Raw genomic sequence first — 71127 nt, forward strand, 5'->3', positions numbered from 1 at the left:
GGATCTTCTTCCAAGCCCACGAACAACAAGTCAGCTTTTTGGCCACCCAGAAATTCGACCTTTTTAAGAAAGTCGAGTGAATCCATTTGCACCATAAAGATTCCTTATCAGCAAACGGGATCCATATATGTTTTAACATGGCGGCCTTTTTATACTCCTGAAACCTATGGATGTCGAGGCCCCCCTCTTCTTTTGGGCAACACACATCCTCCTAGGAGACCTTTGCACCCCCTCTTCCCAACTCCGAGCCTTTCCATAAGAATTATCTAAGAATTTTTTCAACTTAATCCAAGATCGTTGCAGGTAAAATAAATACACTAGCCCAATATGCTTGGATGGCATGAGGGACTGACATGATCAACTGTAGCTTACCAGAGAAGGATAGGAAGCGATGAGTCCAAGATTGTACCCTCGCTATGATGTGGTTGACTAACACGCATCGATCCACCTTACTGATCCTAGAAGTGATGATGGGAACCCCGAGATAGCGAGCTGGTAGACTTCCTTCATGGAAACCAAGGATAAGGAGGATTTGGTTCCTTAAGGAAGGTGATCCTCCTGCAAGGAAGACATCACTTTTATTTGTGTTTGGAACTAAGCCAGACCAATCCGAAAAGATTTGAAGGCCTTCCTTGAAGAGCTTCACCGAAGGCAAGTCGGCTTCACAGAACAGGAAGACGTCATCTGCAAAGAACAAGTGTGATAGGATGGTCGCTTTGCATCTCCAGAAATATTTGAACTCCGGCAATGAAGAGTGAGTAGTGAGAATACCAGAAAGTACCTCCATAACCAATGTAAACAGGTAGGGAGAAAGGGGGTCCCCCTGATGAAGCCCACAACCACTGTCAAAGAATCTATGCAACTCCCCGTTCAAAGCTATGGAAAATTTAGGGGTCCTCACACAAGTCATGATAAGCCGAGTGAAGTGATTGGGGAATCCGAATGCCTGAAGGACAACCTCAAGGAAGTTCCAATTGACTATGTCGTAAGCTTTCCTGAAGTCCACCTTGATTGTACACTTGAGTGAGTAGGGGTGGATGTGAAAACTAGAAAAGAGTTCCTACACCAGAAGGATATTATCCCTGATTCGCCGGCCTTTAACAAACGCACTTTGGGAAGGCCCAATGACATCCTGTAGCACTACAACAACCCAATTGGCCATAACTTTAGTAATACACTTGTATATGGTATTACAACAGGCGATTGGCTGCAGCAGCCCTCATAGATTACAGACCTCTGCCATTTTTAGAGACAATTACATGAAAATTTCTGCACAAATTTAGTGGACTTGAGTCTCTTCATTGCAGCCCAAACACTAGATATTCTATAGGATTTTTCTATACTTTTCTAGCAAACTCTAGAAATTGGATCAATAATTTAACATAAGGCAGTGAGCAAGTACTTAACTTTGCCACTTATGTAAAAGTCATCGGCCATTATCACAAGCAAAGAACCAAAGCTTTTGAGCACACAATCGAAAAAGGAAGAGAAAAAAGATTACGCGCAAGCATGAAGACATTTAATATAACACTCAGAACCACGAACTGCAAAAGACTTCTTTTGTTTGGGGCATAGACCTCATTTCTTATTTGTGGTGGGAAACTAAAAAGGTAGAGTTTTTGCAAATTTATTTGGATCATGCACTAATTGATTTTGCCCATTGTCATTCCATGAGGAAACAACCATAATGGTCTTGCCATAGCACGAGATGGAAAGTTGCAAGAAAGTTCATGACATGCTTTTCCTCCACAGAGCTTAGATTCAAGCCTAGGCCTAATAATTTTAAATATAAAATTCGAGGTATTGTCTAATAGTTACTCAATTATATGTTTTAATTCAAATATCCAATTGTAGCTTAGGCAATTCCAAAATTCACGCTTATCCTTTTCCATGAGGGCTGTTGTAGCCTCAAAATAATCCAAATAAAATCAGGTGCAATCCCTATATCAAATGTGTTCAAGTGATAGATTATGAATAGGTACTTTGCTTCAAATGTAGTGAAAGCAACTCGGTTGGTATTAGAGCTAAGGGAGATATATTGATTATCTTCTTTCTTTTTTTTTGGTAACCAAGGACTCCACCACAAACCCCCCGTACTTGAATGGTTCCTGAGGGCCAGGCCCCTATACCTCGAAGGAGACTAGCTCAGCAACCCACCGCTAAGGCCCCCCATTTAAATCGCTAATAATTGCGAGTTTCGAACTTTCGACCAATGCAATGAGGGAGGGACTCTCAACCAACACAGCTACCCACGAATGGGTATATATTGATTATCTTAATATTTTCTTTTTAATAGGTTTGTCGAGTTTGGCTCGAACCTTCTTAATTGAAGTGTGTTTAACCAGTGGTGGTCCAGACAGTAAAAACCTGTAGGGTAATAAGTTCGTTGGTTAACTCTGGCTGGTAGCCTAGGAGTATGAAAGCAAGCTTATTAAAATGAATCAGGTATCCAATTTCAAATGAAAAAAAAGTTTATTAAACCGACTCCATAATTCAAAAATATTTTCATAATTTAATATGAAGTTAGGATTTTGGCAAATCCAAATAAATGAAGTAGATAAATATAAAACAACATTCACCGTACAATTTGGACAATATTAATGGAACGTGATGCCTTTTGGCTTAAAAAACGCTCATTTTGAATTTCAAAAAATTATGAATGATATTTTTAATTCTTATTTTGGATATATTCTAATATACATAGATGATGTTATGATATTTCCTACTAATATATATCAACATTTTAAACATATATTCATTTGTATAAGCATTATCAAGAAAAAAAATGGCTTAGTAGTCTCTACTATTAAAACATCACTTTTCCAAACAAAAATTAGATTTTGGAGACATTACATTTCACAAGGAACTATAATTCCAACAAAAAGATGATTTTTTTTTTTTTTTTTGGGCAGAAAAACTCCTTGATGAAATTAAAGACAAAACCCAATTATAAAGATTTTAAGGAAGCCTCAATTACATTATATACTTCTTTCCAAACATTAACATGTTATGCAAACCTTTATGTCAGATATTACAAAAAAACCCCCACCATCGACATTAGTTCACACTAATATTGTTAAACAAAGCAAAATTCATGTTAAAGAAATACCTTGTGTTATGTTCACGAGGTTCCTGTGACAAAAGGACACTGCATGTTCGAGGAAGACCTATGAGGATCACCTAGGGTTTCTCGCAAGAGTTTCCATAACGTTCTAGGGACGAGCGAGACGGTAATTTTGCCGAGGATCTAGAACTCTCTCAGGATAAATGATGGTAGTTGGTAGGTTAGGCGGTGTGATCTTATCCGCCGGATGAAATCATAATTATTGGTTATAATTTAAGAGCCTCAAGTCTAAGAAGGGGCGCATTCTCCCACATTTGTATCCATCCAACCATTTAGTAATCAAAGTTTCATTCTCTCTTCAGAGCTTCTCTCTCTAGAAACTTTCTCTCTCTATGATTCGGGTTAGCGAGTGAGTGAGCAATCAATCCAAGGAAGGCTTAGCTTAGGCGTCTCGACAATCCCAAGCGATCCAAGAGAAGCCTGAGTTGCCGCACGATCTCGATCCCGAGTGATCAGCCCAGACAAGTGGTATCAGAGCAAAAGAGAGATCTGTTTCAAGAGATTAAGGAGCATTAGTTGTTCGAGAGAATGTCAAGCTAAGAAGCTATCATGGATGGAGAAGCCATTCAAGTCAAGGAGACCCGTGGCTGAACCAAGAGAAGAGAAGCCTTAATGGATGCCATGGCCGCGCTTGATAAGAAGCTCATGAAGGTATGGAGCACCATGGCCAAGTTCATGGAAGGACTTGACGAAGTAAAAGACAGAATCATGGAAGTTGAGGTCTCGCTCTATGAGGACTTCACAAACGGCATCAACCAAGCCACAGCCCCATAGCATGATAAGAATGAAGCCCTTGAAGTGTCGATCGACTTTCTAAGGGAAAGAGTCCAAGGGACAAGGTCGAAGCCATGAAGGCGGAGATCCAATAGCTCAAGACCGAGCTCACCCTATGCAAGATGAGCATCGCAAATGGGACGATGTCAATACAAGCGGTACCCAAGCTAGAGTTGTCAAAGCCAAAAGAATTCAAGGGTAACCGGTTTGCTAAGGAGGTGGACAACTTCGTGTGGAGCATGGAGCAATACTTTGGCACCGTCAACATCCAAGATGAAGCGATCAAGCTAAGAATCGCTTCAATGCTCCTCACCAATACCGCGATGCTTTTGTGGCGTAATAGGTGTGACGAGACCAAGTGCGGCGCCAATCCAGTGAACACATGGGATGACTTTGTGAAGGAGTTTTGGGACTACTTCTTCTCCAAGTTTGCTCAACAAGAAGCTCGTGGCAAGCTCCATTGCCTCAAACAAAGAGAGACGATCCGAGAGTACGTAAAGGAATTCACTGAGCTCAAACTCCAAATTCATAATCTTTGAGAGGGGGAGGCTCTCAGAGCCTTCATGGATGGACTCAAGCCACGGGTGTAACTTGAGCTCAAACGCCGGGATGTGAAGAGTCTCACTAGGGTGTAAAGCGTGGCCGAGTCCCTTGTCGACCTCATCAAAGCTGACCCATCAAAGAACTGAGAAAGAGATTGGAGGTCGAATTGATCCTCTGAGAATGAAGGTGGAGACACTCCTCGAGGCTTGAAAAACGAAGCATCCGAGTCAAGTCATGGGAATAAGGAGCCTCCAAGCCGTCCTTCCAAAAGGGTCGACCCCAAGCGGACTTCATCACGAGTAAGTTTGACCTACCTCTGCCATCTCTTTGCTTCATTTGCAAAGGCTTGCATTAGACACAAAAGTGTCCAAAGAAGGGCAAGATCAACGCTCTCCTTGCCATAGAAGAGGAAGAGGAGGAGCCCAAATAAGAGAAGAGACAAATCTAGTTTGGAACCATGAAGTATCTCAATGATGTCCAAACTTGATTGCCGCCCGAAAAGAAGGAAGCCACCTCGAACACGGACATGTTCTTCATGGAGATCGAGGTATGTGGTCAAGCTCTATATGCCTTGATTGACACGGGTGCTTCGACATGTTCATGTCCATCGAGGTAGCTAACCTTGGGACTTTGCGTGGAGCCAAATAGGAATTCATTCAGGACCGTCAACTTAGATAGCCTTGCAGGTGTAAGATCAACTCTGAATGTGGATGTTCGAATAGAAGGATGGAAAGGCAAGCTCTCATTTAAGGTAATTCCCCTTGATGGCTACGATCTCATTTTGGGCATGCAATTCTTCCATAGTGTGAGGTCCATGATCGACATGAGGACCAAGACCATCATGATCCTTGATCCATAATGCCCAGTAATGATTCCCATGATGAAAGGAGCAATCAACACCAAGACCATTGCCACAATCTGATGCATCGACAAAAGTCTAAAGGCCAAGAAGCGCATGACTGAGTCACGACTGAAGCTGCCATCCTTAGAGAAGCCGAACGTAGGGTTGGACCCTCCTGCATCAACTCGCGATAGTCGATCCAAGTGCTCTTCCCCAAGACCGAGTACTTGCCATGTGCCATGCCTAAGCCGAAGATGGAGCCATTTGGTTCGCCATTCAAGAGGCTCAGAACCAAGCAGATCAAAACAAGAGAGCTCAAGCTCTTGCCAAGAAGACCACTCTCTGAGTCGAGAGTGCTGAGGGCGTCCCTCGAATGAGTGGGGGAGAATGTCACGATCATGAGGTTTTCATGACCAAATGACCATGCATGTTCGAGGAAAACCTCCAAGGATCACCCAGGGTTTCTCATAAGAGCTTCCGGAATGTTCTAGGGATGAGCGAGACGGTAATTTTGCCGAGGATCTAGAACTCTCTTGGCATAAATGACGATGGTTAGTAGGTTGGGCGATACAATCTCGTCCGCTGGATGAAATCTTGATCAATGGTTGTAATCTAATAGTCTTAAGTATAAAAAAGGGTGCTCTCCCCTCATTTGTATCTATCCAACTATTCAATAATCAAAGTTATATTCTCTCTTTAAAGCTTCTCTCTTTTGAAGCTTTCTCTTTCTACAATTTGGGTTAGCGAGCGAGTGAGCGAGTGATCAATCCAAGGAAGGCTTGGCTTAGGTGTCTTGATGATCCCAAGCGATCCAAGAGAAGCCTAATCCTAAACGATCAGCCCCAATCCCAAACGATTGGCCCGTGACACTTGCCTTTTTCTAGGTGATCCATTTGTTTTCAAAATTGTAGAAATAGATGCTTCGGAAATAAGTTATAGAAGTATTCTCAAACAGGTCAAAAATAATAAAGAACAAATTGTGCAATTTGTTTCTAAACATTGGAACCAAAACCCAACAAAATTACTTTACTATCAAAAAGGAGATATTAGCTATTGTCTTAGCAATATCTAAATTTCAAAGAAGATCTTTTAAATCAAAAATTTTTGTTACGTATTGATTACAAATCAGCAAAAGAAGTATTAGAAAGAGATGTATCAAATATAGATTCAAAACAACTTTTAGGTATATTATTTGTCTTTAATTTTGACATTGAATTTTATTAATGAAACATTAAATTTTTTGCCTGATTTTCTAACGAGAGAATTTTTGCAAGGAAAACAATGTTTCCAAAATCCAAAAAAGACAAAGGTAAAGCTGTTGCCAAGACCTCAAAATCACAATTACCAATAAAAGACTAGCTACAAGCCTGGTTAGACCTAATGAAAGCCCAACAATCACCATCACCATTACCATCACCTCAATTACCTCAATAATTGAAAATACGTGTAGACATTCTTGAAGCCCAACAAACACCGTTACCACAATTAATATCACCCGATCTCACCCCATATTTATCTCTGTTACTTCCACAAGCAAAATAAGAAACCACCTCATCACAATTACATAAACCCCAACCTAAAAATCATTATCACTTTCTGCTCCCACCAAAGCTTGGGCATATATTGCTCAAGAAAATCCATCAAAGCAAATAGAAATCACTCTAAACCTATCACCATTAGCCTCTCACAACCCAAAAGAATCCCGATCGCTAAAAAAAAATCACAAGTGAAATAGTTATAAAACCACCCTCTTACTCTGTCGCAAAACCAACCATCTCCATGATAACATCATAGTCCTTGGCAAAATCACAATTCATCACTAAAAGCCAATTCCAAGACGACATGGAAATTGAAAAAGGATTTTATCACAAAAACCCAAAAGTTTATGCAAAAAATGTTTTCTTAGAAAATTGGTATTATAGATCACTTGATTTGTCAAAACTCTAAGCTTATTATGAAGAAATTTTTGTTGAAACCAAGTCAGTCACCTTCAAACATTTTGTATCACTTAAAACTCAAATAACATTACCCATTTTACAGTTATGATTCTTTAAGTTATACTGTCAGAAATGTGGAAACCAATCCATCATACCCAATTAAAATTCAAAGCCAGATTAACTACAAAATTATCATATCTTCTTACCTTCACCTATTGTGATTACCAAGAATCTTGGTAGAATACTTTTTTCCTCCAAAATGAAGATGACCATCACACTTGGCTCTTCTATTTTAAAAGTGATTTCAACACCGAACAATTATCTTTATGGTTTCAAAAATGGTGAAGTCATTTTGGCCCTATCATTGAAATCTTACCTCAATGATTTAAAAATAGCTTAAAAATTTTCCACACCCATTGATCATAGAGTTTCATTTCTCCAGCAAAAATCATTGGCCCAAGCTCATTTGACGGCCATTTAAATTACTTGAAGAATTTTGCAATGCATTGCAAAAACTCATCTCAAAAATAAAATCTTCATATTCCTCTAAATTCATCACAGTGGCAACGCCAATTAAGACTATTTCTACGGCATCGACCTGTCAAACGAAGATGAGGATGAATAGAAGAAACTACCTCACCAAAATTACAAATCACCAATCACCAAAAGATAACAAATATCAAAGAAAACAAATCATGAATATCATCATGCTGTTTTTTGAGGACGGGACTAGTTAGTATTCGGTATGGACCAAAGCAAAAGCCAAAAAAAAAAAAAAAAACTATTCACTTCGTCCAAATCTGCTCGAGCTCACCTATAAAAGGATGAGAGGAAGAAGAAGGAGGCAATCCCTTTAGATTTAGCACTCAAGCTCTTTGGCTCACTTGCTCTCTTACGTCTAAGGCTCCCTTTGATCGCATCCCTATTTCACTTTCATCCGAAATCACTTTGTAATCACTTATATTATCTTGTAATCACTCCCCAATCACTACCAATCATCCCCCATCACTTGTAATCACTTCTTCAAAATATCTTCAATCACTTGTACTCATTTCCGATTACGTGTACCATCAAACTTCAATAAGTATTTTCTATCACTTAATAGTATAATCAACCAAGTTTTGGTTGGTTTTATTACCTCATATTCTTAACTTTCCCTTTCTTTTACGCTTCAGTGGGATCTCTACTTGAGCACAAACTATCACCCTTGTAGAAGGTCACATTTTCTTTTCCTTTCTTATGCATATCATTGGAATCTCTGCTCAAGTACAGAGTATCACCCCCACATAAGATCAAATTGTTAATTACTTTCAATCACCTTTCACAATACCCCACTTGTGTACAAACTACTGCCCTTGTGGAAGGTCATTATTTATAGTCCTCGATTGTTTACATTATTTGCTTAATATTGTTCATATCCTATCTATATTTATTGTTCATCTACATTAATCACTAACCACTATTCCATTTTCTATATATATACTTGAAATCGTTCTAAGTTATTTTCTTATCTTTATATAGAACCCTAGATCTTGAGGGCTATCTAGTATCAAAGCCAAGGGGGATATATTGATTATCTTAATATTTTCTTTTTAATAGGTTTTTGAGTTTGGCCCAAACCTTCCTTAGATGAGGTGTGTTTAACTAGTAATAGTGCAGGCAGTAAAACACTGTAAGGTAATAAGTCCGTTGGTCAACTCTGGTTGGTAGCCTAGGAAGTGTGAAAACAAACTTATTAAAATGGATCAGTTATTCAATTCCAAACAAAAAAGATTTATTAAACTCTATAATTTAAAAATATTTCAAAATTTAATATGAAGTTAGGATTTTGACAAATCCAAATAAATGAAGCAAAAAAAATATAAAACATCAATCATTGTATCATTTGGACAATATGAACGGAACGTGATGACTTTACACTCAAAAAATGCTCATTCTGAATTTCAAAGAATTATGAATGATATTTTTAATCTTTATTTTGAATATATTCTAGTATACATAGATGAAGTTCTGACTTTTTTTACTAATATGGATCAACATTTTAAACATATATTCATTTTTATAAGCATTATCAAGAAAAATGGCTTAGTAGTCTCTCCTACTAAAATATCACTTTTCCAAGCAAAAATTAGATTTTTGGGACATAACATTTCATAATGAACTATCATTCCAATACGAAGAACAATTCTATTTATAGGAAAACCCTCCAGTACAGACATTAGTTCACACTGATATTGTTAAATAAATCAAAACTCATGTTAAAGGAATACCTTGCCTCCATTTAGTTCATCCATCTTAGTGTTTTATTCAAATGTTTATAATTGATAACCAACCTCGGTACCCCCTTTCTAGTTCAGCATTTTTATTGGCATAGAAAACAGAGAAACTCTAGGGTGATTGGCCTTTCCTAATTAGGCTTTTATCTAATAAATCTTGAATTTCTTTCTAGGAAAATTGCAAAACTTCTTGATCATTTGAGTTGGGCGAGCTCTTGTAGAAATTTGTTCTTCTGAGAAATCTGGTTCATAGGGTAAACTAACAATGTGTTTCTTTCTTTCCAAAATGCATTGATTAAGGTAGAACATATATTTGTTCGTTGTGTTTCTGAAGAGAAGCAATTTTGTCTTTTATTTTTTGTTCAAGTAATGTTTGCTCTATTCTTTAAGTTCTAAATAATCTTTCAAATATTGGAGCTGTTCCTCTTTATTTTTTATGAGAAAATTAATTTCAGTATTTGAGTATTCTTGTAATATGTTTAAATTTTTTGCTTGAGGTTTGGTAATGAATTTGAAAGTAATCTTTTTGTTCAAAACTTGTGTTTCAATTCCTTCACTAGCGACGGTAAAAGGTTGGATCAACTATATAAAAGGTGTAGCTAAGATTACATTTTGCCTTATATTTTTTATTAAAAAGAAAGATGTCTTATAAGACATTTTGATTTTCACTACCGAGACTTCAAGTAATTCATAATTTATTTTAAGTTTATCTCCTGAGGCTGACTTTAATGATTCCATAGTTTTGTGAAAATATTTTGTTGGTATTAACCCTTTTCTTGTACAATTAAGGTCTGCCCCGGTATTAAAAAGGGTCATCGTGTTAATGGTGAATTCATCATTGATTTTTGTTGATATCTATTGTCCATTTTTTTATATTATTTCCGATAAAGTCATTAAGAAGTTAAGATCAAAATTATTTGGTGAATTTTCATCTTCTTTTTCTTTCCCTTTTTCTATTTTAGATTTTATTGCCAAAATTTCCTTTTGCATTTGGGCTCGGGTAGCTTGAAGAGCTTGTATTTCTTTTTCTTTTTTAATGATTAATTTTATTATTAAGGTCATTAAGATTAATAGGTCTAGATTGAATTTTCCTATTAAGAATATTTTTAAGATTATAAGTCGTATTAGAATTAGCAGGAATTTTCATAGAGGATTGGAGTTTATCTAAATATTATTTTTTAGCTTCTAGACCTGAAATTGTATCAATAGTTTCTAATAAAAATACTTCTTCTTTTGTTCAAACACTGAGTTAATGTGATGGTTCATCGGGAGAAAAATAATTATCGTCTGATTTTGATGAGGTTTCTATTTCATTGATTTGAAGACCCTCTTCTTCAAGGAAGTCTTTTGAAGACATATCATCATCTGTGTATCTCCACAATGTCATTGAGTTGATAGAGAGTTTCTTCATCTATTGAGAGCTCATTTAGTCATTTATTTACTTGACAATATTTTGAAATATGTCCCTTTTTCTCACAAGTGTAGCATTTAATATCCTTGTTAACTTTGCTTTTAGGTTTTTGTTTGTGTTTATTTTGTTTATCAACCTATGATTTGTTTTTATAATGGTTTTTGGATATATATATTATATATATATATATAGGAGGACAATGTCCTTTACACTTTGGTTTTGAGGGGTCGGTGTAGGAAGGATCATATAGAGCATAGAAATCCCCTAAATCCCTATTGGTTAGTGATTGTTCATTTTTGAGTTGTTTTTGTAATTTGATTGAATTACACATCTATGCTCCTTGTTTATAAACAAATGAAATTAACTTTCCATAAGATAAAAGATCATAAGATATTTGATCATTGTATTCCTCTATTATTTTATTGCGAACCCGATCGCTTATTAAACGGAGTAATCCTGAAGAAAAATAAACAAATAAAAAAGAAGAAAAGGGGTAATCCTACTAAAAAAATTTCTTTCCAAAAGGTTTGGTTACAATCTGGCTTGACCTAAGGATTTGTATTTCATATTTGAAGGAAGGTACCGGTTTATATCTTTATATGGGTTGGGTCTCCTATAAAGTGTTGAGACATAGAATAGATAAGAGTACAAATAGCATCTTGGATGGCTTGCCCGTTTGCATCTTTGGCACACCGTTCATATTCATCTATTTTATATGCATCTAAGATTTGAGTTTTTTGTTCATCGGTAAGGTAATTATCCCCTTTGTAGGAAAACATCTTCGTATTCTCTAAATCTACCTAAGGATTTGCATTTCATATTTGAAGGAAGGTACCGGTTTATATCTTTATATGGGTTGGGTCTCCTATAAAGTGTTGAGACATAGAATAGATAAGAGTACAAATAGCATCTTGGATGGCTTGTCCGTTTGCATCTTTGGCACACCGTTCGTATTCATCTATTTTATATGCATCTAAGATTTGAGTTTTTTGTTCATCCATAAGGTAATTATCCCATCATCATTTTAATTGCCCTATAAAATCGAATACTAAAAGATTAGCAACGGCATGATTGGAAACGTCTTTTTGAGTTTTATACGCATTTGCCGCCATAACCATTTGATTTAGAATATTAATAATGTTATTTTTAGAGACACTATTTATATTCCATTCATAAATGGCATCATGAGAATAGTTATTTCGAATCCTATGGGATGATTCTTCCAGGGCAATGTTAGGAGGTGTAGCTCTTTGGTAATAAAGCTTTTGAGGGTGTTTTCATGAGAGTCTATTTCAGGAGCTAATTCATTTTCATATTCTTTGTTGGATTTTTCAAGGACATTTATTTGGTCTGGAGTATCATTGATGATAAGTCCTCTTATCCTAGAGGTTTCCTTAGTTGGAGGTCCTTTGACACTGGGAATGTCAAGAATTGGCATTCTTCCTAAAGACCTCCTTCTCTTTCTATAGCTTTACCAAATTCTGGAATATAGATTTTAGGAAATTCAAAGGGTTTAAAGATTAGCTTCCACTAATCCTTGGCTCACTTTGCCTTTGGTGCCTTATGTTATCTCATTTGGAAAGTGAGGAATAACATTATCTTTCGCAATCAAAGATTATTCCTCCTGGCTTTAAAGGACCACCTTCGTAAAGCCGTCAATGATAGGGCTTAACCTTCCCTAAGGTCTCGGACAACCCCCGTAATAGAAGACTCCAATTTAGCTGGGGCATCCACCCCTCCATCTTTGATTGATTATGCTGACTGTTGGCTGCTTGCCGCCTTTGATGTTCCTGCCCAGGGGTTTCACACTTGCTTATTCCCTAGGGATTATTTGAAGTCGCCCCTTCTTTTTTTTCTTTGGAGGGTCTCTGTGCCGCCCCCCCACCCCACCCCTTTGTTCCTCGGCCTGATGGTTGGTGAAGCTATTGCGTCATCCTGCTCCTCGTCTCCTTTGCTACATTGCTGCCCATCTCGCTGTTGCTAGGTGATGCTACTAATGGAACTCTCCTGGGTCTTCGTTGATGGTGTGGCTTGTGTTTCCAGCTTGGTGTCCCTCCTATTTTGTTCCTCTTTGTGTCTTTTCCTTGTGCGGGCCACAATGTTGTGTGCTCTTCCCCTCGTCTCCTTTGTTGGCCGTTGTTTTGGCCTTCTTTTGTTGCTGCTTTTATTTGCATTGTATCTCTCTTGTAGCTCTTCCCTCCCCTTTTCTCCCGGCCCCCTTCCACTCGTTTGGACTTCCTGTCTTTCGAGTGTAAGCTGGTGTCGGGGTCCCCTTGCTATACAGCTGTATAGCTTTTTGTGCAAAAGTCTATATACTTCTTACCTTTTACCCAAAAAAAAGGGGTTTAAAGATTGGTATTTTAAGGATTTCAAGTTTTGCCAATTGTGAAGAGTATAATAAAATAGAAGATTCTATCCTATTTAATTAATTACCAATAGTGTGGAGATTTTGATTAGTATGATTATTTTGTTGTATTATTTTTATATTTTGAGGATCATCTATTTCAGTTGTGATACAAAATGGTGCGGCAATAATTTCATTATCTCTATGCTGAATTTTAATTTTTTTCAAAGGAGGATGGTTAGAATCTATGGTTTGACCATTATTTAATTGCCATTTATAAGTGTGACCTAGAACATAAATTTCTTTTGGTCTAAGGAGATATTCTTCAAACCAATCAAGAATTTCTAAACTAGGAATTTAATTCGGAAGAAAACAAAGAAATTACACAATTGTTTTTTAATATCTTCCACAATCAAGCAAAAGAAATTAAAGAAAAATATTAAAATTTGCTTTATGAACATGAAACTTCACCTTCAAGTATGATTACTCGACTGAAGCTATGTTTGTAGAATAATTCATCCAATGCCCATTTGCAATGCCCCGTAATGAACACACATGAGATTGGAAAGAAAATACCAAAGAAATAGCAGAAGAAATTGATCTTAGGTGCAATTTTTTATAGCATGCAATCAAACTTCCCGGGCCTTTCAGTTTGCACCGGCTTAAAATCCAAATGCCGCATTGAACACCAGTTATTTTCTAGAAATACAGGCATGTACTAAAATCTCTGCAAAAGAAACTAATTCAGGATTACGACTTTCATCCAGAAATAGTCAAACAACAAAAAGCTCTCTCTTCTCAGTTTCTTGATTTTCAGATAATAAAGAAACAATTGAGTGAAACTTGTTCTGTGAAAGACCTCAGCAGCTCACCTGCATGTATGTTGACTGATAATGACTCAACGCCTTCTTTCTAACTTGTGGATCAGACCTATGGAAACAATTTTGTGGTCAAATACAAATACCTCAAAATAATAATAATAATAATAATAATAATAATAATAATAATAATAATAATAAATAAATAAACAATCGTGGGGGGAAGCTAGCACGGCTATAAAGGAATGCTAGATTTGTTTTGCTAGAACAGAAACTGAGGTTATACTACTTGGAATACAAAAAGTGGGTACATTTATACAATAATAGGAGAACTAATCTATGCAAAGCGCCTTGAGCTCTGATAAACAAAAAAGACTTTACAGAACAGATCTACTATACTTCAAGATAGACATAATGGTCCTCTAAAGATAATCAGTTCGGCTGCATGCCATGATCACCACTGCTGCCACTTGGGTCGATATATCCAACAAAAAGATATCAGTAATTAAGACTGACAAAATTGGACTTGTAAATTAGGGAAGATAAATAACATATTATTGTCAGAAGAAAAACCCGTATATTGTCCATCCGTCTTTAAAGGCCTTTAACTGCAAGATTAGCAAAACAGAAACATTAGTAGCACTCAAGACATTCCACCAGAAAAATTGGTATTTCTGGGTTTCGCCCCTCTTTCTGGTGTTTTTCTTGCTATTTGATTATGCCCCTGAAAGAGTTAGTGGTCAGTATTTTGTAACCCTTCGAGATTGCGTTTCTCGCCTTTGCAAGTTGTGGTTCTTCATCTTACATGCTCATCGGAAGAGGCGGACTATATCGCCTATGAACAACCTTGAGGTGAATGAACCTGTCATTCTCCAGTGCGAGTCCACCCAGTCAAGAGTTTGTCCCTCGGAGTGAAGAGAAACAGAAGTCAATATGCACATCTCAAGGAAATCGAGCAACTTCAGAATGGTTCTTGGGATATATCATACCATCATATTAAGATAACGACGAAACATTGGCAGTGATCATAGGACTGATGTGAACAATGCTGGATTGGGGAACAAGAAGATCCAAGTGAAAGCAAAGCAAAAAGTCTTTTCGAGAGGTTTAGTTCTATCTATAGGACTGATGTGCGCAATGCCGCTGCTGAAGGTGGACAAAAGAACACTACTTTCGGTGCCTCAAGTTGGCAAAAATGTTGGTTTGGGGATGATGGCGCTGTTTGTCTATCGTTGTTGCTTTTAGATAGTCCTAGTGGGAGGGAGATGCTTGGGAAGACCATTGTTATGAACGCGAAAATAGTGAAACAGCGTTCAACTGCATTGGCAATTCCAAGAGTAATTGTGTTCAATTGTCTTAATAAATCCAAATTCTAGCTGCGTTCAATTATTTGCAATGATAGATGTCTTGTCCCAAACACTGCATACCTATTTTAAATTTCTTGTACTAACATTGTCGGCTCCTCTAATGTCCATGTTTCGATCTACTATCATCATGTCACGCAAGCCGAAAAGATAAAGGATACAGGTTCTTAAAGCTTTCGATTACTCTTGTGGTCCTGATTGGAAGCGAGGGATTAGACCGGAGATGAAGAAAAAAAGAAACAGAACAACCATCACCGGTTATATGCTTTAAATGAAATCTAGAAAACCTCTCTTCATTAGAAAGTGGATAATTACAATTAAAAGAACCAACTGGACGTTAGCAATCAAGTAGGTATACAGTTTACAAAAGAGGTTAAATCAACTTATGATTTCAACAGACCTGGTGATGTAGGATATTATACTACTAAGTCTCTTCTTCCCACGAAAATATCCAGCTAGTTCTCTGTTCATGCATGAACTAGAAAAAGAGTTGCGGTTGAACTTGGATCGCAACTAAAAGAAACATGCGGCAGCTTCCTATATCTAAACGATTTCAATGGAATCCACATCTATGGTAGCAGAAGATCTCCAGATGATATTATCAGCAACGTCAGAATCAGGATGGATACTCCCTACAACAAAATCGGCCTTTGGACCGTCTTCTGATCAGCTACACTTGCAATCCCAGAAAGGCCAACGGTAGGTGCTATTCTGTAAGAAAACAGCAACCCGATGAGCTTATCAGCCTTATTCCACCGATAGATTTCTCTAAAATAACCTAAGCAAGGTAAGTGAATGTTCCTGCATAAGCCTGGTCAGAACAACATTAAATTCTCCTAGAAATCAACCGACATTTAACAACAGAAATGCAGGTATAATTCCTATTAGGCTAGTTTTAAGCACATTTGATTTCATGCATTTAATGACAAATCTAGAACTAGCCTGAAAAGGCCTTAGAACACAATCGATAGTTTATCCACCAAGCATTCATCCTTGCAACAACATTTTCCAAATTGCACAACACATCTCTACTTCTTACCAAACCAAGCGCGATGTACCCAATGACACAACATCATGTGATCAGCACATAGTACAATCATCGCACGTTAGAAGCCACAGGTTAGCAGATCCAGTCTTAAAGAATCTCTGTTAGTGGTCATTGCAGTACCGTCTTCAACCCCTCAAAAGCCAAAACCCAAACCCTCAAAAGCCACTGCAGCACCTTCTCCTCCAAGCCCTCTCTGTCACCTCCGCCCACACCCATCAAACTCTTACACAGCGCAATTCAACTTGAATGGGGCGTCTGAAAAAAGAAAAGAAACAGGAGAAGACAGAAGAATGATTCCTTACCATTGGAATTCGATGGCGACGGAATCCGCGAACGGCTTAGCGATTAGAACGAACGCCTCCTCGGACAGGACCAACGTGGCGCCGGTCACGGACTGCTTGTGCGCCGCCGCCGAGGAATTGGCCGAGAGGGCGTTGTCGATGATCTTGACCTGGATTAGGCCATCGCTCCCGCAGCTGGAAGGGACGGACGGCGACGCGGCGACGCACCGCACCGCGTACACCCGGCCGCAGGCCGCCCCGTTATTCCACAGATCGCCGCCCGCCGCCGCGAACAGGTTGCCCGGAGGAAGCTGGGACGGGTCATCTCTATAGCATTCCGTCGCTAAACCAACAGCAAGAAAAAAAGAAAAAAAGAAAAAAAAAGGGATTTAGCGAGCTCCTCTCTCTTTTCTAATCCTCCCTTCTGTTTTTTTTTTTTTTGGGGGGTTGGTTTCAAGAACTTACGCGTGTACGGAGAGCTGTAATAAGCAGCCGTGCCGACGTCGGCGTCGGCCCCAGAGATGATCGCCAACACCACGAAGAGGAGGAGGAAGCTGAGGAAGAGCTGCTGCTGCTGCTGCTGTTGCTGATGCAAAGAAGACATCTCTTTAATGTCCTTTTTTTTCCCTTTTTTTCGATAAAGAAGAATACCTTTTTATAGCGCAATACAGAAAGTTCTAGTATATCCCCTACGTGATTACGTCGCCTCAAAAAATTACTCGACGAGGACGCCATCGCGCCCTGGAGGGCATCGGATTCCACACAGGCGAAGCGGGCGGGGCCGCGACGGACGGGTAAGTGGGGGGGCACGGGGTGGGGCCGAGAGGAGGGTCCAATATTTTGACCCGACGAAAAAAGAATGAATGACGGCCGATCTACGTCTAGAAGGAATGACGGTCGCTCGTGCAGTTCCCGCCGATTCAATGACACGACTTCTGCCGCAGTGTGACGTGGAAAGTGGCAGTAAAGTTCACAATGTGCTTTTTCATCTGCAGAACTCACCCACAGTTCGAGCCTAAGCCCAATTTTTTCCTTTTTTTTTTTTTTAAAATTCGAGGCATTCTCTAGCACTTACTTATCATATGTTTTAATTCAAATATCCGATTATAGTTTAGGCATTTCCAGAATCCATACTTAATCCATTTCCGTGAAAGCAGCTGCTGCAGCCTCGAAATAGTTGGAAAAAATCCGGCGCAATCTCCGTATCACTTGCGTTCATGCGAAGAAGATTGTGAATAGGCACTTTGCTTTTAGATGTAGTGAAAGCAACCCAGCAAATAAAGATATATATATTTTCACCTTCAAGTGAATGATTGCTCGAGTGAAGTTTATATATGTAATGCCCCGGCATGAACGCACATGAGATTGGCAAAAGCCTATCGAAGCAAATGGCAGAAGAAATCGATCTTACGTGCGATTTTTTACAGTATGCAATCAACTCCCGAGGCCTTTCAGTTTGCACCGGCTTAGAATCCAAATGTTGCACTGTACACCTGTACTTTTCTAGATATACAGGTACGTACTAAAATCCCTGCAAAAGAACCTAGGTCAGGAATACGACTTTCATCCAGACATAGTCGAATGACAGAAAGCTCTCTCTTCTCAGTTTCATGATTTTCAGATAATAAAGAAACAACCTAGCAAGACTTGTTCCGTGAAAGACCTCAGCGGCTTACCTGCATGTAGGTTAACTGATCATATATCAAGGCCTTCTTTCTAACTTGTGGATCAGACCTATCCTACTGAAACAATTTTTTGGTGAAATACAAATACCTCAGAACAAAAACAATAAAGGAGAGAAAAAGAAGAGAGGGGAGGGGGGGGATTTGTTTTGCTAGAACAGGAACTGAGGGTATACTACATGGAACACAAAAAGGTGGGTACCTTCAAGCAACAGCATTCTGATGTCTGGAAAATGAGGAGAATCCAATAATGGAAGAACCGATATGAGCAAAGTGCCTTGAGCTCTCATAAACCAAAAAGACTTCACACTGTACTTCAAGATAGACATAATGGTCCTCTCAAGATAATCAGCGTGGTTACATGCCGTGATCACCACTGCTGCCGCATGGGTCTGATATATCAAACGAAAAGTTATCATCAAGTAAGACTGACAAAACTGGACTTGTAAATTAGAGAAGATAAATGACATATTATTGTCAGGAGAAAACCTGTATTTTGTCCATCCGTCCTTGAAGGCCTTTAACTGCAACATTAGCAAAACAGGAACTTTAGAAGCACTTAGAACGTTCCACCAGCAAAACCAGTATTCCATATGTGCATAGTTTTAACATAAGAGTGGGATACGCAATGAAACAGACTGATAGATCCTCAAGCAATTAACACAATAAAAACCCACTAAGATTCCTTGAGGAGATTGATTCAAAATTAATGGAGTCACTCCATTTCATTTTTTCAACAGGAGGATATATACCTAAGATGGCTCAGTAAGCTTTTTTCGTTTCTACTTTTCATTGTTTAGAGCGAAACATTGTACATTTCCACCTACTGTGATCCTTTATGCTTTGTTTGGGACATGGATTGAATGAAGATAGGCCAAGAAAATTGGGAATTTTTTCAAATGTGACGAAATTAACAATAACTTTTACATAAATCAATAAGTGTATTGGTTAACAATCTTCCCCAGTCAGAATAAGAAATGTTTTGTATTGCAAACATTTCATAATTCTTAAAAGGCCATCAAAATATGACTAAATTGGTAAGATAGACTAATAGTCAAAGGACCTTCATAACATTTACAGTTTAAAATCACCCACTGGATCACAACTAGAATGAGCATGTCGAAATGTGAGAAACAAGTATTAACAAATGGAGTAGAAATACTAGCTAACACACATTCAAGATCTTGAACAAGAGCCTTCATCATATTCTTCATCTTGTCATTTCTTAACCTCTGAGTTGAAGGCACCAAGTGGGTGAAGCAAATAGATCAAGGCACATTCAAAAACAAATAAATTGCAGATTGAGCAGGATGAATGGTAAACAGGATTCTTCCAACATCAAAGAGAGGTCAAGGACTAGACTTCACAGCAGAGAATGAATTCATCTCCTTCAGTTTTAGTCGCTCAGTAAAATTTTCAATTTCTACAAGTAAAGCATTGGATCACAACAATTGCGATCAAACCCCAAACTGACAGATTCCGAATATGCAGAATGCGATTTTCCCGATGCACGAGCCAGGCAAATACTAAAAGATTCATATGCTGCAGGCTTGCATACAATCCATATAGTTCCAGTCCTCTACAGAAACATCATGATGGAAACACATGCTTACAAGCAAATTATCACACCTTCTAGGCGCATAATACGGCTTTGTTGCATGCTTATCTGATCAATTAGTTCCACATTTGACTTGTACAATGAGTCTCGGCTTCAACCTATAAAATGAAAGATGTATCTAAGAAATCTATGATGATTTCTAGTAGATGTGGGATAGAAAAGGGAGGACACGCACAATAGATTTCTGGTGTCTCTCTCTCCTCCCCCACCCTCCTCCCCTTTTCTCTTTCTCTTGTTAGCATTGACTATAGCATCATAAAAGGCCTCTAAGTCATTACTCACAAGCTACTTTTTCCAAAAGGACAGAAGCAAACCAACCAAAAAATGAAACAGTTCCACCAATAGAATTTCTTGACTCAATTATTAAACACGGCACATGAGAATTTCTAGCATCATCTAAGTGCAAATCCTCTCAGAAGCTACTCCTCCCAAAGGACAGCAGCACGGTTAGACCATCCAAAGATCAAACCAACCAAATAATGTAATAGGTCCACCATTAATACTTCTTGAATAACCAGAGAAACACAATACATGAGAATTACTATGCTCTTTTAATGAGGTATCCTATTCTCACTCACACAGATTGACCCTTCCCAATCGATATTTCTAACAAGATAGTAAATTTAGCACTTAGCATTGTCAAATATATGCGATATGACAAATTCAGAAAGGTTCCTCCCACATGGCAAGGAAAAGGTTCCACCACGCATGTAGTTGCAGATCTAAAGTTACCTAAGCTTATATTTACTAAACTTGAAAGTCTAGGTGCTGGCTGCACACCATAACAACAAATTTACTGAGTACATATCTTAATAACTGAATGTGTATCCCTTTGGAACAAAGCTAGAGACTCAAATGGCCATTGATCCAGAAGGAGAGACCAGCATGAGGTATTAGGATGGACTTACAGCAGCAGCAAGTCGATCAGCATATTCTGATTGTGTCGTGAAAAGACGCATCTTAGGGAGAGAAAAAAAGGGAAAACAACAAGATAAAAGTCAAACGAGGAAACAGATAATATTGGTGGATAAACAGATGAAGTAAGGGCAACCATTGGAAACATATACTAATGCAAGAAGAATTGATCACGAAAGCCAAAATGACTGCTAAACACATACATAGATTGCTTGATGCTGAAACATCTCTTTAAAGCTGAAGAAATACGATAAAGTTGGGGAAGAAACTGAACCGAAAGATTTAACTGAAACAGGCAAAGAGAAAAGTTGAACAGAAATCCTTTTTCCCCGGCCAAGAACCGTTTTGACTATCCGTTTTTGATAATCATAAGATAAGGCATCTCCCAAACCATCGAACAATAATTTATACATGAAGTCAGGGAGCTAAAGGGATAAAAAGGCGGCAGTTGAAGGTGAATCTAATAGAAAATGTTTGAATGTGGTTATAGAATTTAGTATGTCTTATGATAGTATTACTATAATTCTTGAGGGTAATTTGATAAGTGAAAATTCATGAATGAGGCAAAAGGCAATACAATAATGTACTCAATCATAAGATGTCCTGTCTCCTTTACTAGAAAGCAGACCAGCAGAGGAAAGAAAAACGAGTTTCACCTAAAATACTACCGCTAAAGCATCAAATACCCGAGTTAACAGACCCATATTTTGCCTCTTGAATCAAAGCATCTCTTAATTTTTCCTGCAAATTACTTAGAATTGGATCTGAAATTCCCAAAGTGCTATATGTCCATGGTCACCAAAGCAAAATTTTCCAAAGTGACACCACAACAGAGCCCAGAAGGCAAGTGCCATCTAAAATTACGGTATCCAAAGCTACGAGACCTTCTGCGATCTACATCATTACTAGGAGTAAGAAATCTAGTACTAACAACCTCTTCTGATTTTTTTCTACATCAAACACTTCTTTCACAAGTCGCAGAGGAACTTGCTCACCATCATCTCTCCGGAGCCGGCGGGGGGAATCGCCGTAGCAGCTGAAGATCACGCGGCGAAGGCGTCGCGAGCACCGAACATGGCCGAGCTAGCGAGGGGAGCTTGAGGATTTTTTAGAAGGCTTTGATGGCGAATCTCGAGCGTCGAAGGTGGGGTGCTTTGTTCTCCTTGAAGCGACGACGACGACGACGACGACGACTAGGAGCGGCGAGTCAACATAGCCGAGCCGAGGCGGGAGACCGGCTTCCGGAGCCGGATGATCGGCGCCAGCCGACCGAAGCCTGTTTGGAGACGAGGCTTTTGCTATTCTTCGTCGGGATAGCCCAGTTCCGATCTCTCGAGTCCGATAGGGCGTCAATCCTAATCCAATTCGAGAACTGGACGGAAGTAACTGTTTCTGGGTAGTTCCCGAAAGCCGGTTCAGTTCCCAATTCCGAATCGGATTGACAGATGAACAGAAATTTCTTAATTATTTTTTAAAGTAAATCCTGACTAGTATATTATCTTTTTCTTTTATTGTCGGGAAATTCCTACTTATAAGAAATACAAGAAATTAAAAGAAGAAGAAGAAGAAGTAATTATCAGTTCTAAGATTGACTCTAAATCCAATTCGATTCCAAGATAGAGTAGGTTGTTCCCTATCCACAATCAAGGAACCAATCATGCCCAATTTGATTCCAAATTTTAAGATGCGAACTAATCATCACAAGTAAATAAGTGTGATCGAGCAATTATATAATGAAACTATCTCACTAATCTTTCTTTTGGAAATAGACACATAGCATGTTGGGTTTCACTTTTCTACAAAATACTTCTCACGTGAATCTTTTCGATTTTGTCTATATTTCCAATTTTGCATAACGACAATGCATGAGAAGCTTTCATAAACCCAGCATGCTCATTTTCATTGTCATTCTTCTCTCTAGATTGATGAAGTTCCTTTTCCAACCTCAATACTTTCTCAATTTCCTACCGTAGCGATCTTTAATTTTTCTTTTTCCAAATCAACATACTTGGCTTTCTTAGATTCTGTTTCTTCCTTAAATCTCTTGTTCTCATTAAGAGGTTACTCTTTTGACTTTTCTTTACAAAAGTATTTTTTAGTATTTTTTAGTTGCGTTTGGAAACAACTTTGCAAAGCCCATCGTTACTTTAAAGGCCCTTGGACAAATGCAAGTGTATCTAGAATTTATTTTTAGGAGCCCAATTTCCAAATGCTAGCATTTCCAAGGCCTTGTAAAGACCTTTAGCTCAAGGCTCTCTGGGTGCGTTTGGGAACGCTTTTAGGAAAAGTCCTTAGCAAAATGCAAAGACCTTTGAGTTTAATGTATTTTCCAAAATGCCTCCCTTACTTTTGCTTTCTGGCATTCTCGGCGTACAACTAGACCTCAATTAATGAATTTTTGAATTTTCAATCTTACTCTTCTTCGAGGAATCTCCCAACCCCGCTTTCACTTTCACTCTACGCGGACGCCAAAAGGCATCTTTTCCCCTTTACCTAACTTTTTGTCTTCCCAAAAAATAGTAAAGACAGTTAGCGAATTTCAATACTTGAAGACAACTGTGAAAGATTTGATTCCAATTAAAATTGACAAAGATCCGGGTCTTCTCACCATGATTGTAGTGGCTCGTATGTAGAACCATCTACCTCGTTTATAGCACGAGCAATTTCTGCAAATGATCCTTACGAACTTTTCTCGAATTTTACTTATATGGCCGGTTCAACTTTGCAGAGAGGTCACATGACCAAGCCAATTGACATTCTTGTTTTTACAAGGTGTTCAACTTTTGTTGGTTTATCCAAATTTTAATTTACCCCTATACTGCAACTAAAGGTTCTTTCAAAATTCGACACACTTCTGTTCAATAACTTTTTTTTTCGCTTTATATAGAGCCAAAGTCCTTCCATGCTTTAGATGTCCTATTGTACGTAGTATCTACGTATGCCTTGGGTACATAGAACCCATTCTAAACAGTCATATACACACATTTATGAACTTGGATTATTTTGTATATTCAAAACATTATAGGGGATATTTTTCAATATGTTTGACTAGATTCATGCTGTCAAATCCTTGGTGCTTAATTTAGTGAGCATTTTGGGATTCGTCTTACTTGTAAACCAATTTGCAAAACCTCTTACAATTCACAAAAAATGTTTGGATCAAGCATGGATGTGTCATTTACAACACAACCCTAAAACGTTTAAACACATAAACAATCTAAAGACCCCATTAATAGTAAGGTTGATGAAAGAGGAAATATTATACCTTCAATATAGATAAATCAATCTAATGATTTTTATCAACTTTTTCTGAACTATTGTTTCTTCATTTGTTTATTTATTTAATGATTAAGATTGTAATTTAAGGGAATATTAATAAAATAAAGTTATTTGCAATGTCTCTTTAAAGTTCAATCTGTAGTTACTCCTTGTAGTATACAATTGCTTAGTTCAAGTTTTTATTAGAGTAATTCTTTAGTTGAAGTTGTGAACTCTTTATGATCATAATATATACTTAAAGCACGTTAGTTAACAAAGATCAGTATCAATGTTCAAATTTATTACAGAAAATCTTTTGCAAGCCGGGCATGTTACAATTTGGTTCAATGCCCCCGGTTTATCATTACCCAATTTTACTGTTGGGGTTGACTCCGATAACAGAAACAGTTTAAGGCCATGCTCAGGACCTAACAAAGATCAGTATCAATGGTCAAATTTATTACAGAATCTTTTGGAGAAATCAACTGGGGCACAACAATAAGTAGAAGAGAGGAACTGGGGTTTGTATAAAAACAAATGGAAAATACCATAAGGCGGTGGAGTAAAGCAAATTGTTTTGACTTAAGCAGACATTTTTGTGCTTTCATGGTAACACGTGATTTTTGTATTTTCAATTAATAGCAATTTGCACCCTTTTCATGATTAATTAGTTCTTTTGAGATTTTTTTTCCATCAATTGAATAAGCTAAAAATTGTTATAGCCATTTAGAAAGTGAAAATAGCATGGGGCAAAGATAAAGTACAAAAGAAATATTAGTTTGAGACTGAAATAAATAATCGATGATAAGACAAATTGTGATCAACACTAAACGTTTCATATACATCCTCTTAAAAGGAGCGTTTGGAAACACTCTCAAAGTCCTTTGAACGTCTAAAGACCCTTGGATAACTTGTTGAAGTGTTTGGTAAAAGTTTTTTAGAGCCAATTAGGAAAAAGAATTGCATTTTCGAAGTCTTCCAAAGACTTTTAGCTCGAGGTGACTCGGCATTGGGCATTTAGCACTTTCAAAAATGGTGGAGTTCATTATAGACATTTCCACATTCTTTTTCTACCCTTGAAATTGATAGACTCATCACTCTCCTTTGCTATTATCTTTCTCTTAACATGGGCATGGTCCATACTCGATGGTTGAGTCAAATGGGCTAGATTTGGGGGGTCGATGCAAGATTTGGAGAATCGAGGATTGCCGAGGCTCATCGACTGTCACCGCGGCTTGTGCAACCCTCGATTGAGTTAAATGAGCTCTACTTGAGTGTGGTTGATTTCAAGACTTGAGTCTTGTCGTCCTTGTCAAATGTAACTTGCCTAAGTTCATGTGACCTCGTCATCGCCTCGCTTGGGATTGTTCAACCTTGGTAGTCAATCACCTGGGTCACACGACCTTAGCAATATCAAGCTTGGGGTTGCGTGACCTTTGTGACCACCATGGCCAAGCCTTCTAGCTTTGCCTGACTTAGGTTAGTTGTAGTTTTTGTTGTTTGTTTTTTCTTTTCTACCCAAATCCTACCAAATACTATTTGCATTTCATAAAAACCCTTCGGTCTAAAAGTAAGTAGTGTTTATGAAGTATATATGATAAACATTACTTGGTAAACACTATTTGCATTTTGTTAAAATCTTTTGACTTAAAGTCATTTGCATTTATATAAAAGTATTTTCCGGAATCACTCTCAAATGCACCCTTGTAGCATGACCTAAAAATTTTGTGATATATGTTTTGTATGGTGCATAGGCTGTATAAATTTTCCTTACATAAGCAACTCTCTGTCACTATTTTTTTCAATCTTCAATAAATTAACGTGACAAATACGCACATAAATTAGAGAGCCATACACACGTTGGCAAGCATATATGCAAAAAATTTCTTGTTTCGCAAATTAAGGAAAAATATAAAAAGATACACAATTTATGACGACTTTTAGCTAATTATACATACTTCATTAAAATAAATTCTAGTTAAAGAAAAAATCGAAAGTTGGTTGTGTTTATTTTGTGAAAAATCAATAACTTGAAAGGGACTTTCTAAAAATATTATTGGTCGTTTATATGGTTAAGAAAATTTAATTCATCAAATATATTTTCATTATTAATGGAAAAAATTAGAAATAGATGGTCCATGTCACTAAAAATACTTCTCATTGGCTCATATTTTCAAAAGCCGGTCATAATAAAAAAATAATTTCAAAATAATTTATTTTTCGCCAAATAAACTATCACTTTCAATCAACTCAATTCGGAACAACCCAATTCAAATAATTCGAAAAAAAAAAAACGGAAAATCTGCGAATTTTCCCATCAACTTTCGCTGCAACTCCCTCTGCAGTCCCAGTCAACCCTCCTGAACTCCATAAAAAGTTTCAAACTTTTCAACCAGAAAGGACGGCTCCAGCTCTTCTCTCTCCCTTTCGCAAGCCTTGTCTTGGTGTATTCAGCGCAAACGTGGACGTATCCGGAGCAAGAAAACTCTTTACTCGTGGCCTAAACACGTGTTCAGGCCCCAATTTGTGCGTAACCCCAACGTCCTTCCCCACATATTCCTCCTCTCCCTTAACGAGTCCTCATTCCTCCGCCTCCAAATTTCTTGGACAAGTCCATTTTCGCTTGTTGTGTTCATGTGGGTTGGCTGAGAGGGAGAGGGGGAGAGGGAGGGGGAGCTTTTGGCAGCGAAAGGAGGAATTGGAATAGGCAAGAGGGGAGAGGGATGAGAGGGGCTGAAGGGAGGAGGATCTTCGAGGAGTTCTCACCTGGGTATTATGGCATTTGTGCCGCTGGAGGCATGCTGAGTGCCGGTGCTACCCATCTCGCAGTCACGCCTCTTGATGTCTTGAAAGTGAACATGCAGGTCAGTTCTCGAGTTATCAACGCGAAGAAAGAATATCGAAGAATTAATACCCAGATGGGCATGTTCTGATGTGTTCGTTTGTGTTGGTTTCGTGGTTGCATAGTTTGGTTCTTGCTGTGTTGTGCCTAAATAAGCTTGACGAGAAACTTGGCTTGATTAATTTGCATTAGGGCCTTTCCTAATCTCAGCATTCCAGTGGCTTTGCAACAACGTTGTGCTTGTGTGTACCTTCTGATTCTGAACCAATATTGCATCGCGAAACAATTGCTCGTCCTCTTCTTTTGTGCTTTATTGCTGATGAGACTCTATTCGCCTCTATCTTTCTCATGCTTCACCGCATATGGATTGCATGATCCTTGTTTTTGGTTATTTTCTCTTGTGCGTGTGCCTGTGCGTAAGTTACATGAGAAGGGGGGAGTGTGGACTTTCATTCTGTGTACGGCGTAAAATCTATGGAAGATACAATTTTCGTACACATTTGTAGCTTAATGCAAAGTAAAAGGATTTCATACTGTACCATTACCGTGACAGAGTAAGGTCTAAATTCTTCTCTTGTATCAATGGAAACGGGATGGTGTAATTTCTCATATCTATGCTCTTTCCATCATGGAGAAATGAAAAGGAAAACCTCAAGTTAATTGAATCTTAGTTAGCCATGTGATCACCTAAGGCATTTTAGCGTGTATCACTCTGGTGCCAATCGGCTCCCTTAATCTATTTTAGCGGTAACCTCCAGATTCTATGACTTCCCATCTGATAGCCAAAGTTAATTAATATGCTCCAGGTTAATCCGATTAAATATAACAGCATGGCATCGGGATTATCGGTTCTCTGGAGAGAGCAAGGGCCTTCTTCTCTCTGGAGAGGTTGGTCCGGCAAGTTGTTTGGATACGGCATCCAGGGCGGCTGCAAATTCGGTCTCTACGAGTACTTCAAGAAACTTTACTCTGATTTGTTGGTTGACCAAAACAGGAGTCTCATATTCTTTCTAAGCAGTGCTTCTGCTCAAGTATTCGCAGACATGGCTCTATGTCCCTTTGAAGCTGTCAAGGTTCGGGTCCAAACGCAGCCCAGCTTTGCAAAGGGCTTAGTTGAGGGAATTCCGAAACTGTATAGGACAGAAGGTCTCTCTGGGTATGGTACTGAAACTTTGATCTTACTTTTCTTTTTAAATGAATCAGTTGTGATTGAGGTTTATTTTACTACAGCTTCTACCGTGGGATACTTCCGCTCTGGGGCCGTAACCTTCCATGTAAGCTCATTGGCATGATGGTCACTTTCATTTTTGTGTGTTTAGAAGATTGTAGTGGTCACATGGCCTTTTGACATCAAAACAAACTTTCGTAAGCACCAATTGTGAGATTATGAGGGCGACTAAACACTATCACATTGAATACTATGAATCTTGTATTGATTTCTGATCTCTATAGGCCGAAATGTTGATTAAAGTCTGTTCATTGTTGGCCTTTCCATGTCATTGCTGTGTAGCTCATATTCATATTGGATCTAGTGATGTCTGTTGTATGCATCCTGCATCATACATTTCCTTGTTAACCTCCATGTAGCTGCAGATAATTTCTGATTGATGCTTGTAACTTGAGGGGATTTCGGATAGATTTGCAATGTTACAGTGTCTGTTTTAATTTCTTTTTGGTTAAGCTTATTCTCGTTGCTTTTCCGTGGCACAGTCTCTATGGTAATGTTCTCCACGTTTGAGCATTCGGTGGATCTGATATATCAGCAAGTTCTCAAAAGGAGAAAGGAAGAGTGCTCGAGAGCCCAACAGCTTGGTGTCACTTGTTTGGCAGGTTATGCGGCTGGTGCTATTGGTACCGTGATTTCTAACCCTGCTGACAACATTGTTGCGTCTCTTTACAACAGAAAAGCCGAAAATGTCTTACAGGTATCTGTCTAGTAAAGCTTTAGTTTGTTGCTCATTGTTTCTCTGGACTGTGGAGTGATGAATTTTAAGATTTCTGAGGATTTTTTTTTTTTTTTAATCTTAGGCAGTGAAGGATATTGGCTTTGTCAATATGTTTAGAAGAAGCCTTCCTGTTCGTATCATGATCGTTGGACCTGTTATTACATTGCAGTGGTTCATGTACGACACGATTAAAATACTAAGCGGACTGTAAGTATACCTTTCCTTGTCCATTTTTGTCAAGAGGTTGCTAATGATGCATCACTTCACTGACTTAATGCTAATTAATGAGAAGTACCTAAATTTACTGATTCTATGGTGCATAATGTGCTCATTTTTCTGCATCTTTAGCTCTATCTGACATTTACTTGAAGCATCTAGTTAAACATAGTCACATGCAGGATCCATGCTATCTGCTTTTGCTGGAATCATCTAATTAAACACCAAACTTTGCTAGCATTAAATTGCTGGAATCTAAATTCGAGCATGGTAAAGTGAGGTGCAATAAGTTGTTGATTTCGTCTATTTAGTTAAACAAAGTATCAACTTGATCATTTTTTTGAGGCGTGGCATTTTTGCATTTGCTGAAAATCCACTGAATGACTTTGCTAGTATCTCTTGGGATTCATCTGGAAAAAAAAAAAACAAAGAATGAAAATGGAGGACGTAACATGTGATAATAGAAAGTAATTGGCAAATGAAATTCAAATTTTGATGAAAGATTCTGGAAGCAATAAAAATAAAACCTCGGTTCAGTCACTGGGATAACTTATACCCTTTTCCAGATGGATGACCTTATGAGTATTTCTCTGCCATCGTGGATTGTTCGATATGCTGATGAACACATTCTCATCATAGTCAATTCCCTCGTCACCAAGGATTGGTTTTAACTATATAGGGATCTCTGTGGTTAGAGTCCATGTCTCAGCTTTCCTTTTGAAGACAGCATCCGATTTTTTGACTCTCTTCCAATTTCTCAGGCCTACCAGTGGAGGGATTCGCAGTAGCCTAGAAGAAGAAGCTATTTTATCAAGTTGAGTTCTAACAGCCACCTGAATCAACCGGTTTCTCTCCCAAACTCAGAAGCTCATCTACCTCCTTCAAACTTCCGGATTCACTGCAGTTCACCGAAGACAATAGCCGTTTACAGCTTTTTTCCCCTCTCAGATCAATCCACGGTTACCCCATTGATTCTGAAAATCTTAAAGGCTCAAAGGGTGCTGCTATGCCGATATTTGGAACTCTATTTGCATAGTTGTAACGGCTGCTTGCTCCACTTGATGGTCATGGGGACACATTGTCTCTGATGTTGCATGAACGAGTGAAATCCGAGCACATACAGTGAAAGCTAGAAAACGGGTTTTTGAGCACCCTTGTTTTCTTGCCACACAAGTTATCTCCCCTTCTCAAGTCACCATTTTATTTTTTCTGCACTTGCTTAAGTTGCAGAGTTTATCCATACATTAGTGACCTATGGAATTGTTCCTAGCTCATCTGAGCAGCCCATTTTTGTATTTGGGCGAGAAGGGAAAACTACATTACAAGATCATCTTCCTTTTTCGGTATTGTACTTGTATGGATTGTGATGTTTATTTTATAGCATTGTGAACACTGAATCTACTTGGACTTCGGAAGGAGGAAGACAAAATAAAATTTTCCTTCCTCCCCTATATGTTGTGTTATAAATATGTAATGACAATAATGTGTGTGGCCTTATTATTCTGCTTTATTGTTTTATCAAGTAAGCTTACTGTCCCATTGAAGAATAGAGAGGTCAGTTCTTGAAAAAGCCAGATGCAAATAGAAATCGTAAATAACAAGTTAATTTAAATAGAGATTTAGAGGGAAAAAAGGGCTGGGTTGATGTCAGGCCGGTTCCAAGATTAGGCTGATTCAGTGCTTCATTTCGGGTTTTCTAGAATTGGCCCGCTGGCTTGATTCTCAATTCCAACTCTAGAAACCTTCCACGGGAACCATATCGACACCTTATACATGGTTTTATCAAGACGTAATCTCTAAAAGAAATAGAATTTGCTGATCCTCCTAAGAAAAGGCAAAAAATACTTCCTGTTCTCAATTTGAGGCCCAATGAGGGCTTCTTGGTCTTGTGCATACTTGTAGATCCATATTTTGGGGAAAGTACTAAAAGAAAGTCCTAAACCTTTTGTATTAGTATAAATTCAGTCATAAATAGTTCAATTAGACTAATTTAATCTTAAACCTTTTGCATTTATGCCAATTGAGTCTATCCGGTCAGTTGAGTCCTAAATCCTCTGCATTGTTATACTTCTGTGAAAAGCACTGTCTCAGGGAGCCAAACATTGTTTGTCAGCATCATTTGTACTGTCTACTTAAAAATTGCTCTTAGCACCCGTATGAATTTGTCAGTGCTAAAATGGTGCTGGGGCACTATAAACACAGGTTTTCTTGCTTCATCTGGGATAAAAATTGACATTTCCCAATCTAATGGAACTGAATATCTATGTTTGACTGTGCGAATTGCCCATCTTTTCACTGTCAGTTGCTTTATATCAACTGCAATTATTATTTTCAACTTAGTTGGGAGCCAATAAAGTTACCGTTTCTTCCCTCCTCCTTTTTTTTTCTTCTTTATTGTCATGAAGGAATTATAAATTTTTAACTTCTATTCGAAGCAACCGAGAATGATCTTTTGGCTGTTTGAAGCCATATTTTGTTTAGGAGTCTAAAGAAAATGATTTTCAGGCCATCCATGGAAATGCGAGAATGGAGTTGCCCCTGATAGAGTACTAGATCCAGCAGTTCTATCTCAGCTCAAACCTTTCTCTGCAATGCACAAGTTAAAGAAGATGGCTCTGTGGGTAAATATGTGACACTTTTCTATCATTCTCTCTCGCTTTGATTGACAAAGGGTGCACTTTACTGGGGAGCTGTTTCTTTATCATGAGTGCTAGATTGTGTTGTGTTCTTCACATTTCTTGTATGAACTTGTCCTTATGGCAGATTTCACATCGCTATTCTTGTTGGAATAACAAAAATTTCAACCTCAAAATGCATGTCCCCTTTTCATCCGTAAGTTTGCAGAATCTCATTTCTCTTATGCTTTGCCAAGATTCCTGCAAATTCCAACGCTCTCATTTAACTGTACAAAACTCACATGTTATTTGATCCGCACCAAGTCCTCTTTGTATTATGAAAATGGGGTCTCATTGTGACGAAGTCTATTGCTCGTGCTGGTCTCACCAGGTAATTGCTGAAAGTCTCTCTGAGGAGGAGATTGCTGGTTTAAAAGAAATGTTTAAAGCGATAAATACTGATAGTAGATAGTGAAGCAATCACCTTTGATGAACTTTAAGCTGGTTTTCCTAGATATGGTTCCACGATGAAGGACATGGAGATCCGTGATCTCATGGATGCCGTATGTATATTGCTTTTAGGTTCTTTCATTTTTACTTATGACTGAGTCTTTAAATTGTCATCTTCGGCCAACTTTTTCCGAGCTGTTCTTAAAAGTATATCATGTTTAGTTTCTTTATACTATCATGTCGAACATCAACTCAACAAACCAGATAATTAGTCTATCTGTTGCATATATTCGGCCATCTTAGAGTGATGTCAAATTTAATTCTTCAGGCTGATGTGGACAACAGCGTAAGAGAGCCGAGCTTGTTGGGACAGAGAGAAGAATTGCTGTAAGGCCAGAAGTAGGGAAAAGGTGAGAAGTTTGAAGCCTTGGCAATGGCGGAGGAACGATAATATCCAGGGGTCCTCTGGCGTGGTGGAATAATAATATGGAAGTCTAAAGATGTTCATGTATATCTCCTAAAATTCAAACCCATCATTCAAACACCAAACATGACAACAATCTATTTCTCAAAACAGCCAGCAAACTGCTAAACGGATTGCCGGCAATACATTGAAAAAGTAAATACACCTGATCCTACTCTACTCTAGAAGGCTATTCTGCTCTTCTTATTCTTTCCTATTTTACTCTTCTTCTGCTCCGAGAGCACCACCAAGTATACCCTTGCACGGGCACGGATTCAGCCTTCTCGAGACGTTCCCTAATCTGTTGTACCCCATCTCAACTATAACCATATCAAAGCCTATAGGGGGCCCTTGGAGTTCGTGGAGTGAATAACGGTTCTGTGGTGGAGTACTCTATAAGATAAGGTGTCATCGGCAGCAAAATAACCTTTGGATGCTGCAGCGAAGGCTTTCCTCTCAGCCCTGGCACTCTCCTGCACCGAGCGAATCCGCTCCGTTGGCTGAGTAGGACAAGAACGGAGAGAGAGGTGTCGTAAGGTTCGTTTTTGTTCAGACCAAAGGGCAATGAGCTGATTTTCAATCTAAGGAGTTGACCTTAAATAATGGCTTAACAGCTTCACTGCCGTCTCGTGTTCTTCCTTTTCGTTCACTTCAAAAGCAGACTTGCGGGTAGGTGTAAGGGTGCTTCTTCGTTTTCTTTAGAAGCAAGATTTGCATTGTGAGAGCGGTTCTTCCTTTCCTTTTAACCTTTTCTTTTTGGGTCAAAATTAAAAGCAGAGCTTTCGTTTAACAGAGTTGCAGGGAGACCGTGATGTCTATGAGCTGTGATTGGGGATTGTGCATGGCACTCGATCACTTAGGCCGCTACCTACTTGTTTCTAAAATAAATAGAATTTGTTGAGGCTCCTAAGAAAAGAAAAATGTTGCAACCTTTTAGGGATGCATGGCAAACTAAAATTTCTATCCCAAATTTGTTTCTGGGATAGAAATCTATTTAGTAAAATTATTTTATTTTTCTATTTCTAAAACAGATTTATACTCTAATATAAATAATAAGTTAAAAAAATTTACTTATGTATTCCTGGAATGAAAATGAGAAATAAAAATTATTCTTATCGTTCGTTCTCTTTACTAGTTGGCCACCCGTCCACCGCCACCTCCGCTGCTAGCCGCCGGTCTCCGGTCTCCCACTATTGGTTGCCGGCCTCCGCCATCCATCACCACCCCCGAGAAGAAGAAATTTTGTATTGTTATCAAATAAAATTTTATTTTGAGAAGAGAAATTTTGCGTTGTTATCAAACATGATTTTTGCTCAGAAACTCATCCATAAATAGAAATAAATAAAAAATCTGTTTCTCTTTCAAAAATCAATTTTTGACAAAAAAATTTATCATTCACGCCCTTAGATAACTAAACAACCTATGAAAATCCATCTAATAATATCTGAAAATTTTTGAAGTTTGCTCCTTTATATTATATTAATTGCACATAGAGATACAAGTACAGGAGAAAATTGTCCAAATTTTTAAAATTTATTGTAGAGTTGCTAATTCACTCTTAAACCTTTAATTTGTACTAATTTTGTTCTAGACATTTTTACAATTTGGCAATTTAGTTTTAAACTTTTCAATTTTATCAATTTAGTCTAAAATATTTTGAGGATTTGCTGATGTGATGATTTATCAATTTAATCATTTCGACTAATTTTGGCTAGAAACAATTGATATAGCGATCTAGATAGCATTGGCCTTCCTAAATAGCATAATCAACCTGTTGTGGACATGTTTTGTAATTTTTTAAATTCTTTTTGAAATTTTTATATTTAACTTTTTGCAACTCTAGGCTAGCGACCCTTGTTGGATTGGGGTAAGGGTGTTGTGGCCCTCACCTAGATCTAAGCAAGGGCCTGATGCCTTGCCTATGGATGATGAGGTTTTGCCTATGAAGATTGTTGGCCTAAAGATGCCAAAAATAAAATAAAATAAAGTAATAATAATAATAATAATAATAATAATAATAATAATAATAATAATAATAATAATATTATTATTATTATTATTATTATTATTATTATTATTGAAAATCTAAAAATACAAAATTTGTCACATTATCTCCATACATTCCGTTTAAGATAGTCGGTCTTTGACTAAGCTACCACAACAACTATTTCGGTTAAAATGACTAAATTGACAAATCGTAAAAGGTGTAAGATCACATTAATAAATTGTTAAAATATTTAAAACTAAATTGACATAATTGATAAGTTTTATAAAAATTTATGACTAAATTGGTGCCATTGAAATGCTTATAATTGAATTGATCATCACATAATAATTTGAAATTTTCTAAATAATTATCCCTAAGTATGGGTGGTAAGAAATAGGGTACGAGGTGTTACGTCCGCCGCGGGAGGGTGGGGGGAGGAGTCTTGCTAGTCAAAATGTCAATAAAGGCCTGTCTAAAGTAGGATAATCTAGATCTATCCAACTTTTAACCTACCATGTTTGGTGCGGGTGTTTTTTATACGCTTTGCAGTTGATCATTTGATTAATGACGAGATGTAATAAAATTATAAAATGAAAAAAACCACATTTTACGACATTTTATACTTAGGATAAAGCGTCAAAAATGTGTAGGTAGATGCATATGATCTTGCACTCAATCTGCCCAAACATTAATGGGATGCGAAGGAGTTTCCAAGGGAAGCGGGATAGGTTTGTTTCAATTGCTGAAAATCCTATATGGTTTGGGATAGGTATGGCATTGATCCGATACGTATAAATTACCTAAATGTCGTATTTCCCTCCCTTTATACTTCTTGGGTAATTTTAGTATACATGCATGACTACTCTAACCCTAGTAGGGTCTGGGATAGTTTGAAATTAATTTCGAAACCTAGACTCAATAAACCATTCACCCGGCTACCCTATTAAAAAAATGAGTTTTACTCATACAATTTTTGGAGCAGGGCCACCGTTGCAAGTATGGGTTCTCATTTTAGACCTATAATAATTTTCTATTCCGATGATCATTGATTAATTTATTCCCGATCTTCTATTTTACGATTGTAAGATTTGAATAATTACGATCGTATTCGTAAAATTCGAAACGGTCTACTAAATACTTAGGACGAGTTACATGTTAAGAAAAGGAAATGCTTACGTGCTGCATTCCAACTACACCACGTTAAAACCACGCGATGAGTTCATCCCAAACCTGTCCCATTTCCTTCAAGCATACAACGTCTAAAAGTTTCTATAAGATATAGCTCCGGACAGTTACTCCCGAACGAGAGAGCAAGCGTTTGGAGTCGGGAAATTTCTTCCCCAGGCCAAACATTCCATTGTATCAGATCGACATCCAAATTTGATTTCGTGGGTCTCACGTGCGAGAGCGAGAGGTTTGCGTGGGAGGCACAAAATCAAGGGTTATTGATGGACTCGACGCAGTGAATCGGGGTCTAGGTAACAAATCGTCCGGCAAAGTAGGAGGAGGAGGATAAGAAGAATGACCGTGGAGAGAGCAATGGACGAGAGAAGAGAAACTTGCAGAGCCGCATGATCCGGAGAGAGAGAGAGAGAGAGAGTCAGACAATGTACTTTCCATTTTTTACCTTGACCAGAAGTCAAAAAGATGTCCGCGGATTCGTGTTTCCAAGCAACGCGACAAACGCCCAAAAATAACGGAAAAACTGACTCCAACGAAACCGAGGGAAGAAGAAAAATAAGAAGCATCCGAGCTCGCATTTAGCGCCATCATCGTCGTCCTCGCCCATCTCCTCCTTTCTCCCTCTCCTCTTCTTTCGTGCGACGTGATCTCCATCTCGTCTCGGACACGAAGTTTCGTCAACCCTCTTCGTCTTCTGTACCAGGTCTCTCTCTCTCTCTCTCTCTCTCCTCCCCCTGCAGGTTGATGTGTGTGCACGTCTCTACGTGTGATGCTTTATGTAAAATTCGTCTTTCCCAGATTTCGCAAGGGCATGAACCATCTGTGTACAGATATATTAAGCACCGTTTGATCTGTCTTTGCCCCGTTCTTGTTTGTCCTCACGCAATTCCAGCTTCGAATCTTGCAAGACATTGCCTGTTAATATGTGGTATGCTATTCAAGTTTGAGGCATCTAATCTGGGTTTAACTCAAATTTTTTTGTCTTTGTTTCTTGTTCTTATCTTAACCTGTCTGCAGTTATATGTTTGATGAGACTCATTTGGATGAGGTAAAAGCTGCGAAGTGGGTCCTGATTGGTTTTTGCTTTTATGGGCAACGCATGCCAAGGATCTCTCAATGATAAGTACTTTCAGGGCTACGAACAGCCCCTAGAGAATTCCGCCGATCCCGGGAGGAACCCACCATCCGATCGGTCCAATTCCGGTCACTCACTGTACTTCTTGACCTCTCAGCAGCTCGTGGCCCCGGAGCTCGACGAGAAGAAAGATAGCAAAAGTAACGATAATTTACCGCTCGTTAGTCCTTGTAAGAAAGATATCGTCATGAGGAGGAGCGCTGATAACCAGGCTTATTATGTATTAGGCCATAAAACTGCTAACATCCGGGACCTCTACACGCTAGGTCGAAAGTTGGGGCAGGGTCAATTTGGGACCACTTACTTATGCACGGAGATCGCCACGGGTATCGACTATGCGTGCAAGTCAATCACAAAGCGGAAGTTGATTGCTAAGGAGGATGTGGAGGATGTTAGGAGGGAGATCCAGATAATGCACCATTTGGCTGGTCAAAAGAATATCGTCATGATTAAGGGTGCTTACGAGGATACATTGTACGTCCACATCGTTATGGAGCTCTGCTCCGGTGGTGAGCTGTTTGACCGGATTATCCAGAGGGGGCATTATAGTGAGAGGAAGGCTGCTGAGCTAACGAAAATCATTGTCGGGGTCGTTGAGGCTTGTCATTCGCTCGGCGTAATGCATAGAGACCTGAAGCCTGAGAATTTTCTTCTCGTCAACAAGGATGATGATTTCTCTCTCAAAGCCATCGACTTTGGACTCTCCGTTTTCTTCAAACCAGGTATGGATAGGAGCTCGTTTGGTCCAGATTTTTTATTGTACATTAACTCAAGTCAAGCACATGAAACAACAAGATGCTATCTCTCTCCAATTTCACCTCCAGCATCTAAGCAATCATACTCGAGCATCGAAGTTCGCACATTTGCACAAGCATTCGAGCAGTTCATTTCTGTGGCTCTGCATCTTTTTAGTGTTGATTGGAGTCGAATCACTGAAATTTGTTATCCAAGCATAGCAGATGACTTACAAGAGAACCACTCGTTCAATATGAAGCTCTATGATTTTTCTTTCACAAGTTAGGAGTACAAATGCACTGACAAAAGTAGAGTCTGTCCCCATCAAATCTGACCTAGCGAAACTTTTAAACAGAACATGGCGTTTCATGTGATTGATATGTGTTACTGTGATTGTATATTCTTTTCATGCGCTATCAGTAAAACTTCACTCATGCTATCTGCTTCAGGGCAAATATTCACTGATGTGGTTGGAAGTCCATATTATGTTGCCCCTGAGGTACTTCTAAAGCATTATGGGCCAGCAGCGGATGTGTGGACAGCGGGTGTAATATTGTACATCCTGTTGAGTGGTGTGCCTCCATTTTGGGCAGGTAATCCTTGTTCATGAAGAAAAAGATGTAGTTCTTAATTGCACCAGAAGTTAATAAGTAGATACATTCTGTATTGTAGAAACACAGCAGGGAATCTTTGATGCTGTGCTGAAGGGACACCTTGACTTTGACTCAGATCCATGGCCCCTAATATCTGACAGTGCAAAGGACCTGATCAGGAAGATGCTGTGCTGTCGACCATGCGGTCGCTTGACAGCTCATGAAGTATTATGTATGCTCGGTTCCTTTAGCTCTTTCTCAATCATCTAAACATTATTGTTTGGAGTGCATTGTCTCAAGGAGCCAAGCATTGTTTCTCAGCATCACTTTTACTATTTACTTCAAAAAATGCTCTTAGAAACGTATGGATTTGTCAGTGCTAAAATGGTGCTCAGGCCTAATAAAAGCAGGTTTCTTGCTTCATCTGGATAAAGAAATTGACGCTTCTGATCTAATGGCACTGGATATCTATGCTTGACAGTGTGAATTGCCTACCACTTATACTGTCAGTTGCTTTATATCAACCGCAATTATAATTTTCAACTTAGTGGGGAGCCATTAAAGTTACCATTTCTTCCTTCCTCTTTGTTTTCTTTTTGTTTATCATGAAGGAATTAGAGGTTTTTAACTTCTAAAATTGAAACAATCGAGGAGGGTCTCTTGACTATTTGAGGCTATATTTTGTTTAGGAGTCTAAAGAAAATGATTTTCAGGCCATCCATGGATATGCGAGAATGGAGTTGCCCCGGATAGAGCACTAGATCCAGCAGTTCTCTCTCGGCTCAAACACTTCTCTGCAATGAATAAGTTAAAGAAGATGGCTCTGCGGGTAAATATGTGACACCTTTATATTGATCCCTCTGGCTTTGATTAACATAGCACACAAAATACAAGTCCCCTTATCATCCAAACGTCTGCAAAATTTCAATTCTCTTATGCTTTGCTATTCTGGGATGTGCACTTGACCTGTTGAATATTTTAAGATTCCTGCGTATTTGGACACTGTCATTTAACTGTAAAACTTACACGTAATTTGATTTGCATCAAGTCCTCTTTGGATTATGAAATGGGTTTTAATTTTGACAAACTCTATTTCTCATGCTGGCCTGACCAGGTAATTGCTGAAAGTCTCTCTGAGGAGGAGATTGCTGGTTTGAAAGAAATGTTTAAAGCGATGGATACTGATAACAGTGGTGCAATCACCTTTGATGAACTTAAAGCTGGTTTGCGAAGATATGGCTCCACGATGAAGGACACGGAGATACGTGATCTCATGGATGCTGTAAGTACACTGCTTGTAGTTTTGTTTTTACATAAGACCGAGTCTTTAAATTGTCATCCTCAGTCAACTTTTTCCAAGCTGTTCTTATAGCATATCATGTCCAATTTCTTTACACTATCATGTTGAACATCAACCAAAACCAACAAGATAATTAGTCCATCTGATGCATAAATCTGGTCATCTTAGAGGGAGGTCTGATTTCATTCTGCAGGCTGATGTGGACAACAATGGAACAATAGACTATGGCGAATTTATAGCCGCAACGATTCACCTTAACAAATTCGAACGTGAAGAGCATCTAATTGCAGCCTTTCAGTACTTTGATAAGGATGGAAGTGGTTATATTACGGTTGATGAGCTCCAGCAGGCTTGTGCCGAGCATAATATGATTGATGTTTTGATTGAAGATATCATCAGAGAAGTTGATCAAGATAATGTAAGTCCATGAAAACATGACCATATTGAGCTTTCTTTTTAATAGTGAAATGGATCTGGTATTCACTTGTCGCAATGTTGGTTGTCTGATAGCCATACAGCAATGCCCATTGAGCACGAGCAAAGACAGCAGTCACAGAGATAAAATAAACTAAATTTTCAACCTATTTCCATCTGATGCATCTACTAATAAAGATGAGTTTGAGCTAGTGTTTCCTATAGATAGCGGTCATTTTGTTTAGAAAGATTTATGATGTGATGTTTGATGAGGTTTCTCCTCACCATATATGGCATCTAATACTTATCGGGATATCTCAAGACATAAGATATAAATACTACAAGCAACACCTGTGCCCACGCATTTATTTACGTACTCGCACATGTCTTTATATGGATGTTTGTGGCCAGACTTTTTGAGCTATATATTTGAGTGTTCTCATCATTCTAAATGTCATTGAAACTTGCCCTCTCACTATGATCCTCACAAGTTTCTGTTTCATCTGCTATATAGGATGGAAGAATCGATTATGGTGAATTTGTTGCCATGATGCAAAAGGGGAATGCTGGATTCGGGAGACGAACAACGACAAACAGTTTAAACATTACCTTGAGAGGTCAGCAGGGTGCTCTGTAGCATCTGGTTGAGAATGTCCCGCAGAGGTATAAGCCTAGAAGGTTCATGTCCGCCTTTCGGCTTAACAGCATGTATTCTGACAATATATGACTGATCAAAACTTCCTCGATAGTTTCTGGTTGGACAGATAGCAGAATTGCCAAGAGAAAGATCATGATGATTGCAGAATGGTTTTACTCTCCTCTGGTTGTGAAATCCTGTCAGATAGACGGAAGTCCTGGCCCATTTTGGTGGAGCTTTTCCCTGTTATGCTCTTGCGCCCTGTATGATTGAAGAAGGCAATGTCCGGAATGCCTTCAGTTGTATACCATTGTATATGTCTCTTACTCATTTGATCTGCTAAATTTTTGGAAATCTGAAGCCTTGTATTATCCGGAAGAAAAAAGTAACTAGAGTCTTCTGGCTTTTGTTGATTCATGGATGTAACAAAGTTGAATTCTTTTCATATCTGGTCGATGGCAGTTCACCGAAACCTTGCACTTACAGTATCAAAACAAGAAAAAAGAAAGGTTGGCTTTCGGGTATAAGTTTACAACTCCTAGAATTACTCAAATGGGAAGTTGCATCCAGCCATTGAAGATGACTATAATTACAAAAGATAGTATTATTTCTTGTCAACTTCTGCCTTCAAGAATCAAGAATTGTTCTTGAGTTTCACCTGGTTCGCATGAAAAAAGTCTAGCTTCCTCGCATAGAATAGGCCACATGAATCACATCTTTCCCTTCTCTGACCAATCTTTATGACTAACAGGTGCCATTCGTGCTTGTTTCGATCCGAAAACTTGAGACTCATTTAGCACGAGCAGATTGAGCCGAGTGAAAACTAAAGCTAGGGAAGTAGATTCTTGTGCAAATAACTCATTTCCTTTTCCTACACCTGTAGCTTCTTCTCTATGCACGAGGTTTCGTTTCTCCAGCATCTGCAGCCGGGCAAAAGCAGGTCCCTTAAGTTCATCTCCGGAGCTCAACTGTCATTCCTTTTGTATTCCCCCCGGCATGGAGCTTTGTGCCGTGTCCATATCTCCAGTAAACTCTGAACAACAGCTCATGTCTCGATAATCGGAGAAGCCACACCGAGGCTCCAGTCTCGAGCCATTTTATGAACGAAGAAGCGGCAGACTTCCGGTCTTCTGGATCATGCCCCACCCACCGAGGGCCGACGTTGTTATGCACAAGATTAACGCAATGCATATCTGAGTTAGGCCCGAGAAGATCACATCTTTTTCACCGTTTCAGATGTATACAGTTTGAAGGGTGGTAGTATTTCAATATCAAACTCCTAGGCCTGTTGATTCTTGCTGCAGGTCATTAAAATCAATGTAAAGGGCAAAGTGACAAAGAGATCCAAAGATGCAAGCATTGCATAAAAATGTCAATGACGTTGTTGGAATTCACTAACCATATTAGCTACTTATGAACATCACTTGAAATGGTAAGTCGCCAGTACCTTCTTAGAAATTTGCCAAACAAAACAGCTTAAAATGGGCATCCCACTTGCAAAATCAAACGACTATTTTTGACCTCAGAGGGATTCAATACGGTAAATTGATTGAGTTTTTTTGTATGTTACAGACAAATCAACGTTGATACTCGTAATTTCGAGACAAATGTTTATGATAGTAAAACAATTAATTTTCTTCGTAAGTTACACCCATTCAGCGACACTACTAGTAAGGCATGTAAGCAACCTGTAATCCACTGGTCGAAATACATGCCCGCCGGTGAAAACGAACGCCAAAGAGTAATCAACTCGATAAATGGATCATTAATATGTTATTGACAAATAAACTTCAGTACTTGTAAAATCAAAACAATGTCAAAAATCTTTATTTTGTACCTAAGTTGCAGCCACTAACCTACACTCCTAGAAAGGCGTGGAACTTCTTTTGGTGGGCAAGTCCAGTATGTAAGCAACTCATGGTCTACTGCTGAAATACGCGCCTGCTTAAAAATGTTTAAAAAAGAAAAAATGACAAATGGTATTTTAGAATTAGATTTGAGAACAGTAGAATCATTATTTTATTGATAATTTACTCATAATTGACTGGATTAATAAGTCTTTGATCACTTTTTACATAATAACGAAATTTGAGTTCATTTGTTGTTACATGTTTGTTTTATGGTTTCATAAGTATGCAGATGTTTGATTTATGGTTCTGTAAGAGTGCACTCTTGGGAAGGATCACCTCTGCTAAAATTGCGCTTTCAAGCACTTTGCTTCAAATTCATTCATTGTACAAAAATAATCACTTGAATTTTAATGCGGTACTTAAAATTTTAATTTTCAATGTAGTACATGAACTTTGGTTCAATGTACAATATGATTTATAAACTTTTAATTTGTTCAATATAATTCTTGAACTTTTAATGTATGTTCAATTTAGTTCATGAATTATCTCGGACTTGAATTAATTAAAGGAAAATATTGAATATTTTCATCAAATAAATTAAAATTTTAGGGATGAAATTATACATTAATTAAAGTTCAATGATCACATTAAATAAATTAAATATTCAGGGACTAAAAGTTCAAAGATCATTTGCATCATTTTCTTAAATTTATATAAGACCAATCGGGTCTAGGCGGGCCTAACTGGGCCATCTGGGCCTCAAGAGGCCCAGTGGCCCGTTAGCCCGTGTCTTGGTCCTCTTCTCTCCTCTGTTTTCTCCTGTTTCTCCTTCTCTCTCTCTCTCTCTCCTGTGACTTCGCTTCGGTTAAACCCTGGCGTCGGCTATGGCGGCACGAAGTAGCGCCGTTTGACAAGCGTCAACCCATGAAAATGTCCGGACTCTGATGGCGCTGGCGATGGCGCTGATGAATCGCTGCAGAAAATCGATCCCTCTCAAGGTATCCCACCTCATCAATATTCCCCGCCTGTCGTCCTCTCCTCGCGCCGGTACTTCACAAGCGCCCGGCTCGTTCGCATGGCGGGTCGGCGAGTCCTCCAGAAATTACTGCTTCTGGAGTCCTTTCGAGGGGCGTGGAGTTGAAATCCCCATTTTCGCGAAATACCCTGGTTGTCAATCTTTTAGGAGCTACTGTTCTGGGATGAGTGGTGGTGGTGATGGTGCTAAGTCGAGCGAGTGGACTGAGGAGATAGAGTACTTAGACGAGTCGGGCAGCGTCATATACTCCGGGAAGGGGGTCCGGTCGGTGGAGCCCGGGTTAGACGACCATGTGCTGATCGGCGGCCTCAAGAAGCCGCTGGTGAACGCGTCGGCGGTTGCGAAGATCGTCGAGGTTGTGAAGAGGTGGAAATGGGGGCCCGATTTGGAGAACCAGTTGGACAAGCTCCAGTTCGTGCCGAACATGACTCACGTCGTCCAGGCGATGAAGGTCATTAAAGAGAGCGACGCGTCGTTGAGTTTGTTCCGATGGGCGAAGAGACAGCAGTGGCATGTTCACGACGACGAGTGCTACCTTGTTTTGTTTGATGGGTTGAATCAAAGTAGGGACTTTGATGGGATTCAATCCTTGTTTGAGGAGATGATCTCAGGTACGACCGGGGCTCCTTCTTTTACGGCTTATAACAAGGTGATTCAGTATTTGGCCAAAGCGGAGAAATTGGAGGTTTGCTTTTGTTGTTTCAAGAAAGTTCAGGATGCGGGTTGGCAAATTGATGCGGAAACTTATAATTGTGTTATGAGCTTGTTTTTGAACAAGGGCTTGCCTTACAAGGCATTCGAGATATATGAGAGCATGGCGGGGACTACAAGTATGCTGAATGGATCCACCTATGAGTTGATGATACCTAGCTTGGCAAAATCAGGTCGACTGGATGCAGCCTTTAAGTTGTTTCAAGAGATGAAAGTTAGGAACTTTAAACCGAGCTATAATGTTTTTGCTTCACTTGTTGATTCCATGGGAAAAGCTGGGCGGCTGGATACCTCTATGAAAATTTACATGGAATTGCAGGGCTTTGGTCTGAGGCCATCTGCAACCATGTATGTCTCTCTGATTGAGTCATTTGCGAAGGCTGGCAAGTTGGATTCTGCAATTAGGCTGTGGGATGAGATGAAGAAGGCTGGATATAGACCCAATTTTGGCTTATACACGATGATTGTTGAGTCCCATGCAAAATCAGGGAAACTTGACATTGCAATGTCTGCCTTTGCAGATATGGAGAAGGCTGGGTTTTTGCCCACGCCGTCTACATACTCTTGCCTCCTGGAGATGCATGCTGCATCTGGACAGGTAGATGCTGCCATGAAGCTGTACAATTCAATGATAAATGCTGGTCTGAAGCCTGGCTTAAGCACTTACACTTCCCTTTTACTTCTCCTGGCTAATAAGAAGCTTGTAGATGTGGCTGCTAAAATACTTCTCGAAATGAAAGCCATGGGGTTTTCTGTTGATGTGAGTGCTAGTGATGTCTTGATGGTTTATATCAAGGAGGGTTCTGTTGATATTGCTTTAAGGTGGCTACAGTTCATGGGTTCATCTGGAATTAGGACAAATAATTTTATAATCAGACAGTTGTTTGAATCGTGCATGAAGAATGGCTTGTATGAGTCGGCAAAGCCTCTTCTTGAAACCTACGTGAATTCTGCTGCAAAGGTGGATCTCATACTTTACACATCGATTCTGGCCCATCTTGTGAGATGCCAAGAAGAGCAAAATGAGAGGCATTTGATGTCAATTCTTAGTGCCACGAATCACAAAGCACATTCGTTCATGTGTGGGCTCTTCACAGGCCCTGAACAGAGGAAACAACCTGTTTTGTCGTTTGTGCGGGAGTTCTTCCAGGCTATTGATTATGAGCTTGAAGAAAGTGCCGCTAGATACTTTGTTAATGTTCTTCTTAATTACCTTGTCCTTATGGGGCAGATAAATCGAGCACGGTGTGTTTGGAAAGTCGCATATGAGAATAAGCTTTTCCCTAAAGCAATTGTTTTTGATCAGCATATTGCTTGGTCACTTGATGTGAGAAACTTGTCTGTGGGAGCTGCTCTAATAGCAGTGGTGCACACGCTGCATAGGTTTAGGAAGAGAATGTTGTATTACGGTGTTGTTCCAAGAAGAATCAAGCTGGTCACAGGGCCCACTTTGAAGATAGTAATTGCACAGATGTTGAGCTCAGTGGAATCTCCATTTGAGGTGAGCAAAGTGGTTCTTAGAGCGCCAGGGGATTCAGTCATGGAGTGGTTTAAGAAACCGATTGTTCAACAGTTTCTTCTGAATGAGATTCCATCGAGGGCTGACATTCTTATGCACAAGCTGAACACGATATTTCCTAGTTCAGCACCAGAGATTAGATCTCTATCGCCGCCCAAACCGCTCATGGGTAGGAAGGCAGTTTGACTGCTTTAGCTGTAAGTTGTTAAATGAATGTCAGTTGTGATTTTATGAGAAATCTCAAATTTTGTTATACATTGCACATTGGGATTACAATGTGCATTTCATGTTGGTAGCTTACCTAGCTGCTTAACTTCTGCATGCCCAGTGATGATCTCAAAGTGAAAGAGTGAGATGTGGGAGATGAATAATGAGAAGTAGTATGTCGAAGAAATGAGAGAGGCTGATGGCCCGGGGATTACAGCTCCACCGAGGGCACAGTGGTGCTCTGCCCTTTTGTTTTGTCCATTCTTCTTTCTTCATTTTTATTCTATTTCCAGGAAGGCCTACCACATTTTAGTTGTGGTATCACCATTCAGGTAATCATCACAAACGACACCCGCCGAGTTTTTCGATTCGGGTTTCTCAATTCCGAGCTGCTCTATCTAGAATCAGGTTTGTGGTCTTTGGACAGCTCAATTGCCTTTCCGCGCTTTCCGAACATGGCCCTGCAGTCCCCTGCATGAGCAATGAGCATTGTCCTGAAAGAGAAATGGAGCACCTTTTAGGAGTTACTCCAATCACGAGCAAGCAGATAGACAGATACAGTTTGCCAAGCAAATCTTACTACTAAGTTCCTTAAGAACAATTGATCCGCAAAATTATTCAAATTTCAATGTGGTGGATACTCAAACTCTTGCTAAAGCAATCGTATGAACATCTAAGGGCAATTCGTCCATGGTCAAAGCATAAACGCTGGAATCATTGTCTAGTTCGCAATGTTGTTACAAGAACCACTAATGCACCGACATTTTATTACTGTCGTCTTATGGAACAAATTTATGTAAGATATAATGTGAAAGGTTATGAGATAATCTCAGAAATGTATATACAGAAAATATACTGTAGTGTCAAGAAATGATACGTCAATGGACCACATATTTTACAAAACTCTCCTAATTTGTCTAATTTCAAAAAAGAAAAAAAAAATCCTTTACTTCCTTTACCATCGTGCCATATTAAATTTGTTTTATATTGCATGGTATCAAATTCATTTACGATTTTTAGTTAATTTATCTATCTCCAAAATAATATTGATTTGGTGTACCTAAATCATATGGTGTATTTACTTCCATGGTATCCCCTGCATGATGGGTATGCCAGCCATTCGAATGGCTGATCCTTCATTCAACACGATTACAAGTTCTCTACATGTGAAGCTTGAAACCTAGTCTTGCAGCATCATTTTGGGAGTTTTGGCTATCCTCTTTATACGTTATCCATCTATGTAGTTTCAAGCACTATCAATATCTGCAAAATAAACGGTGCATTGCATCCGATATGATTGATAACCGCAAGATGCAGCATCGAGAGACTTCATGAGCACAACACCTACATCATTTGTAACCTCAGTTCATGTGACAGGAGAAATATCGTCATGGTCAACTCGAATGTTCTGAATGTGAAAAGTAAGTTCAATTTAAAAAAGAAAAACTGCAAATAGAGTGTTAAGGCTACATTCCTTAGGATTTCCATAAGCTTCGCTCAAAACCGTGGCTATTGATTGAATTTTAAGGTTTCATGATCGGATGTTATCGAGTTCATTAATATGCATAAGCACATTATATCATTTCCTACTTGGCAATGGGCCAATAAGCATGATTTGAAGGTACAAATCCAATTACTCGTAAATAATAATGATACTACTGTAGAAACATGAACATGCAGGATTTCCACCTTATAATATAGGACGAAGGAGAAAGAAAACACGTGACACTATCTAAATCTTTGCTTTCTCCATCGAGTAAAAAATATCTTTGCATACCCTAAACTGATTTGGCGGAAGTACTTTTGATGATCTTCTTCCATGAGAATCTTATGCGGAAGAAAGAGACTCCAGCACTTGATAAAACTGGGCTATATACACAAAAAGAATCTCTCTCACTCTCTGCATCCATTAGATGAACACATACACGCACACCGAATGCACTTACCTTTGCCTCTGCAACACTACAAGTTTCACCATTTTCTCTTAATTCTGTCCAACTATGCGAATAGAGGAGACTTGGCAAAAACCAGCTCAACCAGCAGCTCGCGGAAGCCGCCAGACCAGCGAACATGCACAACCAATGCGATGTCAATTGGCAATGCCAGTTTGATTTGATCTGATTTATGGTTTTTCTTCTTTTTCTTCTTCTTTTTTCTTTTGCTTTCTTGTGAGTTCGTGTACTGCCTGTTTCACGGCATCTACAAGCGGGTGATTGGGCTTTGGCATTGCGAAGCCTCCGCTGTTCGGAGAGCTGGAGAGGAGTTGCAAGGGTAGTCGCCATGTGTTCGTTTTTTGTTTGGAAAAATGGGGAAATGGCAAAAGTGATTTTCACTTGAGGAGAGGGCTCCTTCGGCCATTATTCCTCTGTATATCAGCATGTCCCTTCAGTCATTTATCGAATCCAACAAGCCCCATTGCGTTCTATCTTCTCCCCATCTCTTGTTTTTGGCCCGTCTCAACCCCATCACTTCAGAGTCTTTTTACGTTGTAGTAGCGGAAAACTCTTGGCCTGTCTCATTCGGACTCTCAATGTTAGAGAGAGAGAGCGAGAGAGAGAGAGAGAGAGGACTTGGAAAATGCCTTTAAATGTTGGGGTTGGTGAGCAACTATTTCTAGGACTGAGAGTAGCTGAGACCCAGAATTGAAAACCTCCATAAACTTTATGGCCATTAAGGTAGCGCATGCAAACGTTTCTGTTCCGGGAAAGAGTTTTTTTTCAGAAATGGTTCTTTTCTATTTCTGCTCCGGGGAACAATTTCTGAGTAAAAGAACCCGTTTGATAACGACACAAAATTTCTACTCCGGAATAGAAAAAGAATAGAAATGCGTTTGATAACGCAACAATTTCTTTTGTATTTTTCATTTTTAATCTTGCCGACGGAATGCCGCCGCCCCGCCGCCGGTTGCCGTCGCCGCCCCGCCAGCCACCGCTGCCGCACGACCGCCGGCCGCCGACCGTCACCGCCGGGCGCCGCCGGAAGCCCATCGGCCGCCCCCTCCCGCGGCCGCGGCCGGCGGTCGGCGGCCGGCGGTCGGCGGGCAGCGGTGGCCGGCGGGCGGCGACGGCGACCGGCGGACGGAGGTGGCGGCGACGGCGGGCGGCAGCGGGTGACCGGAGGCCGAAGACGGCCGCCGCGGGGGGCGGCGATCCGCGGCGGCGGCCTCCGTGACGACTCGCATAGCCGAGGGGGCGGGCGCCCGCTGGTGACGGCGGGCGGTCGGGCGGCGCGGTGGTGGCGGGGCGGCGACGGCGACGGCGGCGGGAGGCGGCGGCGGGAGGCGGCGGCGCGGCGGGCGGCAGCCCACCTGAGGCCGGAGACGGCCGCTGGCGCCCGCGACCGGCCGATGGGCTTCCCGGCGGCGCCCGGTGATGGTGGCGGTCGGCGGCCCGGCGGTCGGCACTGTGGTCGGCGGGGCGGCTGCGACGGCCGGCGGACGGAGGCGGCGGCGATGGCGGGCGGCAGCGGCGGCCGGCGGCGGCTCCGGCGACCGGCAGCGGCGGCGGCGACCGGGGCGGCGGCGGAGGCGTCCGGCGACCGGCGGCGGAGGCGTCGGCGACCGGGCGGCGACCAGCGGCTGGGCGGCGGCGACCGGGCGGCGCACATGGCGGCGACCGGGCGGCGGGCGGTGGCTCCGTGCGGTTCATGGTGGTCGCGGCAAGAAAAGAAAAAAAAGAAAATTAAAAAAGAAAATTAGCTTGTTTCTAGCAATTGTTCCGGGAACAAGAAGCAACTTTTTTGCTTCTTGTTTTGTTCCCAAACCATTCGGGCTAAGTTTTTATTCAGGAACAAAAAAACAATGTGGCGTTAGCAAACAGGTTTCTGTTCTTTTTTTGTTCTGGGGAACAAAAGAACAGAAACCAAGAGAAACAGAAACGTTTGCATGCACACCCTAAACGAGCAGGTCCATTTCCAAATTATAATTTTCCTGAAGAATAATTTCTTGAAAAAATGAACTTTTCTACATACCTGCGGTGTCAAAGAACTGAAAGAAATAGAACAATAACATATCAAACGAACGGCCCACGATCAGCTGGGCATATCCTAAGTCTCGGTTTCTTGACCAATATGTCCATAAGTGTAGCCTCAAGTAATGCCAAAACGGCACAATTTTTCTTTTCAGTGTTACATGCTTGTTCGATACAGAACGTGAGATTCCGTTTTTGTTATCAAATGTTTAATTTAATATGTTTGGCCCTTGTCATGATGTCGATTCGTCAAAGAAGAGTTGAGAGAAATGTCACCATCATAGACATTGGGAAAAATGAATTCCTAAGCAATTCGTTAGTGTGATCTATCATTGATGATTAATCTCAGCTTTCTCTCTGGGTCGATTGATCTTCATTAAACTGGAGAACAAAGTGTCTGTGGACTCCCTAATGCAGGTCCAGAAGTCATTATTCTTATCCAAGCGAGGCATATTAAATTCACAGATTTTGTTATATCACACTCGTTACTCTGGGTCTGACTTTATCGTCATTCACTCACAGAAGCTTTCTAAAGAAGCCAGAAATTCAACAACTGCTGGAACCATTTATTCTATGGATTTCACTTGAGAGAATATATTCAGATTTATACGGACTTAAGAATACTCACTTGTAATTGAAAGAGAACGTTGCATGCCTCTCAACTTGCATGCTTTGGCAATTTGTGCATGTCAATAAAGAAGGGCCGTCGAATTTAGCATCACCTTACATTAATCTGGATTGTATGTCCTTTGTAGACAGGAAGAAAGTAATGACTTCTTCATGATGTTGGTCTGCAGCTAATGGCATAATGTACGGTGAAGTTGGAATGGTATTTCATGCCTAGCTGAGCAACCGAAGGATTTAAAAAACCGCTCTCATGTTTGTTAAATATCCCCAAATGCGATTTATGGCATTTTGATCCTTTAAAGGCAATACATGTGGTACCCATGTCTTGGCAGCTTGTAGGCTTTCTTTGGCAAATTTGCAGTTATTTTTTATATTGCAAGCATCTCCGTTTGCAATGCTTTGATAACTTCTCTTATGTTCGCCATTGATGGACATATCTCCCTCTAAATAATGGACTTCTTAGAATATTCTACCGTCCGGTGAGGGAGATGGATTGAAGGGTTAAAACTTAATATTTTGTCTGAGCTGAATCTTTAGAAGCAGATTTACCCTTAATTTTGGTGAAATGGTGTCTCTGTCGGTTTGGTAACATACTGATGTATAAAAAAAGGATGAAATGTAGGCTTGGAACTTAATAATTAGACACATATTTATGGAGAAGTGCAGGAAGACGGTGAATCCAAGGCCAAGGGATCATCTCAAAAATGGAAAAGCATACTGCTGGCAATGAAAACTACTCAACCGGCACGGATTTGTCTAGGAAACCTGGTTTTGATCGTTTCCGGGATGCTGAAGTTAATCCTGTGAAGACTAATGCACTGAGGAAGCGTGCTAAATTCTCTACATCTTATGCTTAGTTGAATTCATTCAATCGAAGAAAAATTGTCATTTACTTGGCAGGATAACATTCTTAACATGCTGTTGAGTGATGACATTTCTCGTTGCAGGAAGTCACACCAGTTTCAAGGCAAGGATCCACGTCCCGTTGTCATATTCTGGTGCGCTTTCTCTGTCTTGCTTTTGACTTTACTCTTTCCCCGCGCATCTTAGGTTCCTCCTAGGCCGGGCCAAAACAACAGAAGTCAGCATTAAAGAATTTTAGTTCTGGTTTATATGGAACAATATTCGGAGAAGAGGTAAAATTACTTTTTAAGTCTCCAATTCAAAAACTCCTATCCGTCTCCATTATTTTTGCTTTACTTCTTTACTGTTTTGTCTTCATTATTGCATTGGTGAACAGCTTAAATTGGAAGCTATTCTTGGGAGGTAGGGGCAGGCCTTTTTCCCTTTTCATGTTTATGTCGTGCAGACACAGGGCAGATCGAGGGGGATTGGGATTGGTTGATCATCACAATTGATACGCAGTTTCCCATGCCTTTCTCCGACCCGTGATTCATCGGTGAATCTTGGTTCTGTCGAGGGATTTACCATGCACCACACATTTTTTGTCACTTCTCATCAAGTGCTATTTGTAGGAATTTATGGGACTATCACCGATTGTTCAAATTTTTTTTAAATGAAAGTGTGATTTATTATTTAAATAGTCTAATACAATCTAACACTTTCTCGTGCTTAGTTTGATCTTTTCACTTAATAGTAAGCGTTGATATATTTAATTAGGAAATAGATAAAGTGAGGTCTGAAAAGATTCGAAATCAAGATCTCCTTCTTTGATATCATGACATAAAATTAAAAGTATATGAGGAAATTGTAATTATATTACTCTGTATATTTTGTACATGTATGTGCCCATACTTATAGTACAGAAAGAAATCAAAGAAAGAATAAATGGGATCACAATTCCTATTATATCTTCTAAATATTTTGTAGATGCTATATGACTGAATAAATTATCCCACAATCTCTATTATCAGAATCGAAAAATCTTCTTCCAATACAGTCCTTAGAACTTGTAAATATAGTTTCTTTGTTCAGCATTTTGAAGGGCATGCAAATGCTCTCTCTCTCTCTCTCTCTCTCTCTCTCTCTCTCTCTCTCTCTCTCTCTCTCTCTCTCTCTCTCTCTCTCTCTCTCTCTCTCTCTACGAACCAGAGCTAATTTCACCTAATCTTCCTGGCTTTTTCTTGGATTCCATCAAGGCAGAGCTCTCATCTGCAAGACATGGGAAATCAGCACATGAAGTAGGAAACGCAGCGAGGAAGACAGATGCAAGTACAAAACATGTAGAGTAACAAGGGTGCCATATTCTTGTCTTGTTTCTCTGCTTTTTGGTAGAGTTCGTCCCCGGCAGAGAAGCTTTTCTAGGCAGCGATGGACAATCCGATCGTGGAAAATTTCATATGCTGCTTCGGCCGTTCATGCACTACCCTCGTCTGGAAATAATTATTTAATGTCTTTTTTTCTAAATATTCTAATTCCATGAATACGATGGTGGAGTCTATAATGTTGCACATAGATTAATTAATTTTATAATTTACACACATGAACTAAGATTACAGTGAATCGTTTTTTTGAAAAAAAAAAAAAATCTTAATTCATGGCTTCGCATCGTGTGTGCGCCGATCAATTTTGTCATGTGTATATAAATCGTAATATATTCAAATTTTATTCCACTCTGTAACTACTATACATTTAATTATATTATCATTTGCATGTACGTTGAGATTAAGAAGATTTTCCCTTAATTTTTATTTTCTTGAGAACTTAATCACAGTGCACAATAATAGTTCTATCTAATCACACAAGGTAGAAGCAAATTGAAGTTAATTTATGCCCTAAATCAATGAAAACGCGACACGATCAATCATACTCAGCAAAATCAAGTGTAAAATTCGTTACGTCCGGACTAGTGAGAAGGACTGAGTGAGAAGGTTAAGTGGGGCTCCGGTAAAACACAAGAGACCATAAATAATAATAATAATAATAATAATAATAATAATAATAATAATAACAAGCTCCGGTAAAACACAAGAGACCATAAAAATAATAATAATAATAATAATAACAAGCTCGGATAATTACAGCAGCCTACCTTATGTCTTTGCTCAGGTGAAATCATCTAGCATCTGTTTACACCTCATGAACCTTTTATTTTGCTAAAAGCTATTATTTCATTCAACTCTGAATGTATTTTCTCCTTTAAAACAGAGGAAAGGGACTGGTTTCTTATGAGGCATCTCCGTCCTGTCATTTTCACAGCATTGAAGTTTTAGTGAGTTTTCTACACAAAAAAATAAAAAATAAAAAACAAAAGTTATGATGAGTCCACCTATCTCCTTTAATTCTATTTTGAATTCAATTGAATGCTTTGAATTCACGACAGAACATTGCAGCCTCTCTCTCTCTCTCTCTCTCTCAACTTGTCTTCATCGCCGCTCTCTCAACATTCGTCGTATCCCTTTTGTTGAATGCTTCATCAATCCCCCGCCTTCCGTGGACGGAGAATATAGAGGAATGAGAGAACGATTCCAGCTACTTTCTTATTTTTTGTCGCTTTCAATTTGTTCAGTCATCGATACGTGTCAAGCAGCGATTAGTCTTGCCAAAAACGTGTCAAGTTGCAATTGGACCAGCAACATACCACCAGTGGATGCTTTCTTGTTCCCAACACCATCCTTTCCTATATTGCCGTGCAAACAATGCCCCATCACCCATTAATTCGATTGGTTACTTTGCATTGTTGATCGAAGAATTCGAATGCACCAATCGAGAAAATCAAAGATTTTATTGCACAAAATAAGACTTAGATGTCAAATTTGCACAAATCCATAAAATTAGAGGACTCAATTGAACAAAATAAAAATTAAAGAGTCAAATTGCACATATGCTAAACTTGGAAAGACCGAGTTTGCACTTAGCCCCTTACCTTAAAAACTTGTACGGGATTTCATGAATTCTTTGGGAAAAAAATTTGTGTCCAATTCTTCTACAAGCCTATTATGAATTCAAAGTGCACAACCATGGATTGTGTCCTCGTGCCTTCATTATCTATTATATGTATTATACACCTAATATGTTACATTAGATTTCATGCAAAAAATAAGGATTTCGGTGTCTCTTAAAGTGATAAAAAATTTCAGTAAAATGCTAATATTTAGGTAATTGAATTACTATGGAATTTAATATTGCATTTTATTTATTTTCATGTGGTGGCATTTGCAAAATTGTTTTCATTTAGAAAAGTAATAACGGTATATTGAATTTATTTTTTCACCTAATTAAAAATGAAATTCTTATGAAGACAAATGAAGTTTTTATCTTGCTCAGTAAAAGATAATTTGATTGGAAAATTAATCTTACAATGTATAATAGCAAAAAAAAAAAAAAAAAAAAACCAAAAGTAAAAATTGAAAATCCGAATTGAACCACTTACACCCCTAGCAAGAAGGACTGAGTGAGAAGGTTAAGAAGAGCTCCCGAGAGAGACTTGCAATCTAGGAAAAATTATAAAACACGATAGACCATAAAAACAAATATAACAAACTCAAATAATTACAATAGCCTACCTCATGTCTTTGCCCAGGTGAAATCATCTAGTATCTGTTTACACTTCATGAACCCTTTATTTTGCTAAAAACTATTATATCATCATCATCAGCATTCACTACTTCATCACTTGTATTTACTCAAAACTTGGAAAATCACAGTCCAATTAAGAAATCGAGTAACACAACTCGAAGAAAAACTTGCTTTTTAGCAGTTAGTGAAAATGGCTACTTTTGCATGGTCTCCAGGTTGGCAAATATATGGCAGCCACATAGCTCGAGGGTTTGGCGGTGCTATTGCTCTTTTGTTTCCCTTCTCTTTTTCCTTCTCGTTTCTTTTTGCAATAAAGAGTCGAGTTTTGGAGTACACCCACAACGTGCGAAGCAAAGGAGGTTAGGTTGAGCTTTATGTAATGGGTTCTAGTAACTTTTTGGCCGTTAGATATGCTCAGCTGACCGGAGCCATCGATGGAAGATGAATGGAGTCCCTTTCTGTGAAATTTTCCTGGCCTATGCTAAGGGCAGGTTTTCCAAGTTTGGATCCTCACTCTCTCTACCTCGCACGCATAAACGGTAAAGCTGGTTCTTGAATTGTGAGAGAATGGAGAGTTTTCATATTAACTCCTCTGCAGCTCTCTCTTGCCTCTTCCAGCTACTCCCACGCCAAAAGCGAAGCCTTCTTGATTAACGAGACAGAGGAGAAGTAATGGTGAATGCCCTTATCAGAAAGCCTGGCCTCTCTTTCCTTTGTTTTGGGGAAATAAATTCAGCAGTCCCATTTTGATGATTGCTGATATTAACTCCTTGCAACGCTCCTGCGTCTTCCGCCTGCTCGCACATCAAAGGCAGAGCCTCATAAGAAACCTGTCTCTTTCCTCTGTTTTAAAGAGATACATTCAGAGTTGAATGAGATGGGTGAAGTGAAAGAGACCTTTGGGTTTATTAATGGAAGCGATGGGAGTTGTTGACGGCCCTGTTTCCGATGAAGCAGCGTCTCTTTGCGCATCCGTAAGATGCACGCACGATGAATGCACTTACCTTCGCCTCTGCATCACTTGACGATATGCATCTTGACAGATTCCGAACATATTGATCGGCTGATTCAAGACGTTGGGATATAGAAGCAAAGGTTTCGACTACTAAAAGTTGCTTGGTCACTTGAACAAAGAATGCAGCCATATATCTCCAAATGAAAACTATATTCAACCAATTTCTTAGACTAAATTCCAAGAAAAAAAGAAGAATTATATCAATACCCCTCCATATCCTATGTATTCTCAACAAAGCCTTATCACCCTTATCAGCTTATTAGTCATATTCACACAACTTTCAAGTTCATCGAAGCATCAACAAGCAGTTCCAAGAACTGCACTGCCGATTCCCCCCCACGACAAACTTTCAGACAACCTATCCAAGATTAAGCAGGGGATCCTAGTTTGGAATGAAATTCCTTTCTGAGCTATTATGTTTCCTTTGGTGGTGGTTCCATCACGGATCATCTACTACATTCACCGCGATGATTATTAAGTTCACCTGCTGAGAATGTGTTGTATATTGGGTTAAGATGAAGAGTTGATTGATCTTTGCATTGTCATATCATCGTACATATAGACTCGTGACGATATAAGCAGAAGTTGTTGATTCGATTGTGTACATGGGATTTAGCGATGGTTGTTCTTCCAGTGCAAAATATCAGGTCACAAATGCTTGGAGATCGACCACATTTGCAGAGATCATGGCCACAAAAATAAAATAGAAGAAACAAGCATGAGGATCCGCTTTAGCATTTTAGTGTATTGATCGTGGCGGTGGTCCACTCGACACGTGGCGATCATTGGTGGGGAAACCTATTGAAGAAATGAGGGAGATGCTGACGGATCCCAAGTTCCCAACTGGAGCACAGTGGTGCTCCGCCCTCTTTTCTCTTTTGTTCTAACTTCTTTTTTTCTTCTCCTTTTCATTTTTATTTTTTGTGCAGAAACTCCTGTGGCATTCCGGTTGCGGAAGAATGACCGGCGCGGCGAGAAAGAGAGGAGAGAAGAAACTTGATAACCATGTAGGAAGATTTCTTAGCTGACGATTTCCTTTCGTTCTTCTAGCTCTGTTGAGAGCGCATATGCAACTTTTTAAATATAAATTTTGAATATATATATATATATATATAATTTAAAAAAAAAAAAGACCAAATCCTTTATCGAAACTTTTTAATTTTTATTTGTTTAAAATTGAAAAAATAATGTATGCAACTTTTTAAATATCAATTTGAAAATAATGCTAAAAATCAAATACAAATATATATTTTAAAAAGACTAAACCCTTCATCAAAATTATAAAATTTTTAATTGTTTAAATTGAAAAAATAATGTATGCAATTTTTAAATATAAATTTTAGCAATAATACGAAAAAATTCGAATACATGTATATATTTTTAAAAAGACCAAACCCTTCATTGGAATTTTCTAATTTTTATTTGCTTAAAATTGAAAAAAAAAAAATTATGTATGCAACTTTTTAAATATAATTTTTCACAATAATGTTAAAAAAATAAAATACATATAAAAATTATAAAAAAAAGGCCAAATCCTTCGTTGAAATTTTTAAATTTTTATTTTTTAAAATTGAAAAAATAATGTATGCAAATTTTTAAATATAAATTTGAAAATAAGGCTAAAAAATCAAATATATATAATTTTTTTAATAAAAAGATCAAACCCTTCATCGAGTTTTTAAATTTTTAATTGTTTAAAATTAAAAAAAAATAATATATGCAACTTTTTAAATATAAAGTTTGACAATAATACTAAAAAAACAAATACATATATATTTTTGAAAAAAAAAAGACCAAATCCTTCGCCGAAATTTTTTAATTTTATTTTTAAAATTTGAAAAAATAATGTATGCCAATTTTTAAATATAAATTTTAAAATAATGCTAAGAAATCAAATATATATAATTTTTTTAAAAGACCAAACCCTTTGTCGGAATTTTTTTATATTTTTTTATTTGTTTAAAATTGAAAAGAATAATGTATGCAACTTTTTAAATATAAATTTTGACAATATAAATTTGATTTTTTTAGCATTATTTTGGCATTTAAAAATAATAATAACAAGGGCAAAATTAGAAATTTGAAGAATAAGTGAGGATAGTTTTGGAAAAAAAGTTTGGTAATATCAAAGAAAGCAAATTAACCTCTCTCTTTGGGCAACTTCGGCACTGTAGCTGCGATTCCGGTTGCTGCTGGCCCTACGAGTGTTGACCGTTGGTTGGGGCCGATCTTCCGCGCCAAGAGGCGCTTTTTCCAGCTCTTCAAACCCCCCTGCATCTTAGCCCGGTACGTCTTCTCTTCGAGGGATTTCTGCCGAGCGATGGTTTAGGGTTTTCTCGGTTCTGTTCTGCGATTCTGCTGTATGGAGCCGTTGGCTGTGAGGGATCGGTCTTGTGATGAAGGACCGAGTAGGCGAATGCACTTCCCTCCTAATACGGTTAATCCCTCGGCTAATATCAATTCGCGGAATGATCAAACCCGCAAATCCTCGATTCCTTCAGCTGGAGCTGCAGACTCGCAACAGCAGTCGGGCCCTGCTCGAAGCCGAGGAATCAGTAGGGGTCGGTCTCGTTCTAAGCGAAATAACTCTAGAGGTGTCTCCATGAAACCTCCTGCTCGCACCTTGGCAGCCGTAGCTAGCGGTGTCACCAGGGGCTATGACCTTGATTACACGCCTGTTCAGTTTGACAGTGATTCTGTCATTCATATGGATGAAGCCGATTTGGATCTTTTGACCCTAAACTCTACGATTGCCTAGTGGGGTATTTCTTGGGAAAGAAACTCCCGTTTAAGGTTGTGGATGAATCGCTTAGGAAAGCTTGGGGGCCTGCGCTGCAGCAGGTAATGTCCAATGGCGGGGGTGTTCTTCTTGCTGCGTATTGCTGATTCTGAATTTAGGAGAAAGATCTTAGAGGGAGGGACTGTTACTGTGGCTAGAATTCCGTTGATGTTGCAGCAATGGGAGTCGGGAATTGAGTTAAACAAGGAGTCCCTCCAATCGGTGCCGGTATGGGTGAGGCTGCGGAATCTTCCTTGTTCCTTCTGGTCTACGCACTCTATCAGTAAGATAGCTAGTGTTCTTGGAAAGCCACTCTATGTAGATCAAAGAACCGAGCAAATGGACATGCTGACTTTTGCTCGTGTTTGTGTTGAAATCACAGTTCAACAGGATATCCGAGAGTCTCTTAAGCTAGAACTTAGGGGAAAACTGGTAGTTGTTGATGTTGAATACGAATGGAGGCCCCTCCTTTGTATGAAATGCAGAATATTTGGCCACAAATGCAATGTGGATGCCAATGAATCGAGCATCGGTTGCACAGTGATGGGAGCGTTGAGGCCGAACCTAATCATGCTCAGGCTAAAGACAAGGCTCCCCTGCCTGAAAAAGGTAAAGGAGTGGCTGTTCATCCTACCTTAGGCATGGACGACTCAAATGTAATGCCGCCGCTGCAGAGTTCCCCTAGAGCGGGGTACTTAGGGGAGCCGAGTTCACCTAGGAGAAACTTGGAAGGCCCCCAGGAATCACCTAAGGCCAATCCGGCCAAGCCTTCTGCTGTTGAGTCTGAATCTATATCAGAGGAACAGGAATGGATAAAAGTGAAGCGTAGAAATAAGAAGCAGAAGAGGAAAGCAGCAAAAGCTGCTGCTGCCGCTGCTGCAGCTGTTTCGTTTGGTCTCTATCAGTCCACTGACGAAGGCCAACTTCTGGAGCGCAAGGATGCTCTCCAAGTTTATCATAATGAATCTCCTCAACTGTCGTGTGAAGGAGCTTCTACTCAGGTGAATAATTCAGAGAGCTCGGATGATATTTCTAACTCCAGTATCCACAGTGCTTCTACTGATGATGAGGCTCAATCTGTACTGAAACCTACTTTGAAAGGAAAGCCGCCTACAAAGGCTCCTATCCTCCAGGACCAGCTCCTGCGCCTTCTTCCTGATTCCCCTCCTGCTGCAGTCCCGTCGGCTACGGCGAAGAGGACCACCAGGAAGAGGTAATCCGGCTCTGTTGTTTTTTGGAATGATAATCGGCTTTTGGAATATTAGAGGCATGTTGGATCCCCTTAGGTGGGCTGAAATTAGGCGGTTTGTGCGTGTTAATAATCTCTGTTTCATTGGCCTCTTGGAAACTAAGGTGCCTCATCATCTTTTTGATTCCATATCTTCCACCCTTATTAGGGGTTGGAATTGGATTTCCAACTACGGGTTTTCCCCGCGTGGTAGGATTTGGGTCGGGTGGAACCCAGACTTGATCTCTTTTTCTTCTGTTTCAATCAGCGATCAAGTTATTCATGGCATGCTTAAGTTTAATAGTTCCGGTGTATGCTGTTGTGTATCTGCTATTTATGGGGAACACTCGTTTTCCCGGCGTCGTCCCCTGTGGGAAGACCTCTGTCTTTATAGCGATATCTTCCAGCATTTCCCCTAGCTTGTGGCTGGTGATTTTAACGCGATCAAGGACCCCTCCGATCGTATTGGAGGTGCTACGAACTGGATTCCCTGCTTCGATGAATTCTCTCAATGCCTGTCCCAAGCCGAATTGAGTGACCTAAGGTATGTTGGGTGCCGATATACTTGGTCCACTTCTTCTGGCGAGGCAAAGAAATTGAGAAAAATTGATCGTGTTCTCGTCAATGGTGAGTGGAATACTCGCTTCTCTTACTCGGAGGCTAATTTCCAGAATCCTGGTATATCGGATCACTGCTCGATGATTGTTAGAGTGCTGCAGCCTTCTAATCGGAGTAAGCCATTCAAATTTTTTAATTACTGGACGCATCATCCAGATTTTATTGCCACCATTCAGAGGGCTTGGAATTCCCCTGTTGTTGGATTTCCTATGTTCCAGCTGGTCTCCAAGCTTAAGAGGGTGAAATCGCTCCTTAAATCTCTCAATAGAGATGCCTTCTCTGATATTTCGGCTAAGGTTGTTGATGCGAGGAACTCTTTGGCGGTAGCCCAGAACCAGCTCCAGGCCAATCCGGGGGATGTCACTCTTGCCCAAGAAGAAAGGGAATGTCATCGTACATTTGTTCAATTGAGATCTCATGAAGAATCATTCTACAAGCAGAAGTCTAGAGTCAAATGGCTAAAAGAGGGAGATAGGAACACGAAGTTTTTCCATCAATCTATGAAACGAAGACACTTCTTAAACCGAATTCTTTCGGTAAAAGACCCTGCTGGAACTATCGTCACTGATCCTCTCTTGGTTCCCCAGGTATTCGTTGATTATTTCTCTGACCTCCTGTCCCCGAAGGAAGGCTTGATCAGGCCATCTATAGAGGAGGTGCGACGGTACATTCGTAACCCTCTCTCCCTTGATCAAGTTGCTGCTCTTGATGTGCCCATCTTAGACTCTGAGATCAAGAACACACTATTCTCATTGGCAAAAGGTAAGGCCCCGGGCCCTGATGGTTTTCCTGTTGATTTTTTTAAAACCCGCTTTGGGACACTGTTGGTTCTATTGTCCTTCAATCGGTGCATGACTTCTTCCGGAATGCTGAGCTTTTGAAAGAAGTAAATGCAACCATTATTGCTCTTGTTCCGAAGGTTCCCAACGCTAGTGCTGTTACAGACTACAGACCTATTGCTTGTTGCAACACAATTTATAAGCTGATTACTAAGATTCTAGCTAATCGTATAGGTTTGGGGTTTTAGGGGATGTGATTAGTCAATCCCAGAACGCTTTTGTTAAGGGCAGGAGAATGAGGGACAACATTTTATTGGCCCAGGAACTATTTGCAGGTTTCCATCTTACTCCGTATCTGCCCAAGTGTGCCATTAAGGTAGATTTTCATAAGGCGTATGATACCCTCGATTGGGACTTTTTACAGCTTGTGTTGCAGGCTTTTCAGTTTCCTCCGCACTTCATAAAGTTGGTTATGGCTTGTGTTCGATCTCCTACCTTCTCTATATCTATCAACGGTGACCTTCATGGGTTCTTTCCGGGCGTAGAGGTGTAAGGCAAGGGGACCCAATGTCTCCATACCTCTTTACGTTGGTGATGGAAGTCTTTTCTGGCATATTGATGTCTCGTACCTCCAATCCGGACTTTAAGTATTACTGGAGATGTAAGCCAATTCAGCTCTCCCATCTTTTCTTTGCTGACGATGTGTTCTTGTTCTGTCAAGCGGATTGGCCTTCGATTGTTATGCTCAAAACAGGGCTTGATTTGTTCTCTGCCTGGAGTGGTCTGCTTCCAAACAAGCGCAAGAGTGAAATTTTCATGGCTGGCGGTGAGCTTTCTAGCCGGAACAAGATCCTATGGGCATTCGATTTCCAGGAAGGAAAACTTCCAGTCCGGTACCTTGGTGTTCCTATTATTTCTTCTAGACTGAACAGAGCCGATTGTATTGCATTGACAGACCGTATCACTGCCAGAATTCAATCCTGGACGCACAGATTTCTCTCTTTTGCAGGTAGGCTTCAGCTGATATGTTCTGTCCTTCACTCTATCCAAGCTTCTTGGACGAGTGTATTCACTCTTCCTGCGTCGGTTCTTGCGGATGTGGAACGCATAATGAGGCAATTTCTCTGGAAGGGAGCTTCGTTGGGCCGAGGAGGAGCCAAAGTGGCTTGGGAGGATATTTGCTGCCCCAAGGCTGAAGGGGGTCTCGGCATTCGTAACATTAAGCAATGCAATAGGGCTTCCACGGTCAAGTACTTATGGATTCTTTTCTCGACAAAGAATCGTTATGGTGCCGTTGGATTCACTCGGTATTTCTGAAAAGAAGAATTTCTGGATTGCCAATACTCCGAGGACGTGCTCCTGGATGTGGAAAAAGATCCTCCAGCTCAGACCATATTTTCGTTCGTCGTTTAGGTGGATTGTTGGTAATGGTTACTCCATTTCGCTATGGCACGATTATTGGCTCTCATGTGGGCCGTTGGATTCGTGTGTTCCTCCAGCGTTTAGGGAGTCCATTGGTCTTCCGAACTGTGCAGTAGCTGCTGATCTGTATACTCCGGTTGGTGCTGCTCTTAAAAGTCTCCTAGAAAGATGGTCAATTGCCCTCCCGCCCTTATCATCTATGCACGACAAATTCATTTGGTGTCATGAATCTTCGGGTAAGTTTTCTGTTGCTTCGGCTTGGGATTTTATCAGGGTAAAAAGGAATCCTGTCTAGTGGGCTTCCTTTGTTTGGGATAATGCCCTCGCACCTCGTTATCAATTCATTTTGTGGCTCATAACGAAGAACCGTCTTCCTACTTAGACGTTGCTATTATCCTATGGGAGAATTGATTATTGTGTTTGTGTTTTTTGTAATGAAGTTCCGGACTCTGTTAATCATCTTTTCTTTGGTTGTCGCACTTTGGCTCCTCTGGCCTTCTTTTGGGCCGCCAGCTGCAACATCCCATGGAAAAACAGAAGTTGGAATGAATTACCTACTTGGGCTACCAAGTTTTTCAGTGGCAAAGACTTCTATCACAAGATGGTTTGTTTCTCTTTCGGTGCTTTATGCCATTTGATCTGGAAGATGAGGAACGCTGCTATCTTCCGATGATGAGACGATTGCTATTTCTACACTTAAGAATCATCTTATCAAATCGTTAGAGATAGAGCTATCTCTTTTCGAAGGTCTCTCCTTCTCCGAGGAACAAAAGACTTCAAAGGTTGGGGATTCGATCCGGCGGTCTTTTCTGCTCAATGATCGTGTTTCTGCTCGCTTTGTCTAGTTCTCTCCGTTCTTTCCGTTCTGGTTGTTGCGGTGGGTCTTCCCCGCGGTTGTAGTTCCCTCTTCCTTATTTGTCTGGCTTTTCTTTTACATCGGCTCCCCTTCACTCTTGATCTGAGAGTGTAGGTTATGGATCCGATCTTTTGTATTTGTCATTCCCTTTTATATATTTACCTTTTACCAAAAAAAAAAAAAAAGTTTCAGTATTTGGCCAAATGCTGAAAGCTAATCCTTACTAGCATTAGGCTTTCAGCTTTCCTAATACTGACTTTCGCTTGAAAGCTACTTCAAAATGGCTGCCAAAAGGTCCAACATTTCCCTAGAGAGGCTGAAAACTCCTTGAGAATACTGAACCAAACACACCATTCGTCATCGTGTAAACATTTGTTGCATTCTCTTCTTGGAGTTTAGAAACTTCCATTCTCGTTGCCACGGCGTTCTGGTGAAGGGCGGAATCAAACCCCCATGAGAGCCGATCGAATTCGCTCATCGAAGCATTCGACATGACTGTCAAAAGAAAATGGCCGACGGGTTTTTCCCCAATGCCATGCTGGATTTGAAGTAGAGAAGATAGCTCTTGAGAAGATGATGGGGGAGGACTGGTATCTCCGCTATTGGTGCAGTTGTGGGTGGGCTGGTATGTCTCGCGTGCTCAAATAATTTAGGGATACATTAAAAATTCTAAAACTTGTCATAAAAGTACAATTGAATTTTAAATTTTTTAAAAAGTTCAACATAATCTTAAAACTTATCATTAAAGTATAGTCAAGTCATAAAATTTTTAAAAAGTGTAATCAAGTTCTAAAATTTATCACGAAATTACAATTGAGTTTCTCAACTTTCAAAATATGCAATTAACGGAATGACTTGATTGGACCAGTTAAATAAGTTTTAGCATTTTATTGTATTTTTTGAAATTTTTAAGACTATTAAGTTTTTGAAAGTTTTAGACTCTATTGACACTTTCATGACATTTATATCAATAATTTATGAGTTGAAGTCTAATTTCAACCCGGTTTTATCCCACGTGTAACAATTTTTTTATTCTCTATCATAGTTGAAAATCGGGAATAATCAAAATTACACAATATCCGTAATTGTTAGCTAACTAAAGATAAATTATTTATAGAGGGCGGGCAGCTTTTTTTTTGGTTGGAAGCTAAAAATTGGTACCATCATGCTAAGTCGGAGTATTATTTTATAACTATTTTTCATGTTTTTCTTTATTAATTTAAAAATTAATTCCTTTACATAAGAATAAAATAGAAAATAGAATTGTTGAAATTTTCTATATTTTTACATTCTGATGAAGAATACATGAGCCTATAACTTTATTAGATGATTATCTAATATTAATTAAGGATATGTACAATTTAAAAGAGATATATATACAATCCTAAAAAATATAAAGAATCGAGAGAAATATTAAAATTATCTCTAATGGAGGAATACCCTAGAGAAATATACGTAACACCTAAAATGATATTTTCTTTCTAAAATTCATGGTAGGGCTCCAGTTAATTGGGAAATAAAGAACAGAAGTAAAATCACTCAAACAAATTTCTCATAATCATGAAATAAATAGATAACCTATATGACTTTTCAATTTGTCTACAAAAGATTCCGAAGAAAATAATAGTCAAACTTTGATTAGACATAACATTTCCGTCCAACGTCTTATTAACTCAATTTTTGCACCTAGAAAAGCCCAATTATGCTGTTTGATTTAACAGAAACAGTATTGGGTCAGACTAGATTGACTATAATTTTTTCATCCGACATTCCATTGACTCAATTTTTGCACTTATAAAAAGCTGAAGACCCAATCATACCAAAATACAGTTTGGTTTAAAAGAAGAAAGCATCATCCTCAATCAAGATGATTGGACGGTCACCGCATTATTGCCATGATTGACCTGATTTAGATATTAGAAATCTCTAATTATTACAAATCATCTTATTGGAATTTAAATATATATATTGCATATCTTTTTACTCAAATTTGGCCAAAGTTTGATGGATCATAAGATAACTTTTCCATTCAACATCCTATTAACTTAATTTTTACATCTATAGAAAGCTCAACTTCCTAAATACGGTTCAATTTAAATAAAAAGTGTTAGAATTGTGAATTTTTGGGAATCAAACCGAATTGGAAACGAAAATGTTCCACCAGTCCCATGAGTAAGCGCACAGGAACTTGCTAGACTATTTACTACTATGTCAAGGCTCCTGAATTCATCCATACAGCGTTTATCATGAATCAATTCTTCCGGTGACCTCTCTCTAGTAGGTACGACTTCTTGTGCTTAGTTGATTCATGGTGACGTATTTGTTCGTCGATGGATTGATCTTGCTCAGAGCGGAGCTTCTCTTTCTTCATCACTTCGACTTCGCCCTCTCTGTTGCTTGCGCATTCGGCGAATTGAGGATTACAAGTGGTGTAGCCTGAGACACCTCCTGATCTGGCCGATTTCACGCCAAAAATGGAATTACTGGGTGAGTCACTCGTCCTATGTACCTGTTATTTAGTTGTCATCACCTGCGATTTGAAGATTCCACGTCTCCTCGTTCTAGAATCTGAATTGGACCTTCTTGTCAATGCCATTGCCTATAATTTGCTTGAGACATAAGAGCTCTTATAAGAACTATGTTACTAAGCATTTGATCTGGCTTCAATTTATGAAACTTGAAAGCAAAATCTTTGTTGATCTTATACTTTTTTACTATTTACTCTTTCGTAAGGCATGCGGCGTTAATTCAGTTTGACCTAATTTAGATGATTGGAAAGTCCTAAACATCATAATGTCAATTACTTTAAATCATCTTATTGGAAAATTTTTTTAAAAAAAATGCTATTATGCCTTTTTTTATCAAAATTTCATCGGACATAAAGGGCCCTGACGCTTCTTCGGCAAGACTATACCCTTTGTCGAGATAAGCTTGCTCAGCAGCCATGTAGGCTTTGGCTGCTTTAGACATTAGTCTCCTCCCATCCCCCGCCTTATCTTGGGTCACGCAAGCGAGCTCGGCATGGAAAAACATATGCTGTTGGTAGTATATGACAAGATATGTGAAAGGAGTGACCGCTATAAATTTGTTTTTATTTGGACGAAAGGGTAAAAGGGAAAAATAATGGCAATTTTTTTGCGCAGTTATTTATCACAAGACAATTTATCAGCAAAAGGGAATAATTAAAAGTAAAATTGTATGTAATGCCAAAAAATGGACACAATAAAATATCCACCACAAACAACCGATTGGATACATAAGGTGCAATATAAGTCAATACAAATTAAATAAATAGATCAATGCAATATGTTGCACGTCTATACATATACATGAAAAAACCAACTGCAGTAACAGATGCAAGATCAGTCAGTATATATGGAATCACTAAAATATGAGACATTACATTAGCAAAATGACATTGTGGGTCATTGCCCAAACCAAATTTGGGAACCAACATCTAATATCAAACAAGCTACTCACATCATCGTCTGATTAGAAATGGTTTTGTTTTAGTTTTTCCAACTGTTTGACTTCTAGAAATTGCCAAAATGGGGATATGACTACATGAATTGGGCAAAGATGCAAATGGTAATTGGATGCGATTCATGAGACGCATATGAAATATCTAGTTAAAATTTAATGTGTCACTAAAGAATCTAGTATTTTATGTCGTTCTCATCTGCTCGCTGCTTTCATCATTGGAACTATAGATCAATTCATCCCTGTCGGGAGCAGCGATTGAACCTTTTATTGCTCCCGCCACGGGCCGCTTTCGCTGGACTTTTCTGTACTTTTATCCTGAAAGTCATGATCAAAACACATGAAAAATTGTTCTATTTCATTAAAATTAAATATCGGAGCAATTAATACTTGCTGTCCTCAAAATTTCATCATCCGAAAAGCTTCTGATTCATCTCTTGATGATTCCTTTGCAACAACTTCCTTCTGTTGTGCAGGCTCAACAACTTCATTAGCCAGTAATCACGTGGACATTAACAAGACGTCACAGGTGCAGAAAGAATTGACGAAATTTGCCATAAACATAAATAAAGGGCGTGCATGGAAACGTTTCCGGAACACTTCTGTACGGAAAGTGTTCCCGGGAACAAAAAAGGAACAGAAACGCGTTTGGTTGCGTTTCTGTTCTTTTTTTGTTTTTTTGTTTCTGGAACGAAATAAGAACAAAAAAAAGAAACAACAATTTGTTGTTTCTTGCTCCAGAAACATTTCTTGAAGAAACATTTCTTCTCTTCTTCTCTTCTTCTTCTCTTCTTCTTTTCTTCTTCTTTTTTTTCTTCTTTTTTCTTTCGCCGGTCGCCGGCCTCGGCCGGCCGTCGAGGCTCGGCGTCGCCGGTGCGGGCGAGGCCGAGCCTCGCCGTGGCTGGGCAAGGCTGCCGGCCCCGTCGGTCGGTCGCCGGAGGCCGGTGATCGGCCGAAAAAAAGAAAAAATAAAAAGAAAGGAAAAAATAAAAAATAAAATAAAAATGTTTAAAAAATTAAAAGAATAAAATTTACCAAACGTGTTTCTGTTCATTTTTATTCCCGGACCAAACGTTACCAAACGCGTTCTTTTGTTCAAAAATTGTTCCCGGAATAGAAACACTTTTTTTGTTTCGTTCCCTGGAACAAAAAAAAAAGAACAGAAACGTTACCATTCGCACCCAAAATGACTATTTGTTCTAACTTCATCCTCCTCGGATTCATCATCCGAAGATTCGAGTCCTTGGCAAGGCTAGCAATTGTGCCGTATCTAGACGCTAATGGTTGCTTCTTTGGAGCAGGTTCCTAAAAGCAAAAGGGGGGACATATATATATATATATATATATATATATATATATATATATATATATATATCTAAAATCAAAATCAGACAAAAGGGCCAATTAAAACTGCCAGACTGACTATAAAGTAGATGAAACATCAAAAAGCGACTAAGGCTCCGCATGCAAACGTTTCTGTTTCTCATGGTTTCTGTTCTTTTGTTCCCTGGAACAAAAGAAGAACATAAACCTGTTTGCTAACGCCACATTGTTTTTTTGTTCCGGGAATAAAAACTTAGCCCGGAATGGTTTGGGAACGAAACAAGAAGTAAAAAAGTTGCTTCTTGTTCCGGGAACAATTTCTAGAAATAAGCTGATTTTCTTTTTAATTTTCTTTTATTTCCTTTTCTTGCCGCGACCACCGTCAACCGCCGGAGCCACCGCCGGTAGCTGTCTCTGGCCTCCGGTCTCCGCCGCCGGCCGCTGTCGTCTCCTGCCGTCGTCGCCGCCATCGGTCGCCGTCGCCCGGCTGCCCGGCCAGCCGCCCGCCACCACGACCGCCGGCCGCCAACCGTCACCGCCCGGTCGATGGGCTTCGGCGGCGCTCGGCGGTGACGGTCGGGCGTCGTCGTGCGGCAGCTTGGGCGGCGGGCGGGCGGCGGCGGCGACCGGCGGCGGGAGGCAGCGGCAATCCGTCAAGCAAGATTAAAAATGAATAAAAAAAAAAAATTGTTGCGTTATCAAACGCATTTCTATTCTTTTTCTATTCCAAGAGTAGAAATTTTGTGTCATTATCAAACAGGTTCTTTTACTCAGAAATTGTTCCCCGGAGCAAAAATAGAAAAGAACCATTTCTGAAAAAAAAAACTCTTCCTCGGAACAGAAGCATTTGCATGCGCAACTTAAACAGCCATTTATGACGGAAACACGAGAAACAGTTATGGTGCAAACGTACTTTCTTTTGTTCCTTTGAATGTGAGGGTGAATCTTTTGAACCACTGGTTTCTTCCTTGTTTTTCGGTGGCTTTTTCATTTCAAATTTCTACATTTTTTGAACGGCCTAATGCAAATAAAGACAAATAGTTCAAATCTCCATGTAGAGATCACCAAATACAGTGGTTGCACAGCATATGAAATTATAACACAGTTCTCCTCCTCCTCGAAATTAGAGCTTTCTGACATTTTTATGCTAGCTAATCATTCGACTGTTTGTATTAAACAATTACTTTAAAGCATAAACACTTTTTACTGATAATTGCAATTGACACCACGTAATTTTCTCACATATTTATTTCATATTGATACTAATTTGCTAAATTAATATACCTAAAATTTCTTGAAGTAAAAAACAACCCCATAATGCATGTTGGGTCGAGTGAAGCTACATCCATAGTATGGTGTTTCCAAAGTATTTGCCAATAATTATGTAGATTTCTTTGGAATACATGTTTTAATGTCTACCGGTTGAATAAACGAATACAATTTGCTAAGATGAGGATATAAGGAATTTTTTTGATGTTCACTTAACTTGGAATTTGGATAAGATGAGTCATGGTAGCTTTTCTAAAAAATTGATTTGCACTCAAGAAAAAATCGAGGTTTCAATTGTTGCTAGCAATTATTATTATTTTTAAAATAAAATATTTTCCTATTTATATATAAATTGTCTTTTTATCCATATGAAATAATAGAGGATTAGGTGTCTTGTGATCAAGTGAATCTTCTCATGGAGCTATATTAGGTAAAATTTGTATAAAAATATATAAAAAATCATTGCTTTTTTTTTTTTTTTTTTTTTTTTTATTCATGTGATCTTAAGATTTATTTTGTAATTTTTAGGTCCCTTCACATCTTCATCTCCAAGATTTAGATTAACAAGATAATTTTTTTCTCTACTAATTCATTATTCTTATTTTGGTCTTTTCTTCACTTCACTTGTTTTATGCATAACAGATATCATTGATCTTAATTTCTAATCACCGGAGAGTCATTCTACTGCAATTTAATTTGAGCTTAAGCAAAGAAAGCCATTTCATTCGGCATAGATGGTGCCATGAGTTGTGCCATCATTGCCTCTGCTTTAGACCTACCCCATTACAGCACTGGCTGGGAGAGACAGTGAGATCAAGGCCTCCGTCACTCTCTGCCCCTCTTTAATGCCCCTGCAGCACATCTCTCACTATCTATCATCTCAACGGCATACGCTGCCTTTAATCTACCTTCAAAGAACATAAGGAACACGCGCAAGGTCATTCTCTTCACACCCATTCTCCCTGCATTTCAGACGTGCTCATGTAGGATTATTGCAAGTAGAGCCATGGCATCACCAACCATAAGTAATTCTCTTCGCCTTACCGACGTGCCTGCGGGAGAATTGTAAGTAGAGCGATGGCGTCACTGGGGGTGAGCGTGGTTCTAAGGTAGAACCGGGAACCGAAGAACCAAACCGGCGGGACCAATTCGGTTCCTGGTTCTATGAGGGGCCGGGTAGGTTCTCGGTTCCATTTTTTTAGGAACCGGAAC

The 71127-nt window shown here is 39.3% G+C and overlaps 5 protein-coding genes across 12 annotated transcripts in view; 4 read left to right on the forward strand and 1 right to left on the reverse strand.

The window, feature by feature from the left end:
- Positions 1-15695: 15695 nt before the first annotated feature.
- Positions 15696-22379, reverse strand: LOC104428620 (EG45-like domain containing protein). Of its 5 annotated transcripts, XR_005553020.1 has the most exons (9): positions 21972-22374; positions 20970-21020; positions 20073-20159; positions 18646-18967; positions 18438-18500; positions 18173-18292; positions 17227-17347; positions 16783-17104; positions 15696-16143 (listed from the first exon to the last, which is right to left on the reverse strand). XR_005553020.1 is itself a non-coding variant. In XM_039317088.1 (3 exons), coding segments are annotated over exons 1-3 (462 nt in total). In that variant the 5' UTR covers positions 17366-17962; the 3' UTR covers positions 15696-16142. The 5 variants fall into 5 exon arrangements, 1 of the variants encoding a protein (XP_039173022.1); XR_005553021.1 differs by having other exon boundaries at positions 18438-18495; positions 18646-20159; positions 21972-22379; XR_005553019.1 differs by having other exon boundaries at positions 18646-20159; positions 21972-22379.
- Positions 22380-26654: 4275 nt separating this feature from the next.
- Positions 26655-30635, forward strand: LOC104428618 (mitochondrial phosphate carrier protein 1, mitochondrial). The gene is made up of 6 exons (XM_010041585.3): positions 26655-27098; positions 27883-28232; positions 28307-28350; positions 28787-29001; positions 29105-29229; positions 30000-30635. The coding sequence occupies exons 1-6, from the start codon at positions 26958-26960 to the stop codon at positions 30055-30057; spliced, it is 933 nt and encodes a 310-aa protein (XP_010039887.2). The 5' UTR covers positions 26655-26957; the 3' UTR covers positions 30058-30635.
- Positions 30636-36050: 5415 nt separating this feature from the next.
- Positions 36051-41221, forward strand: LOC104415916 (calcium-dependent protein kinase 26). Of its 2 annotated transcripts, none has more exons than XM_010027344.3 (8): positions 36051-36638; positions 36953-37792; positions 38255-38398; positions 38478-38630; positions 39112-39227; positions 39513-39680; positions 39892-40116; positions 40627-41221. In XM_010027344.3, the coding sequence occupies exons 2-8, from the start codon at positions 37024-37026 to the stop codon at positions 40747-40749; spliced, it is 1698 nt and encodes a 565-aa protein (XP_010025646.2). In that variant the 5' UTR covers positions 36051-36638; positions 36953-37023; the 3' UTR covers positions 40750-41221. The 2 variants fall into 2 exon arrangements, with proteins under 2 accessions (XP_010025646.2, XP_039172972.1); XM_039317038.1 differs by lacking the exon at positions 36051-36638 and having other exon boundaries at positions 37024-37792; positions 40627-40775; positions 40862-41221.
- A 2214-nt stretch (positions 41222-43435) lies between these two features.
- LOC104415917 (pentatricopeptide repeat-containing protein At1g79490, mitochondrial) lies at positions 43436-46379 on the forward strand. Its single transcript, XM_039317037.1, has one exon. It carries the CDS (start codon positions 43544-43546, stop codon positions 46049-46051), a length of 2508 nt encoding a protein of 835 aa, XP_039172971.1. The 5' UTR covers positions 43436-43543; the 3' UTR covers positions 46052-46379.
- A 24478-nt stretch (positions 46380-70857) lies between these two features.
- Positions 70858-71127, forward strand: part of LOC104415372 — an 11193-nt gene continuing 10923 nt past the window's right edge. For all 3 annotated transcript variants that reach the window (XR_005553340.1, XR_005553339.1, XM_039318322.1), the window contains exon 1: positions 70858-71127. This exon is cut by the window's right edge and continues 291 nt beyond it. Coding sequence is in view for 1 of the 3 variants with exons in the window: in XM_039318322.1 (XP_039174256.1) it covers positions 71080-71127 (48 nt within the window). In the remaining 2 variants the exon portion in view is untranslated.

This window comes from Eucalyptus grandis, chromosome 7, assembly GCF_016545825.1.
Source record: "Eucalyptus grandis isolate ANBG69807.140 chromosome 7, ASM1654582v1, whole genome shotgun sequence".
In the NCBI taxonomy this organism is placed as follows: Eukaryota; Viridiplantae; Streptophyta; class Magnoliopsida; order Myrtales; family Myrtaceae; genus Eucalyptus; species Eucalyptus grandis.

Excerpts from the sequence above, each read along its gene's own strand:
- LOC104415917 (XM_039317037.1), top strand. The coding sequence starts at position 43,544 with ATGGCGCTGGCGATGGCGCTGATGAATCGCTGCAGAAAATCGATCCCT.
- LOC104428620 (XM_039317088.1), bottom strand. The coding sequence starts at position 17,365 with ATGTCTTCTTTGCATCAGCAACAGCAGCAGCAGCAGCAGCTCTTCCTC. Across the intron at positions 17,105-17,226 it reads TTACAGCTCTCCGTACACGC|CGACGGAATGCTATAGAGAT; the intron begins GTAAGTTCTTGA and ends CTGTTGGTTTAG.
- LOC104415916 (XM_010027344.3), top strand. The coding sequence starts at position 37,024 with ATGGGCAACGCATGCCAAGGATCTCTCAATGATAAGTACTTTCAGGGC. Across the intron at positions 37,793-38,254 it reads CTCCGTTTTCTTCAAACCAG|GGCAAATATTCACTGATGTG; the intron begins GTATGGATAGGA and ends TATCTGCTTCAG. Across the intron at positions 38,631-39,111 it reads GACAGCTCATGAAGTATTAT|GCCATCCATGGATATGCGAG; the intron begins GTATGCTCGGTT and ends AATGATTTTCAG.
- LOC104428618 (XM_010041585.3), top strand. The coding sequence starts at position 26,958 with ATGAGAGGGGCTGAAGGGAGGAGGATCTTCGAGGAGTTCTCACCTGGG. Across the intron at positions 29,002-29,104 it reads AAGCCGAAAATGTCTTACAG|GCAGTGAAGGATATTGGCTT; the intron begins GTATCTGTCTAG and ends TTTTAATCTTAG. Across the intron at positions 29,230-29,999 it reads ATTAAAATACTAAGCGGACT|GCCTACCAGTGGAGGGATTC; the intron begins GTAAGTATACCT and ends CCAATTTCTCAG.